Source organism: Enoplosus armatus, chromosome 15 (genome assembly GCF_043641665.1).
Source record: "Enoplosus armatus isolate fEnoArm2 chromosome 15, fEnoArm2.hap1, whole genome shotgun sequence".
Classification (NCBI taxonomy): Eukaryota; Metazoa; Chordata; class Actinopteri; order Centrarchiformes; family Enoplosidae; genus Enoplosus; species Enoplosus armatus.
The window spans coordinates 17,881,300-17,945,977 of record NC_092194.1 but is presented as its reverse complement, the minus strand read 5'-3'; the positions used below and the strand labels follow the sequence as shown (position 1 = coordinate 17,945,977).

Genomic DNA, 64,678 nt, shown 5'->3' with positions numbered 1-64,678 from the left:
AAGTTCAGCTTGTATACACAGGTAGATGTAGCTACATTCCAGTATAGTATCCGGAAGGGTATCTATTTTTATAAAGTCCAACAAAATAAATGTCCTGGGTCTTTATCACCAGTTACTTACCAGTGGCACTGAACCAAGTGGAGCAAGCAGCCAGGAACTAATTGAGAAGGTTACACCAAAGCTTTGAGCCAACATTGACTGGCTGGCAGCATCAGTTACAGAGTCATGGTCAAAGTCGTCATACTTTCTACTCGGTTGCATCATTGCTGTAATTGAAAAACAATGGGAACCATTTGACAGACAGCAAGGCCCTTTTTGTGGCCCCAAACAGAAGTCTGGACTCCAGTTCAGCACGATACCAAACTGCGCAGTGAGCCATGTTTTTCCTCAAGCAAACACAAACAATGAATCCTGGGTAATTATATAGGAAGACAGCGTTTTATTTTAGTGAGAGATGAACTCAAGAGGTCATCATGGGTAAGAAAAAGAAAAGATGGAGTCTGACTAACTTAAGCAATGACATAACTCATAGACGCCACAGCGCAGGTCAGCCACCTGAAGCTTAAGGAAGGTAAATGTCAGTTAACATGACTGGAAATAGCAATGGAGAGCTGAGCAGAGTGAAGCATTCATCTACTTCTATTTTTTACTTACAAACACTTTCCACACATTATATATGTGATTGTTGCACACATTTCTGCACACTAAGCAAGTGTTGGGACTGCTGGCACCAGTCGTATTTTCAGAGTGCCTCCTTTGTTTCTTTTTTTGCTTTTCTTGATTTAAACTAATATTACTGTTTCTGCACTTTTAACTGCACCCCTTGAATGCCTTTGTGTACTTGTATCATGAATTTGTTTCACGCTAAATCCTCCATCTTTTGGTGTTGGAGCAACTTAAATCACTTGCTGTACAATGGACAAATAAGGTGTCTTATTTCTTATCATCTTACTCAATTTTGTTCTATCATACACATTATATATATATGCTGTGTATCCCACTATATTTAAAGAGTTTGGGCCTAAATGTCTATAGAAAGAGGACCCTCCTGACCCCTGCTTTTCCAGCTGCTCTCAGTGTGATCATCAAGCGCTCGGCCAGGTGTCCCCCACACCCCAGACTTGGGGTACCCCATTCACCACAGACAATAGCAACAAAAAACAAATCAGTATTCTGCATCGGCACATTTGAGCAGCTTATGAAATGCAAGAACATCATGGCTCAGCAGTAATGGCAGCTTGTCTAAAGCTATAGTGTCTCAAAAACTTAATAAAAAATAAAATCTGGAAACTAATCTAAGGAAAATAATCATTATGTTTTTATTCATAACAGCACTGGCCTGCCCTTGTTTTTAAGCAAGTTTCACTCCACAACACTAACCCTAACAGATTCAGTTTGCGTTCTCAGAGCAGCGTCTGAGCCAATTATCCCAGTAGCCCTCCTGCTCGGCTCGGCGGCTCACGGTAGCCGTGGTTTGACAGCTGCTGCGGCCACAGAATCATTCTGGTCCAGGTCAAAAGAAGGAGGTTAATCCTCACACCATCCCAGCATTCACTGATGCTGGTGTGATTGGTAATTACTACTAACAGATGTCAATCTGAAAAGTAAAAACTTTTTGTCTTCAACATCAGCATTGTCAAACATTCCTGTCCTTGGCTCCTTATCTTCCCATTATCACCATGCAACATATTCTTAATCATATTGCATTTCTACTATCTTTTACTTTTCTTTGCAAAAAAGGCACAACAAAGTTCACCTGCCAATAAACAAATCACACTTATTCACTTTTAAACACCTTTCATAGTCAATGTTGATGAAATTGGAGGATACATTTGCATTTGTAGTAATCAAATAAACAGTGGTGACTGTTTTCAGAGTCATATATCCACCAGTGTTTACTTTACTATGTGAAAACCAATATATTTAAGTTTACGGCACATATAATTTATAAACGGCTTTGTCACAAAACCACACACTTTTCAAGGATTTTCAAGTCAGCTGTGAACCACGTTAAGAGGAAAAGTGCAGTAAAAATTAGGTTCAAAGACCATGTTAAATGTACAAACCTCATATAATGTTATGTTACTTAGTTAATTAAATCAATCTCCTTGTAGCATCACTCACTGGAAACACTGTCAACAGCTGCCTTAATAAAGCCTGAATGCAGTTTGCTCCAGTAACTTACTGACTGCACCCGAGCAAAGTCAGTTACAATAAAAAAATTTAAAAACCCGTTAACCAGCAGTGAAGTAGCTAGTTTAGCTAGTTAAGCTAGTTGTAAGAGGATCCTCATAGGAAAGTGATGGGCTATGCTAACCGGGCTAATTCACCAGCAGGCGTGTTGGGAGGAAACGGTTGTTCTGGGTCGCTGTTGGCTAACTTCATCCTAAAAACTAAAATGTTTAAAACTGTGTTGAACACGGGAGAGGAAGAGGAAACAGTTTAAACATTGTTAGCTAAAAACACACTCACCAAAGTCTCCGAACTTGGACGACAGTTGGCTCCTTCTCCAACTGAGATGTGGTGATTAATTAACGCGCGTATAAAATTAACTTTTACAACATTTTCTCCCGTTAGTCGCGCGGCGGTTCCCTCGCAGGTGACCGTATCCAGACAGACAGACGAGCCGTTAGCTAGCTTAACGAGTCAGTCGGTTTGTTGGGGTTTCGTTTTATTTCCAAGCAGGGTTTGCTTACAGGGTCTGGTGGCTGCTTTGTGTCCTCGGCTGTGTCTCATCCTCCTCTGGGGTTGTAGCGGATTTTGAAAAGCGGCTGGAAGAGGAAGGGGCGGTGACCGGGAGCCTGCGAGGGCCTGACTGGCCACAGTCCGGCCCCCTGTGGACCAAACTAGCACTGGGAAGTTTCTTATTAGACTTCCCTGTTTTGAAAGACATCCAAAGGTTTCTGTTATTATCTGTATTATTTTGTAATTTTGACTGTTATGTATTCATTTAACCACAGTCACGCATCAATGGTGGGATGTAAAGTAGCCTACATTTATTCAAGCACAGTAGCCTCCAATTTTGAGGTACTTCACTCAAGTATTTCCATTTTATTCTACTTTATACTCCAACTACATTGGTTTAACAGCTGCATTGGCAAGTTAGTTTTCAGATTTAACTTTTACATATAAAAACATCTTATAAAATACAAACATTTTGACTTTGTGACCTAAAAATCAGTGTCTGTTTGTTTCAGATGTCTGTGGGTTGTTAGTTTCCCCTCTAAACCTCTCACATGGTTTCATTTCAACAGCTGTTTGAGGCTCAAAGAGGTCAAATGATCCAACATTTCACAGAAAAATCAAAGATTAGAGAAAAGTCCTTTTTTTTCCTCTCCCTTTAATCATCTCACAACCCCTCAGATTTATCTGGTGACCCTTTGGAGTGGCCCGACCCCCCAATTGGGAACCACTGGACTAAACAAGCTGACTGTATATAACAAATTAGCTCCACCTCAACCAGCTATCGCAATAAAATGCTGCTTACACATTGATGCATCACTATGAATAATGTTATTTATCATATCAGTCACAGGGGCTGATTTTCTGCAAAACAGGTACTTTTACCTTTAATACTTTAAATACATTTAGCTTGTAATACTTATTTACTGTACTTTACTGAAGAATTTTAAATTTAAATTACTTAAGCAAAGGAATGGAGTACTTTTTCCACCACTGTCTGTTAGCATAGATTGTGAACTTGGAGTTCAAGGAAGGAAAATATGTGATCCCATATGGCAGAGCACAGTGTGTACACTATACACAATACATTCTGTCTAAAAACCTGTAACGCATTTACTCAAAACATTATACACTGTTTGCAAATGTACTCCCATGACCTGATTCTAGCAGTGGTGGAAGAAGTATTCAGATCATTTACTTAAGTAGAAGTACTAATACCACACTATAAAAATACTCGTAAAAGTCCTACTTAAGTAAAAGTCCAGAAGTATCAAAAGTAAACATCAATGTGTAAACAGCATTTTACTGTTGTAGCTGGTTGAGGCGGAGCTAGTCACATAAATTTGTAGTTTTTTTTTTTACTGTTCTCTGCTTTTTTTTGTAAAATGTGAAGCCTTAAACGGTTAAATGTGAGAAGTTTAGAGGGAACATTTCTACAAATCATAGACATCTGAAATGTGTAAGTCCAGTACTTGAGTAAATGGACTTAGTTTCTCTCCACCACTGGATCCTGGACACAAAGTTTCCTGGTTGGTCTGTAGGGGGCGCTACAATAACATCCTAAACCTAGTGGTGGAGTGTTTAAGGGCCATTCTGGATTATTTTTTATTTATTATTTTACTTTTGATACTGAAAGTATTTTTTTTCTGATAACACGTCTGTGTTATTGGATGCAGGACTTCTACTTGTAAGAAGTCTTGTAATTATGTCTTAACTTAACTTCAGACACAGTTTTTAAAGTGCCTCCTCCACTCAAAAAACAGTGCAATACATATTTACCAGTGCAATAGATACATATATATGCATGCATATACATTGTTATTGTATATATTTTTTATATTTTTTCACTTAAATATTGTAAATGTATATCTTTTTTATATTTCTTAAAAATGTTTTACATTTTTTATTTTTCAAATCTTATCTTATCTTATATTGTTACATGCTTCTCATTTCTAAGTCCATGCTGCTTTCATATTCTTGAATGGGAGCACCTGTAAGAGTCTGATTCTGATTCTTAGCACCCTTATCATTGTACAGCCACTTTCCTGGTTTAGTAATCCAGCCTTGGTTAGTCAACCTACTTCAAATTTCACAAGTGGGTAAGAAAAAATATTTATATTTGTATAAGATATATATATAAATACATTAACAAAATGTAACAATTTGACAACTGTTGTGTTAATGTCAAAGAACTTCAATACCCATAATGCCTTGCAGTGCACTGTGGTGACTTGTCAGCTGGGTGTGCTCTGTTTTGTTGTTTGGAGTGGTATTATGTAGGTGGTAGGGGAACTTGTATCACCAAATGCTTGTATGGTTTTAATACATTCAATGCTCTTTAGTGTTGTTTGTCGACTGTGATGATCCCACGTTCCCTTCATTTGTTTGCAGTTGCTTTTTGTAATGAATTTGTATCCTGTGTTATCATGATACTTGTAAACAAAAGGCTTTTGCGTTCTTGGAAATGATAATATACTTTTATCAGTAGCCTGAGTAGCTGACACAATTTCCCTTTTACTAAATGTATGAATGGCTGTATCAAATATGAACCAATAGCAGCAGAGGATATGATTAGTCTCAGTTGAACTTTGACCTCTTTTCTCTGTATTTCACAATACTCTTGTTGTCAGGAAGAGAGCTCTGCTGGGTTCTCCCTCATTGAAAGAAGGAAAAGGGAACGCACTGATTTGGACAGCGAGGCAGATTTTGTTGCCGCAGAAGGGAAATAATTTCACCTGAGACAGGAATGAAGAGAGCGGTAGTATTCCTGATCACGGTCTATGCCGCAGTACCTGTCGTTCTCTACCTGTTCCCCTGGATACTGGGCCATGCCATATTTGCTCACTTAGGTAAGTAATGTGTGTTTCCAATCCAGAGTGTTTATTCAATGTACCGCCACTACATGTTAGATCACTATGAATCAAGTTTAAATGTCATAAACAATAGCTGTTTGCTTGAGCAACATAATGCTTAGGTAACCAAATGGGTTCAAACACAGTGATTTATTTTGTGAAAGTGAAAGTATTCTTATTCTAAGATTTATGCACAGTGCATTAAACTTAAGTAGCTTGTTGACCAAGTTGTGTTTTGTAGCTGCAAAACGATTACACTGGTGTCACAAACATGTTTATATTTCAAGTACGGTATAGCAAAATAAGTGGTGTCCTGAGATTGGTCCTTACATTTCCAGGTACTTAATATTCAGACTACTACTTCAGAATAAACAATAGAGTTTTCCTGACCCATTTCTGCTGTGTTATCAGCAGCATAACAAAAAAGCAGTGCATAACTGTAACAAAAAACAATGGGATGTTGTGACAAAAACTGATGACAATAACTGAGTTGTTCCACAAAAACAACACGCATCAGTAATTGTAAGATTCGCAACCTCGAACAACATCACACGATGCAATTAGATATGATACAATCTGATTTAATGTGAAACAACTAGACACAGTAAGGTTTGATGACATGGGTGAAACCAGTATTATGATATTAATGAGAACATATGTCTTGACATCAATACTGTATATGTCACGACATGGATAATATATGCCATATCACAAATAAAATATTTAAATTGTTGTTCCATGTTCACGACTGAAAGCAAGGTAAACAAAAGCTGTAATAACTCATTTTTCTCAGTCACAGATTACGATTTACTTGGAATCATTAGTTTACATAATAAATAAACATAATTATGTAAAACAATAACCAAATATTGTCATGCCATTAAGATATGATTCCGCTGAAGATTATAATATAAATGTATTGCACAGCCTGATTAGATACGATAGGATACAGTGCAATAGGATAACATGTATAGGTTACTATTTGATTTCAATAGGACACAATACAGTTCAATACAATCTGATACTATACGATGCAGTGCAATACGATATGATATGATACGTTATTATATGGTATAATGCAATATGATGTGATATTATAAGATACTACAGAAATCATACTGACCTTGTGCGCTCTTATCTGCTGCAGTGAGGTTTCCATTCTTTGTGGATCTTGGCAGACCTGAAGACGTGCTGAACCACACATGCAACTTCTACCTCAACACAGGGGAGGGTGTCTCAGTGGGTGTCTGGTAGGCCATTCGTTGGTTCCTGTTTTGTCCATATAAGTGCATAAATACCACGAGCACGTGCATCTTCGGTACAGGTGGCTCCTGAGTGAATAGGTCCACAATCTTCTCATTTAGCTGCATGAGACAACTCGATAGACCGGCTGTATCTTAAAACACAAGCGTATTTGTTTGTGTTACTCAGTCTTTCTCCTCCGTCGCTCTCTATCTTTGTGTCTCATAGGCATACACTCCCTGCCAGCCAATGGGAGGAGGCCGCGGGGAGAAGCCCTGAGTGGTACTGGGAGACTCTGGGAGACGGCCGTCCTGTTATTATCTATCTCCATGGCAACGTAGGGACCAGGTGGGATGAGAGCAGCAGGATAGAGACCCTTGAATTGAGCCTAATGGAGTCTAGTGGGTATCACAGGCCCCCGGGTTTATCCACAGGCACAATGTACACAAGCGTTTGTGGGTCAGAATAAATGAGTCTGAAAGCCACTTGCTTGTTTGTGTTCATCCATATTCTCGTGTCATTTCTGCAGGGCCATAAATCACAGAGTGGAACTGGTGAAGGTAAGGTTTCTGTTCTGAAGCAGTTTCTGTTTCGGTGAACAGTTTCGACCTCAGATAACATTTGGAATTTTGTGTGTTGCAGGTTTTAAGTGCTGCAGGGTATCATGTCTTATCTTTAGACTATAGAGGTAAGATGCTTATTGTTGCTCCTCAAGTGATAATTTATCTCTTAATAAAATTCTTTAATCTGAATCCTAAAAGTTTTTGGGGTCCTAGAGACCCAAAGGCCCTCTTTAACAACTCAAAATACATACTTAACATTGTTTAATCAACTTGATACAACATGAGGTTTACTGAAATACAGAAAATGACGCATTACTTCAGGTCTCAGAGACATCAACTGTAAAACGTTATTGAATACTATCTGTGATTGGTGCTGACAGTTCTTTTTACTCAGCATCATCCCAAAGAAAACATAAGTCACTCTATAGGATAATATACTTATTATACGTATTATACTTTTTGGCAAACAAACTGAGTGTATATTTGTTCATTGAAATCTTTCCTTATTTGATGTATAAACAATATTTTATGGGGATATCTGTATTTTGTCACCTTCAGGGAATGTGCAAGTTTGTGGCAAAGGGAAAGGTTAATTATTATTATTATTATTATTATTACACGTACAGCAGCGAGGAAGTCAAGCCAATGTCAACAAAAAAACCCTTGTGTTTTTAAAGTTGTAGAGTACATATCATGCTATTGATGTATCGTCCTGTCAGTCAATAAACAGTATTGTCTGGGTACAGTCATGATTTTGAAGGTTTGTGTGTCTTCTAATGAGGTTTCGGAGACTCCACTGGGGAGCCGAGTGAAGCTGGATTGACCAGTGACGCCCTCCACTTGTACCACTGGGTAAAGAAACACAGCAGAGGGGGTCTCGTCTGTCTGTGGGGACACTCGCTTGGCTCTGGGTCAGTTTCTCTCCAGATTGTCCACAACACTTATAGAGAAAAATGAAAACACAGAGTAAGAAATGCGTAAAACCTACTACTTTTTTTTGTTTTCTTGTAGCGTGGCAACCAATACTGCAGTGAAAGTGCAAGAGCAAGGTGGGTTAAAGTCTTTAAAGGCCCTGCATAACCGTATCAAAGCCACACAGGTGATGTGAATTATTTTGGCTGATTAGACCTCTTCACAGGGCTGTGTGGGGGTGTAAAGACTGTTTGATTGACATCTCTCTTTCTGTTGGTTTTGTTGCACCTGAGCAGATGTCTAATCAGCCACAACAACTCAAAACACCTGTGTGGGTTTGCTGAAGATTAGATGAAATATCAAACTGAAAACCATGAACTAAACGTTGCATTTCATGTCTAAATTATCCTGCAATACAGTACATTACGCCATGAAGTCTCATAAATAAACGTGTGTTTATTTTAAGCAATGTTTAATCATTCTTTAACATCAGGGTCTGGTGTTGATGCTTTAATCCTCGAAGCTCCTTACACAAGAATCGGAGAAGTCGTAGCCATCCATCCGCTCACTAAGGTGAGGCCAGTTGTTACATTTCAGTCTGTCTTCAGCCCCTCGGGGTGTTTTGCATCCGTACTGGGATACCTTCACAACGTTGACTGACGATAATCAAATAAGCATTTCTATTCTTCAAGTATTTGTATGTTATTACAGGAAACACACAGGAAATTGCAGAAATATTTCTACACAATTTGTACCTTGTGTTCTTCCAGATGTACATGTTCCTTCCAGGATTCGAGAGTTTGCTTTGGAACATAATGGAAATGAACAACATTGTATTTGCTAATGATGAAAAGTAAGTACGCTTTTTAAAAAGTGCTTATTATGAAGTTTCCAGCCTTTGCCATCTTTTAATAAGTCAAATCACTTTGCAGAGAGCAGTGTGCAAAAGAATATGATAAAATGGCACTAAATAAATGTTACCTCTGACTGTGAATATGTATTTTATCCCAACACCTTCACAGTTTAAAGGCCTTGACCAGTCCACTTCTTATTCTGCATTCAGAGGATGACAATGTTGTACCTCATCACATGGGTCTGAAGGTACAGTAGCTCTTCATGTGTGCTTCCTGTTTAGATCATTTCCTAGCGGATGTTTCTGCTTTCTTTCTGAATTACTTTGCTTTTTCTTTTGTCTCCAGCTGTACCAGACATCACTGCAGGCAAAGAAAAAATACAACACAGATGTTCGGGTTGAAATGATCTCCTACAGTGCAAATCTAGGATTCTCCCACTGCAACATCTACTTAGATCCCAATCTGTCGAATGTGGTTGGGTAAGTTTTGTCTAAACTGCTCTGAATTTTAAAATGCACGTGTGTTAGTGTGTTTTTCTTGTAAATCCTGTCCATGAACCAAAATAAAACTCAAATAAATGTAATATTCCATCTGTTTCGGTTGCAGGAAATTTCTACAAAACCTGAGACAGTAGACTGGCTCTCCCTCCTCCAGAGAAGTGGGTCTCTCATCTTCTTGTCTGGCTCTGTAGATTTTGTGAAATAAGGCCCAACAGATTCCAATCTACAGATTTATTTTTGCCACAAAATGTTTATGTGTTTTAAAAAAATGAAACAAAAGCATGCATTATACACTACAGAGTAAGCTTTTTTTTATTTCAACACTGGGACAGAATACTGCAGCTCACACAAGAAGTAGGTCTGTGTCTTTCCAAGTTATACTACAAATAAAATGGTTTCAATGTGCCCAGAGAATAGACAGGCTTTGTCATTCAGTACATAGAGATTGAGTTTAGTCAGCTGAAGTGTTACTGACATCCTACTGAATTCCTGAAATGCAGAAACCCCCACCAATCCTGAACTCCAGGAATGCTGAATATGAAGTATGAAGCATTTGACCTCTCAGCTCTCCTCACTGACTCCTGGTTTACTGTATGTGTTGGTGCTAAAGGACTGTAACAGATCGTTTTTGAATGCAAGAGCTTTGACAATAAAAAAGCGGTCAGAAAATGAAAACGTGCAGATGACATTTCTGAAACACCTGAAGTTCTTGAAAAGGTTCATTGATGTGCAACTTGAAGGTTAAAAAGCAGAACGGGGGGGGCAGTAAACGGTTTGTAAACATAAAGGCAACCCTCGGTTGTGAAACAGCCTCACATTTTCTTCAGAGCTCGGGCTGTTTCCACGATGGCCTCTCTCGGCTCACTGGGGGGCGGGATCTTCAGGTCCGTCGGCTCGACGCCCCACACCTCAGTGGCGTACTCTGTGATGGTTCTGTCGCTGGAGAACTTCCCTGTGGCAGCGATGTTCTTGATCACCATCTTCGTCCACTCCTTGGGGTTCTTTTACAGAAAAATAAACATTTTCATTGGTTTTATATGTGTTGTTGTTCTGTAAGTTTGCAGTCTTTGTGATATTTCTTCTCATAATCATATTTTTAATTCTACTATATTATCATACTGCCTTTTGTAAAGTTTTTTTTAAATGTATCTGTACTATTTTAAAAGAAAGGAAAAAGAAAACAAAGTAAAAGAAAAGAAGTAGGCCCTCTTGTGGTTGTCTAAAGAGTCTGGCACTCCCAAAATCCATCAGAAAAAATTGCAAATACGACTTGATCCAGGGGCCTGGACCACAAAGCAAGTTCAAATTAGTCTGGCTCTCTTTGGGTCACCTGGCTTCACTGAACCCAACACTGGTCATCGTGGGTTTTACAGTCCAGCTCCGGGCGCATTCATGTGAGAACTTAATATGAAATGAGACACCCATAGATAATCATTTCCAAATAATTAAAAGTAAGGCTCAGGCTATAAGTAACATGTATATGTCTTAGAGTTGAGTTGAGTGAGTATTTTTTGCTTTATGGTGCGATGCTGAACAAACTATTATGAATATGAATATATAAGTGATGCATGTAAAAAGTTAAAAGTAATGTTTCTGCTGCAACAGCAGAGAGAGGAGAGGACAGAGGAGAAGAAAAGTAGCTGATGCCTGATGAGGTCTATCTGGACATTTGCTGGAATACTTAATATTTCCAAGCATCACAAAGTCGCCTCATGTTATTCAGAGCAGCGGTGATGAAATAAGAGCGTAATAACATCTCCACTGTCGGGGATCCTGTTGGGAATGATGGTTTTGATCTGATCCTCTGAATCACATCAAAGCCATCAGAGGTTACCATGGCGTTCCGCCCCCCAGTCAAAAGTGAGCCAGCTCCGTGACACCAGAGAAGCCCAAAGGTAGCTGGCTAACCCACTAATCTCACTTTGTGGTACAGGCCCCGGGTCTGTTTGAGGCAAATGTTACCTGATAGAGTTTGTTGACTTTCTCTTGACATTTGATGTAGTCTTCAAAGTCTGCAAACACTTTGAAACTGAAGAGAGACAAGGGAGGATAAATAAATCAAGTCTGACATGAGTTGAACTTAACAAAAAAGCCACAAAAAAAAAAAGTGTACAAAAGTTTGACATCATCAGAGGAAAACATCATTATTGACGCTATCAGCCAGTCTATGACCTTTGCTTCCCAAATGAAACAGTTTTCGAGGTGGAATCAAATAACCTGGACTGCAGCATGTTTGAACGTGTGTGTAGCTCACCGGTCATGTTTGAAGAGCATGTCAGTGAGGTCTTTGAAAAGACCTGGATTTTTGGGGCTGAAAAATCCACTCGTGATCTGGTCCATCACTTGTTTCAGCTCTGGAAGCTTCTTGTAGTACGACATGGCATCATAACTAAAAAGAAAAAAAAAACAGAAGTTAAAAAGATATAAAGACATAATACAAAATGTAAACGATAAAATAGACTCCTTTACCCCTTTTTGTCCATTTCAGCCACGTCCTCCACCCTCATGCCGAAGATGAACAGGTTCTCCTCCCCGGCCTCCTCGGCCATCTCCACGTTGGCTCCGTCCATGGTGCCGATGGTCAGAGCGCCGTTCAGCATGAACTTCATGTTTCCTGTTCCTGAAGCTTCAGTGCCGGCAGTGGAGATCTGCTCTGACAGATCTGTGGCAGGTATCACTGAGGAAGAGCAGATAATCTGAGACTATCCTTTTCATTTGAGGACGTTTTGAAATGTGTTTTTGTGTGATGGACGCTCATAAAAGGGTCAACAACATTTGCAGGTGTTAAAGAAAGTAGTCTGAATGGTACCTTTCTCTGCTAGAGAGACCCTGTAGTTCTCCAGGTAGATGACCTTCAGCTTGTTTCCCACCACAGGGTCATTATTCACCACATCAGCCACTGAGGTGATCAGCTTGATGATCATCTTCGCCATGTGATACCCAGGAGCAGCCTGCAGAGGGCGACAGTGGATGACTTACTGTAAAAACAAAAATATCACACCACTCTCTGCCTGTTTATTGGACTTCATCTGTGCTGGTTGTCATGTCTGCTTGAGCTGGTACCTTTCCACCAATGATCACTGTTCGTGGTACAAAAGGTGCGGCGGGGTTCTTTCTGATGCCTTGGGAAACAAAAAAAAAAGGACACAAACTTGTTAAAAGTGATGCAGTTTTGAAAATGAACACATTACAGAACAATTTCTCATGTCTCTGCATTGAATTTTGTCCATGTGTTGTTGTGTTGTTGTTGTTTCCAGCCATGCTAGCGGTGTGGCTCTCAGGATGTCAATGTCTGTCCACCACTTTGATCCAGACTGAAATATCTCAACAACAATTGGATGGACTCCCATTACATTTTGTACAGACATTCATGGTCCCCAGAGGATGGATCCTACTGACTTTGGTGATCCTCTGATTTTTCATCTAGCGCCACCATGAGGTTGAAAATGTTTATTTGTCCAATATTTCAGTTTATGACCAAATACCAACAAAACTAATGCCGTTTCTGTCAGCCTCAGGTGTACTTTGTGTTCATTGCTTTTTGCAAATGTTAGCACACTAGCATGCTAAACTATGATGGTAAAAGTCGCAAACATTACATGTTAGCATGCTAATGTTAGCATTTAGCTCAAAGCACTGCTGAGCCTAAGTACTGGCTGTGGACTCTCGTTTTGTGATAGATCTGTCCTTAGTTATTCATGTATGTCTTATTCTGTTGTATCTTTTATGCACTTTAAGGACATTGAATTGCCATTTTTAATGAAATTAAATATATTGCATGTTTGGTGGGAATATTCCCCAGAGAGGAAAAGGTTTTAGATGCAGAGAAAGTCACTGTCAAAGTACATTGCATGTTGCACAAAACAGAACTGCTGATGAAACTGCTGTCCTGTTTATCACAGTCAGATGATTACATGGAAAATTCCCACGCTGTATTAAAATGGCAGATGCATCTCATTCTTAGTGTTTGTTGTAACTTGCTCGGAGCACCGGTCGGGTGGGGAATCGCACACATCAGTACTTGTCAGATTGTGTCATGTAACTGAGCGGTCACAGTCACGTGATGGCTTGTGAAACCTTCACTTAGTATTGAGTGATTTCACATACGGTTGTACATGACGATGATGTGCAGGCAGTTGAGGAGCTGCCGCTTGTACTCGTGGATTCTCTTCACGTGGACGTCAAACATGGAGGATGGGTTTATTTTCACCCTGTACTCTATCTCCAGGTACTGGGCGAATTTCACCTTGTTGTCCTGTGAGAAAATCAGCGAAAATACGTGACTTGGCAACAAAGGAGTTATTCATTGAGGTGAAGTTGCAGAATCACAGATGCAGCTTGTCCTGACACGTGCGGACTTTAAAGCAGACATGCACAAATAAATCAGATTGTAATGTCTTTGCCTGCAATGGCATGCAGAAATAATAAACAACTAAGAGATGGTTTTGACTGCACACAGAAACAGGCACTAATAGGGTCTAGGTTGATGCTATTCATGTTGAAATACAGGGATTTATGGTGCAACAGGACATTTAGAACAAAACCTCCACTATTCATGTATGACAACATCATGCAATCATTAGTGCAACATAAAAACAGGAACCAATATGCTATGAAAGACTTATTAGAGCAATTTATCAATACAGTTAAACTAATTTCATGTCAGACAAAGCTTCTAAATCTATTGAAGCACTTTCTTTATTCAGCTTTCTTGAAGCAATAACAGCTGCCTGTGTGTGCAGATCACAAATACTGCACCAAACCATCTGGACACTCTGGAACGGTGGTGGAGAAAATACTCCTAAGTAAAAGTACATGAGTATTATCAGCAAAATACTCGCAAAGTACTCATTCTGCAGAAAAATGGCCCCCATGACTGTTATATTATTATATATGACATTATTACATTGGTAATGCTCATATATCAATGTGTTCACAGCATTTTACTGTTGTAGTATTCAGTTGGGTAGTTCGTGCCAGTGGTTCTCAACCTGGGGGTCGAGCCCCCTTCAAAGGGTCACAAGATAAATCTGAGGGGTCGTGAGATGATTAATGATTCAGGAAAGAAGTAAAAACAAAGTTCTGTAACACAAATTTGTTTTCAATTATTGGAATTTTCTCTTTGTTGTTTTTGTTAAATATTAGATAATATAATAATAACATAATCTTTGGATTTGGAACAATTATTCAAAATACCTTATAATTACACTTCATTACAGTACTTGAGTACAGTACTTTGTTTATTTTCCACCACTGCTCTGCACATTACCTGTTTCACTTTGGAGATATCACTGATGAGGGCAGCATCGTCAACAAAGTCATTCAGCTTCTGTAGCTGGTCCAGGTCCTTCACATAATCCTCCCCAATGACCTAAAAGAGATATTAAAGGTCACAATAAAATGTGTGCAAAACACACTGACAGTGTTTACTACACTCCACCTCATATATATCTGTAACTGTGACAGGAACACAGACTGTAACAGACTCAGGAGAGAAAGCTACGTCAGGATTCGATCCCACGACAGCTGAATTTATTGTTGAGGATTGAGGGGTCTTTACTGCTACAACAACTCTTGGCACTGGATCATTTACTTATTGCTCAGGCAGCTCCTCAAACAGACCTCAGCTATGAGCTCAGCCAGTCCGGGGTTGCAGAGCAGCAGCCAGCGTCTGGGAGTGATGCCGTTGGTTTTGTTCTGAAACTTCTCCGGTTCTAGTTCATTAAAATCACGGAATCTGTAGAAGAACAATGGGAAATGTTCTTGAGGAAGAAAAATCAATTAGCAGACATTTAAAACTAAAGTAAAACGTTATTGTTTTAGTGGTTTGCCTATCTGAGCTATGGAGCTTCTTTGTCACTTTTTTGTCATGGTGCAACATAATGTTTTTTACTTTTTTATGAGCTAAGCTTGGTCTAAGTAGCTAGTTTTCTTTTACTGTACATTACTTTACTGTGTTTCCATTATTTCGTACACAGATTAATGTTGTGTGTCGTCAGCAGAGGGCTTTACGTTTCAGTCTTGATGATGTTGGAGTGTATCTCAGCAACTCCGTTGACAGCGTGAGATCCCACGATGCACAGGTGCGCCATGTTCACCCTCTTGCATCCATCCTCTTCAATCAGAGACATTTTCCTCAGTTTGTCCATGTCTTTTGGAAAGAGAGCTGAGATCCTCTGCAGCAACAGAACAGACACACCTTTAGGATATCACGCGTTCAGTCAGTAAAAACAACATTAACTTCTTTGTCTTTATGTGGAGTTTAAGCCACGGTACGTACATCGAGGTGGACCTGGTTGATCTGGTAGATGATCTGCAGGTGTCTGGGCAGGAGCGTCTCCAGCAGCTCCACAGGCCAACGCTCCAGAGCCTCAGGCAGGACTGTGTGGTTGGTGTAGGCAAAAGTGCGCCTAGTGAGGTCCCAGGCCTGCAGAGGAGGGGGCAGTTTATTTTTTGACACTCGAGCGTTGTAGTTAATAACTTATGAACACGTCTAAATCTCTCCTTCCCTCCACAGCTGTGCTAATTTCATCAACAAACGACTTGGATTTAATTTCTTAATCTGTCTGACAACTTGCACATGAACATTATGCAACACAGAAATGTCTGCTCTGTTTCATTTGTCAAGCTCTGTGGTTTTGACCTCCTTACTTGCTTGTACTTGCCGTAAGTCACTCTGAATAAGCAAAATTGGATGAATTCAAATCAACCGAATCCGACTCTCACCCACCGTTTCCCAGTCAAGTTTCTCAATGTCCACAAAGATTCTCATCAGCTCGGGGATGGCCATGGCCGGATGAGTGTCGTTCAACTGGATGGCCACCTGGAAAACATGACATCCTGTAGTGACACTGTTCTTACTGATTTTACCTCCTGTAAGTCAATAACTGAGAGTCTGTTGTATTTTACAGTTTTGTTGTAAGTTGTTACTTCTATCTTACTTTCAGCGTTATTAGAAGGAGTAAAGAAGCAGCTGTGAAGCAGAAACAAAACGTCTGCAGTTGCTGTTACACATTTAGTTTTCATGCCGATAATGCATCTGACGAACCTTTCATGATACTGCTTTATCTCTTCAGCAGATGCTGGTTCTCTGCTCTATTTTACTCTCCTCTAGTTTCATTGTTGTGAGAAAGTTCAAGGCCTAAAATCAGATTGTGCCACAACTTTGTATAAGAAGAGGAAAAAGATCTTGTTGCCACCTGATCCCCTCCTGCCAATAACCGAGGTTAAGAAAGTGAAGGAACATCCACCGTTTCCATTACAGACACGAGCTTCTCTGCTCCTGACTTACTTTTTCTGGGAAGCTCTCGAAGGAGGTTCGGCCGGGGGTGCCCTTCTTAGTGGTCTTGAAGCGGCGGATGATGTCTTGGAGTGTGGCTGCCACAACAAAGTACTCCTGCTTCAGACGGAGTTCTTTTCCTTCAAAGAACTACAGCATATAGGAGAGACCACAGAGATAGTTCACGCCTTGATTTTAGTACAGTAGAAAGTTTTTGGACAGAACAGATTATCAGTGTGTCGAACACCAGAGAAGAAAATCTGCATTTCCTTGTGATGCAAAATGTTCAGTATCACGTCAAAACACATTTAGCATTCTGCTGCATAGGCACATCAATGTGTGCTTAATGACGAAATATTGAACTTACGTTGTCATTGGGGTAGAGAACACGAGAGATGTTCTCCGCCAGATTTCTGTCCAGAACAGCCTGGATGTAATCTCCAACATTAACTACAGACAGGTGAAATGCATTTTAGTTACACTGATACTATATTTCATACATAGTCAGTACAAAATTAAACTCTGCAGGAGAAGAAGCTGCTATTTTGCAACACAGACATCTTTTTGCAAGGTGCCAGTGTTGCAGCAGTTTCCTTCTTTCTTGCAAAGTTTTCTGTTGAAAACTAAACGGAAATGCAGAGACTGTTTTGCAAAACTGGGTTTTACATTACAAACGGTCAAAATCGCCATCAGCACTCACAGTCTCTCAAGTTAAAGTCGTTGGGGGCACGGGCGGACCACAGCCTCATGGTGTTTACAGTGTTGTTCATGTAGCCAGGGATGGGTGTGTCGTAAGGCATCGCCAAAACCACCTGCACAGATAGAAGTGAAAACACTGAGTCAGCAGCACAGCCAACCTATGAAAACAACTCATGAACACTGAAAAGGTTTGTGTAAAAACATTGTCACTTTTCCCTGCAGGATTTCCATGTTTATAAAGGCCTACAAAATAAAAGCCTGTAATCTTATCCAGGAGCAGGTTTAGAAACTTTTAAATGGGGTAAACAAAATGAGAGTAAACATGTGTTTAGTCTCACATGTAAAACCGTGCTTCTTGGCAATAATAAACTGTACATTATCAATATTGCCAAATAAAGTACTTTAAATGAATTCTAACATTAAATAATATTAATAAATGGTTGCTATTATATAGCCATGGATAGATTATAAGACAACGGGCCCCTGGACACAGACATGTAAAAGGGGCCCCAGACAAACTTGTTGTGGTCATTTTGCATCTCTTTATAGTAGTTTTGTGTCTCTTTATAGTCATTTTACATTTCTTTTTAGTCATTTTACATCTCTTTGTAGGGGTTTTGCATCTTTTTGCAGTCATTTTGGATCTCTTTGCGCCCATTTTGTGTCTCTTTGTGGTCATTTTGTATCTCTTTATAATTGTTTTGAGTCTCTTTGTGGTTCTCTTTCCAGCAAGAATTGTTAACATAGTGGCTCTAGTCCAGGGGCCCCTGGGGGGTCTGTACCTGGTGGGCCTGTTCGAAAATCTATCCATGATACTAACAAGTGAAGTACCCCGCCCCCGCCCCTGACCTTCCCTGTCGGTGCCTACTGTCATCTATACACATCTTCAGTACCTGAGTGTCGACCCATTTGGAGCCGTCTCTCGTCTCCTCCACTCGTCCGTAGAAGTGAACTGGCAGCATGTACTCAGGACGTGCTTTCTCCCACGGGTTTCCATGCCTCAGCCAATCATCTGCCTCCTCCACCTACAATAGGTCAGTGCAGGGCAAAGATAAAAAGCTTTAATATTATGCATGTTGGATTAGCAAGCGTCCAGAGAGAAAGAAGACTCACTGAGCAAGACACTAAAGACTCCTTTATACAGAAGTAAAAAAAAAAAAAGGTTTTCCATTCAGTGAACCCAAACAAGATTAAATTAGATCCCAAGATTAGAGTAGATTTTGTGTGAAGTGCTGAATAAAATGCACCAACTTTCACTCCATTGACTGCCCACTAGCAGCAGGGATTAAACGTGCAGGTTCATCCACCCCGGTGAGAAAACACTGAGCCTAAATCCAGTTCAGTGCTCAGAAGTACATGTTTACACTGAGGGTTTGAACAGCAAATAACCAGCAGAATTCAAAAGGGCAAAAGCCTTTAGTTTGGGGATCTCTTATCACAAGGCTTTTTCATCTAAAACCAACCAATGCCAGCTTTGGTCAGGTGCTTGCACCACTTCAGTGTCAAGCTTTACTATTAGACTGTTACAAGGTACTGTTAATGATTAGCTTGTGATGTATTCTGACCTAATTCATTTCTACTGTGACCACTGCTCCACTTTGACTCCTAACAGCATGAACATGGCCTGAAACAGAATCCTGAATCATTACAAAGTAAAAGATAAGAAAGGATCTATGAACTCTACAGAGAGAGAGAGTGTGTTTGTAGGGAGATATCTCGTCATTGTGGGTGAATAAAGCTCATAAGACTGTATTTTGAAAGTTAAAGACAGTTGATTAGCTGCAGTTACCTGCCAGCCGTCTCTTATCTTCTGGTTAAAGATTCCATATTCATATCGAATGCCATAACCGTACGCTGCAAGACCCAAGGTGGCCATCGAGTCCAAGAAACAAGCTGTGTGCAGAAAGAAAACCTTCACAATTAGACATAACATCTAAATACAAACTGTAAAGTGCTGAATTGAGACACAAAATGGCGGTTCATGGTGCTGGTGAGGGAAGAGAAACTTACATTTACACATTCTGTTGCAACATTTCTGTGGCTGCAAGTTGCCTCAAATGTTCAATAAGCATACTGAGGTATTTGATGGACAACCAAAATAGCCTAACAATTATAATGGAGTATTGTTGCCATGGAGATAAAGTGTTTGCATGCAAAAATGACTCATTCAGCGTCAGTTTAAAAGCAGTATGAAACCTTTTTTTTCTGTTTTCTCCATTTGTCCTGTAACTTTGATTTGTTTAGAGCAAATTCCTCTGCTTCTCTCTGTCTCCCTCAAGTTCAAACATCTGCAGCCTTTTACCTGCCAGTCTGCCCAGACCTCCGTTCCCCAGACCTGCATCCTCCTCCATCTCCTCCAGCTCCTCCATGTCCAGGCCGAGCTACAGCAGAAGGGAACATAAAAGCCTACTGTTGGTATTTTTTATGAAAAAAGTAAAAGGTTATCAAAACTAGCACAGTCATTATGTGTGTTCAACATGTATGTTTGTGCTGGTTGTTGCCTCCATTTCCTGTGTCTGACCTGGTAGATGGCTTCATCACAGGCGTTCTGCAGCCCGAGGTTGATCATCGTGTTTTGGAGCGTCCTGCCCATGTAGAACTCCAGAGACAGATAATACACCCTCTGGACATGTGGAGAAAACAAATAAGAAGGATTGAAGGATTTCTTTGCACAGACTACATCTTTTCATACACTTTATAGAGCAGCAAATAAATATTTGTGATAAACTTTGTTTGACTGTGGCTTGAAGGTGGAGAAAACGCAACGCAGAGCTGAGCAGCGAATCAATGAATCTGGAACAAGCAAACATTTCCCTGCACAAATTACTGTGTAAACATGATGCAATGACCTAAAAATACTGTGCTTCTCTCTGAAAATCTGGAAAAACATTGCACAAATTAACTTCCCATAAAAAAATGTAAAACTCTTTGGGATACATTTATGGCTTTCTTTCAAAACAAACACAAACCATGTAGGCAGAAATGATTTAAAACACAGTTCAAGAGAACAGAACACATTTTATTTGCACTTGAAGATAGAACGTGTTCAGAACAAGGAACAAGGAAGTTTAAAACAACTTTCAAATGTCATCTACATGTGAAATATATGTATTTTTGGTCAGTTTTTTGATAGATAAACATATCAAACCCTAGATTCAGGTATGAAATATATTTTTTGCAGTGAGGGTTTCTCTGATTTGTCAGGAACACATGTTAGATGAATATTATCTGTATCTAGAGATATTTTGTAATGTTTTGCAGCTGAATCGTACTCTGAAGTGTGTATATATTTATAGTATGAGATGCAGTTTAGTTTCACATTGACACTGAAACCTCTGATCTTTACCTTTGGGTCTGCTTCATAGTAAAACTGCTGTGTTCTGATCCATCTCCCCACCAGGTGATCTCTCACAGTGTGAGCCAGGGCAAAGTAATAGTCCCTGGGTGTTGCAATGTTTCTGTCTTTCACCAGAGTGAAGTGCAGGTGACGATTGAAGCCCTTTTTCAGCTCTGCAACATTCTCCACTCCCACGATCCCCCTGATGCTGATCTGCTTGCGCTTCTCCTGGTCGGTGAGAGGTTTCGCCATGCTGGGTGGGCAGAGTTTGTCCTGAGTTACCGTAGTTGTCCTGGCTGAAAGTGAAGTTGAAAGGTAAGATGGTGGCAGTTTTTCATGCAGCAGTCTCCTCCTTTTGCTGCTTGTCATTGGTGAGTGCAGTGGGAGGGTGTTTCCCCCCGGCCGGCCCCTGCTGAGCTGCAGAGCTGAGGAGCAGGAAAAGGTGCACAGAGAGACGACAGATAAGGACTGAAAGTGTTGTGCAGTTCAGGTTGGCACTGTTCTCTATGATTTACACTCATATTGTATTATAAGTTAATTTAAATTGATGATAGTTATATGAAACCAAAAAGAAACTTCATATTCTGAGTTTTTGTTTGCCCTCTAATTTATAGACAGACAGACAGACAGACAGACAGATCCAGTAGAGAATTAGATTAAGGCTCTTCACTTATGATCTCCAGTGCAACCTGATTGGCTGTTTTATAAAGTAAAATGGGGAAAAACTTCAGTGTCCAGATGTGCAAAGCTGATGGAGGCTTATTGACACTGACTCAAGGCTGTAATTGCTGTGAAAAGTGTGTCTACTAAATACTAACTTGGAGGAGGTGAACGGTTGTGCACTTTGTAGAGGTTTGTTTTCAATTTGACATTAAAGGGTCTTTTTCTGTTGAGCAGTGTCCAAAAAGACACATTACATCTACAACAGACAGACAGACAGACAGACAGACAGATATTCCAGGCAACATAAGACCTTGTTGACACCTATTTATTGAATATTCACACATACAAAAAAAACACAGAGGCTCGTTTTACACTTCAGATCATCATAATAATAGCAGTAATATGGTAATGATAGACATGTAATAATAACAATCATAATAATCATACTGTGTTAAAATCATAGTAATAACCATGTTCATTTCATATTCATAAAAACTCTCCATAGACATATTTCAGTATCACTGTAAATAATAATAATAATATCGAGTGATGACATTCCACCTCGGATCAAACAGGGCAAAAAGAATCACTTTGGAGTTAAAATGAGGTTATAATGCAGTTTACACACACACTCACACACACACACACACACACACACACACACATATGTATGTACATTTGGAGATATAACACCCAGTGTCGCCCAGCGACTGTGTGTACGTTTTTAATAACTCATAAAAGTTTGACGAGGCTGTGTGATAGACTTTAAATCATCCCGGGTCTAGATTAAAATCATTAAAGTGTATTTGGCTGGTTTAGAAATAATAAATGTTACAATCACACACTTTTTTTTGATGTCAGCACCCTCATGTGTGCAGTATAGAAACACACATTTGTTATTTTTCAACTTCACATATTCACACAAACAAATGTTCCATGAGAAGATAATTTGTGTTGAAAAGTCACAGACGTGTGTCATCTCCTGACAGACAAATGAAAAATCCCTTTAATGAACTGTTTTGCTGAATTAAAGCCATTTTGCTTATTTGTCCTGGAATCTAAGGTTGTGTAATGCTGTGATAATGGCCGCACTTGTCTCTGCATGAGTCAAAGGACGCTCTCGCTGCTTAGTGACCCACTGCTGAATGAGCTGCTTTTGTACTGTGCTATTATAATTACATCCGGACAAAAGGCTTACCTTAGAAAGGACCAGCAATTAAATGTTGCATAAATCAAAGCTTGAATGCAGCAGAAGGCCGTGCAACTCGCTGACCGGCTGCAGTAGTCTGGTTTAGTTCCTCATCGTACATTTCATTCTGAAAATGATATAGTTTACTGTGTGCAGCTGTTATATCAGTCCCAGATGATTGCAATCAATATTACCCCAGGGGAAGAGAAAAGAAATGAAATCATAGAGGATTTTAGAAAGGTAAGAAAGACGCAGAGCCATACCTGACTGTCATATTCCCGTCACTACTGTGGTTATCATATCCATAACAAACATGATTATTGTTGAGTTTGGCCTTTTGCCGATAGAAAAAATATGTAGCAGCAGGTGAAGTCAGGCATCACAGATGTTACAGTCGACTCTGCTGAAGCAATGAATCTGGTTGGTAGCAAAGTTTCATAAATCTTTTGGGTATTGAAGAGGGGGACAAGGCACACCCATGAAGCTCGAACACAGGATAGCACCTTACGTGAATGCTAGACATGTACGGTATGTCTCGGGGCGGCAATGCACAGGGAACGTTTTTGGGGCAAGTTAAAGGGCAACAGTTCCCTCACAACATGGGTCCACACTGAAATAACAACCATTGGAGGGATTCATGGTCCCCAGAGGATGAATTGAAATTACTTTGGTGATAATCTGACTTTTCCTCTAGCGCCACCATGAGTTTGACATTTTTGGTTACACGTCTTCACAACTGTTGAATGGATTGCCGTAAAATCTGGTGCGGACATTCATGTTCTCCTCATGATGAATTGTAATAAAAACGACTTAATACTTTCTCTCGCTCCATCGTCATTTTATGACATTCTCATCAGCCTCAGCTGCACTCAGTGTTTAGTGCTAATTAGCAAATGTTAGCATGCTAGCACGCTAAACTAGGATGGTGAACATGGTAAACATTAAACCTGCTAAACACGAGCATGTTAGCATTGCTAGCATTAGCAATTAGCATCACAGAGCCGCTAGCATGGTCTCACGTTGTCGTCTGTTGAGGAGGCTGTTGCCCAAACGTGACACCACAAGAACATCCCAGCGCATCGTCACCTCTCCTGTTGCTTTAGTAGGACATAAACTGGTTCTCACAATTACTGAAAAGCCTCTTCAATTTGAGGAAATACTCCAAACTACATTTTTAAAGCGACAAAAAGATTAATTTCTTTCTTTCTGTAATAACTATACATCAAATAAAAGGAACAATGATGAATTCTCATTGAAAAACTCTGAACATCAATAACTTATTTAGCTATACACCTCTTTGCAATAGATCATCTCAATAACAATATTACAAAACTACCAGGATTCAGTCACCTACAGTAAAAAAAGCCAGAATGAAGCGAGCTGCTGTAGCACCTTATTCAAACAGCGTCACAGTCATCATCTTTAACCCAGTTTCAACACTCATCAATGCACAGAATCGCCTGCTTTTATGATACATTAAACCAAAATCCGTCTCTTCCATTTTGAGAGCTGCACCGCAGAGAAAGGCTGCATGAAGGCTTCACTTCCAGTAGCATTTTACACGCCGAAGCTGTAATTTTTTTGTTTTACAGACGATACAGAAGGTTCACATGAGCTAAGCCACTAAGAAAAGCGTCTCATGTACACGGACGAGGATACGACAGTGACGCGGCTGAGAGTTGGACTATTGCTCTCGTCCAGGGATCAACCCATCCACCTCTCATGCTCCCCCTGGTGTTTTAAATGTGTTCATGACTGACGGCAGGAAAAGAAATATACAGGATATTGTGTGCTTGTTAAGAAAGAAGGATAAGAATAAAGAATAAGATATTCTGTACTGTCTGTTGATGGTATGACGGGGGCTTTCTAAGTCAACTCACAACTAAACAACCTCCTTCCTTTAAAGGAATAGTTGAATATTTTTGGAAGTACGCTTATTTGCTTTCTTGCCGGGGGTTAGATAAGAGGACCAATACCACTTTCATGGCTGTATGCTAAATATGAAGGTGCAGCTAGCAGCCGCTTAGCTTAAATGAATGGAAACAGAGGTAAAGAGCTAGCCTGGCTCTGTCCAAAAGGTAACAAAACCCACCTACCAGAATCTCTAAATATAACTAATTAACATGTTATATCTTGTTTAACCCATACAAAAATCTAAATGTAAAAAGACACAGTTTTACGGGCAGTTACCAGTAGCCTTTTTTGTGCTAAGCCAAGCTAAGTAACATTGGCGTCATATTTAGCGTACAGACATGAGAGTGGTGTTAATCTTCTCATTTAACTCTCGGCAAGAAAGCAAATAAGCATATTTTCCTAAATGTCCTATTATTCCTTTACGCTTTATCATGATCACAACACATCATTTTTATAATATTCTAAGTCCATCAGCTTGAGTTCACGATTATTTTTTCAAAAGGATTTCACCTTCTTCAACTGTCTGTGTCGTGTCAAAATACAAGGTACAGATTGCAAAGCAGTGTACGTTTTGACAGTGTGCTGCAGGTGATCCATGTGTCCGAGGTTTAGGCATGATCAAGGCATGGCTCAGCGCTGGATGGGGCCTCGAACAGAGAGTCATGGGGGTAAGTCGGTCAGGGGGACAAGAGCAGCTGGGATCATAGTTATTGATTGGCAGGATGAACCCTGGGAAATCCTGGAGAGGTTTTCCCCAACCGGTGTGGGTGTCGGTGAGGCTTTAGCACACAGAGCCGGTCGGATCTGCCTCTCCGGGGGTGTAGAAATCAGGGATGGGTAGTCCAGTGTGCAGTGTAACCTAAAGAAAAACCCATTTACATACAAATATGTGTGTTAATAAATTATGGCAAAGATGTTTGATTTATTTTCCGCCTGCAGGTGGAGCTGTATTTCCTCAGTGACTGAAGTGTTTTGTCTTGGGGGCACTTTGCTTTCATCACCCAGAGACAGCATTAAAAATCAGAGAACAGGCCGAGAGCAGTAAGAAATTCAAAGCTACTAACTGCTGTTGAGTCTTTGAAGCTTCCTCTTTCAAGGTTTAATCCTTTGAGCCCATATTTGTAAAACTTGGAAAAGCAGTTTTAATGAATAATAAGTGTACTCTTGCGATACTTTATTGATCAGCAAGTAAAAACCTCTGTTTATGCCTGCAGCACTGCTTAGAGAGGGTGGAGAGGCCAGCTATAAAACAGCGCCCCCTGGAGCCGTTTTAAAAGCTTGCATCTTCACCAGTTACTGTAAATTAAATGTGCCTCTGGCCTCAGCTCATGTAAACAATATTATTCTGTACCTGGACATTTCGGTTGATGCTGATAGCGGGGTAATAGACGCCCTCCAAGCATTCAAAAGCCACTGGACCCTGCTGCTCGTCATTGATGAGGAAGATGACGATCCTGCGTGTGAAGTCCAGCAGCACTCCTATTGTAGATCCTTTACTGATGCCTCCGTCCGTCCTGCACGGTCACACAGAGAGAAATGAACTGAAGAGACATTCACATAAAATAAGTAACATCCTGCACAACATTTGTCCTCCCATCCTGCGACTGTGTGCTAAAAAGTAACAAAGCACATTTACTCAAGTGCTGTACTTCATTTGAGTATCATTTTCTGCTACTTTATACTTCTACTTCAGTATATTTCAGAAGGAAATATTTCACTTTTTAATCCACCACATTTTATTTGACAGCTTTAGTTACTAGTTACTTTTCAGATTAAAATTTTACATAGAAATAACATGAAAATCATATAAAATACAACACACTGTTAAAGATTAAATAACAACAACACACCTTACAAAGAAAAGCTTTTTTGTCACGTTTCAGATGTGTATGAGTTTATAAGAAATATTCCCCCTCTAAACTTTTCATTGGTTGGTGGTTGGATGGTCTCATTTAAATATCTATTTGAGACCCAAAGATGTAAAATCATCCAATATTTCACATAAAAAAAAAAGATTATAGAAACGTCCAATCGTATGACCCCTCAGATTCATGTTGTGACCTTTAGAAGGAGACCCGACCCCTAGGTTGGGAACCACAGGACAAAACCAGCTAACTAACCAGTATGACCAATCTGTAATTTATAATAATGTGACACTCACAGAACGAGTACTTTTACTTTTGATTACTTTCGGTACATTTTGCTGATAATACTTCTGTACTTTTACTTAGGCCTAAGTAAGATTTTGAGGAGGACTTTTATTTGTGACGGAGTATTTTTAAATTGTTTTTACACTTTTAAAAAGATGCCTCTAAGCGCTTTCATTTTCCAGTCTTGGTCTTCGTCCCTCCTGGACATCCTGGACAATCACCTGCACTCACATCACTGTGGTTCCTCACCTGTTGGTGTGCGAGTTGTTGTGCATGAACCAGGAGCGGTTGTTGTCCACGTACATGGCCCAGGCCTTGTCGTCCTTCCCCAGCATCACGTCCTTCAGGACGTCTCCCCGAGCGATCCCGAAGGCCGGGTCCGGGTGGTTGTCATAGCGATCAATGGTCATCTCCCAGTAGTGAACGCCGCGGGAGAAAGCGGAGTTACCCATGACCACCCTGTCGTCGTAGCTGTTGCACGTCACCGTCAGGTTGTCGTTGGAGAGGATGATGTCGGGGTGAGCGGAGGCCGGGTCAAAGGTGAACCAAGCGACTGCGCACATACACGGGAATAATAGCACACACACAGTTTAGCATCAGTAATACGAGGGAGAGCAGGATGTGATGACATGATCGTGACATGAGTCTAGAGGCTGGAGGTTAGATGAGATGAGGCTACACTGTAAATACTTAATGAAAGGAATAATAATGATGTGAGAGAATACGAGAAGAAGATTCACTATCGCTATTATTATTAACATGATTAATAATTCTTATCATACTATATATAACTTAACTTATAACTTAACTGCTAATAATCTTAATAATCTCTATAATATCACACCTGTGTCAGACAGTCTGCAAATAATAATTGGCGTTTGTTTTCAGATGCTTGGAACACCAGATGGGTGGGGTTTATGACACCTAGATAATACAACTAATAATTACAACGCAACTAATAAGTACATTTTTAATCAGAAAAATAGTAGTAAATTGACTTTAAAATACATTTTTAATAATTCTTTTGTTTCTCTTTCATCATAAAGGGTCAGTTCACTCAAAATACAATAAGACAGACATTGTGCATCATTTAGATATGCAGCGATGTGCTACTTATTCGCCATATAAACTTTTTAAGATAATAATTACGGCTAATAATTGTTGCAGTGCCAAAAACACAAACAAATATCCACCTCACATTGAATGTATTGAGTTGGTGGTGTAAATTTCAAACCTCAGTAAATAAAAGCACGACCATCTGCATGGATTAGGGGCTGTTTTTTTGTAATTTGGGTGAATTGACCCTTTAAACTTTCTGTGAACTCTTGCAACACGTCAAGCAGGCTAAATCAAATGCTAATCATTTTGCAGACTGTTTGACTCTGGGTTTAAAATATATTAACGCAGCTCTATGCTCTATACAGAGAAATGTGGGAGTTTAACAGATGGACGTTTGCGCTTAATGTGGGCTCCGCTGGACTTGCTTGTCCACAGCTTTCACTGGTGTCACTATGTGCAGTAAAGTTTCATTACGTAGGTTTATTTCCCGCAGGAAATAAAGCAAAGACATTTATTAGAAGCCTGTATTGAACGTTTAATATGTGCAGCCCACAGAGCAGCAAACTGCCCACCTGCTCATTGGAGAGTGAGGACCACACTGATGAAACAGGAAATGGTCAGGAGGGGATTAGAGTGGAAACAGTCAGCAATGAGAGCTGTCCATACCTGTGCCTATAGATTGAATATCGCATGGGGGGAGTCCAGCTGTATTGTGAAATGAAAGGGGAGGGGGGGTGGAGGAAGAGAGGAAAAAGGAAGAAAGAAAAGAGGGGAGGAGGAGAGCGTAGCGAAGCAGTGAAGCAGACAGTGTAGAGGGGTCGGGAGGGTGGAGGAGAGGGCAAAAAGCAGGTTTGATCAGGGAAGCTGGACTGCAGAGGAGCTCCCAAAATCAAAAACAAAGAGTTCCTAGAAACAGATCAGGGGAGACTTGAAAAGAACAAGCATGAAAACAAAGAAAAAAGACCGCTCTGATGGAGAAATTCACGCTATTCCCCCCCCCCCTGGGGGAAACAAAACCGACAAAATCAAAGCAGAGTCCGGTCGGGGTGAAAGATGTCAGATCTCTGCAGAAACACTGAAAACGTCTGAGTGGTTAGATCACGCTGTACAGCCCCCCCCCCCCCCGCTCTCTCTGTCAGGTGGGGAGGCTGTCCGGGCCTTTCAGGTTCACTGATGGATGACAAGCTTTCACATCTATGCAGAGCATTTAACTAATGAGAAAACAAGCACGTGGGCGGATTATACACAAACCAGCTGCTGCTGGATGTACCTGGTTTAAAAGCTCAAGCACACCCCAAACAGAATTCACATCCTGCTGCTGCTTTTGGGTTAAAACCTTTGCAACTGACATTTTGGAGGCTTTTACGGTTATTATTTTTGTGTTACATGAAAGATAATAGGATGAGGAAGTTTGTTGGCCCTTGAAATCCCTTTAATTCCCATAATTAAAAACTCGAACTGCATGGTTTTCAAACTGAAATAAGAACAAAATTGCCAAAGAAGCGGCCAAATAAGTTCTCCTTTCCCCCAAAATGTCTAAGAAGTTGTCTCTCTGAAGATGCAAGGCTTTAGTCCGGCAGCAACAATTTATTATTCTTAAGATCGTCATGAGTTCAGTTAATGTTAATGCACAGCAAATCCCCAAGAAGAAGAAGAAAACTGAGCCGAGACTCTCGTCTGTGATCTCACGAAACAACACTATTACTATTATTGGACCTGTGATAAAACACCTGCCAGCTGTTTGCTAGAGCCAACCAGATTGTGTTTGTGTATCACTGTTCATCATAAAACAAACATAATGTCAATAGAAAAGTAAACAAGAAACATTTTAAAGATCTGCTCATGCAAAAACAATGTGTGTCAAGCTTATCTGGGGACGATAACAACACCAAAGAGTAAAAACTGTGTTACAACACCCGGATAGACACAGAAAATAGAAATTAAGTAGAAATGAATGCGTAAATTCACCCGGGAAACAGTAACAAACATGTGGCGGGCATTTGGAGAAGCAAAAGTGCTGAAAAATAAGCAACACAGGGTGATAACAAGTGACAAACACATTTCAGTGTTGGCAGTAGACATGTCTGTTGAGTGATGTCCTTCTGCTTAACTTTGGGACAAACTCAGAGAAGCCAAATCAGTGCACATTTTTAAAATAGCATCTAAAAACCTTTAACTTAAAACATTTTATTTGGCTTTTTCTTGATCTTATAACTTTATATTTTGCGATTTGTGTGTCGGTGTTTGAACAGACTGTCTTGTATTTATCTCCTTTCTTTTATTTCCTCTCTTTGTTTTTAATATCTCTTTAGCATTATTCTGCTTGTCGTCTGTTTGCTCTTCCCACTTTTCACCCTGATCTTCACCTGCTTACACACCTGCCCCGTACTCCCCAGTATATCCCCAGTACAGTATATATACAGTATAGGCAACTTTCCCTCAGTCACCCGCCAAATTGTCTATTCTCCCTCAGCATCTAGTCTTTCTGTTTCGGCCTTTTGGGACACGTTTGCATGTCTGCCACCACTTCAGACTATAGCTCCACTGATACTGGATTTTTGAGGCCAATATTGATCTCGATATTTGTTTGAAAATATAATATAAACAACCAATCTCAAACCAATCGTGACATTTTGCAGTGTAAAAATGAACTTGTCTTGTCAGCGCTCTCTGGTGGACAAACTGTGTAATGGTGACAGTTTCTAAATGACCTCAAACCTAGTTTGCTGCAATAAGCTGACATCGCCAGACATGTATCGGCCTAACTCTACTACTACTACTTGAAATGTGTTGTATACTGTAGTTTGCTTGCTCAATTACAGACACACATTATGAAGACGGCCTGCGGAGAATCACTAATAAGTCTAATTTATTGGCAACACAGACTTGAGTCTTGGCTCTTTCTGGATTCTAACTTTGTGGGAACTGACAACTGGACCATCCAAGATCAGAGGGATAAATTAATGAATTCTGTTTGGAGAGTGTATTTTTCCTTGAAGTTACACAGTCATGAGTAGCAGGAGGAGGAAGATGATGCTCAACGTACTCTCAGAGGTCTGCATGATCAGTGTCTTGCTGTACTGGCCCACTCCGCTGGCATTAAAGGCCTTCACTCTGGACTTGTATGTGCTGTTGAAGTGGAGCCCGTCCACTGTGCAGATGGTCTCCGTCCCCACGTACACTTCCTGTAAAAGACACACAGCACTTCCTGTTAAGCTGGCAGATACATCAAGTGCGTAATTATGACACAGAACAGACAGAGAGTGCTGCTTTTTTAAACCCAGCCGGCTCTCCTTCTGAAGGAGTGTCCCTTTTGGATTTGGCGGTGAGTGTAATAAGCGACAGTGTGAGTTTGTACAACTGAGTGTGGGTGAGGCGGCCCACACCGGAGTATAAATAGACATGGGGACACAACTCGCCAAGCTCAGCGAGGTGCTGCGTTGGCGAGCCTCAGTGAGTCAGAGAGTCGGAGAGGAAGAGAGAACTTCCTGGCAAAGAGTTGCTTGGCAAAGTGTAGGTACACACAGGTATGACATACACTGATCTGAGTTCAGGTTAAAGAGATGCACAGACCGGATGGCAGACTACAACAACACTTTTAAAACACACAAAAGAATTTAAGTAAAACAGTAAACTTCATCATTTAAAAGATACATATATTTCTGCTGTAAATCAAACTGTGAAAACTCTGCAAAATGTCTCTGAGCTTTGACACGACTTGGCATCGCCTGCCCACCAATTAGCAGTTCGCGGATGCAGTTGGTGAATCTGTTGGCAGATTGGACGTAAATGATCACCCTCTCATGGAACAGCTGTAATTACGACAGAAAGATGAAGGTTCGCACAAACACGGAGTGAACTGAAAGGACGACCAGCTGTTTTTTTGGAGAGGAGAGCAAACTGACTTAAGGTCAGTGGCTGCTATTCTTTTTCTAAATTAAAACACAGGACGCCTCTACAAACAGCTGCTGGACCATTCGCATTATAAAGGGAGTGTTTAGCTGACGGGGTCACCTATTTACACTTCTAAAAAGTGGGAAGGTCAATAAGACATTTATACAAACTGTGTCCACCACGGGCTACAAAGTCTAGATTATTTAGATTATTAACTCATGGTTTGGGGTCTTTGAGTGAACGGATCTGATTACAACTGTTGGGTGTGTGCAGATAGAGCATTACAACCAAATCTTAATTATGCTGCACCAGCTGTTTAGAGGAATCTGACATGTCGTGCTCTTTTTAGGAGCTATGAGGAGACGGCAACAGTTTGAGAGAAGGCTGAGACTGAAATATGATGGCTACATTGGGATTTTTGTGTGTTTCGAGGCGTTTTCCACCCTAAAAAAACCCTGGGCTGTTTTTGTTTGGAGGCTTATGGCTTTGTCACAACAAATAAACTAAGCATGTCATTTTTTAGTACTTCCAAGCAGTATATAACAATAATTCTTACAGGGGAGCAACTTTATAAAAGATCTTGGCTAAATACTTGGCATGGAGCTTCAGCCCAAAGTTTAACATCACTTTAAGAAAGTGGAAAGATCTCCTAGATTGATTGTTATGAGAGTCAATGGGTCTACTGTAAGTTGCTCTCTACAGGTTTAGAGGTCGCACACAGATATCCTCTGTCATTGTACTGAGCGTATTGTTCAGGAGGTTTAAGTTGCCATCATAACAAAGCAGGGGCCTCAATGTATAGAGGACTGGGAGGGTCTTAGGTGGATGGATTACATGGTGAACCTCTGGGAGGTTATGAATACTGCTTTGATGCCAGACCACACTTCCTGTGGGATCATCCCAGCTGACAGCTGCATTACAGTCCCTTATTTCTGATGGCGTGTCATTCAATGCCTCACTACAGCGTGTCACATGACCTGCTCTCATATCACCCAGAGCCTTTGTTGAGAGAAAGGCGGGTAGTGTTCTGTAAAGGTGAATTATTACTCTAACTGGTCCTGTTTTTCTCTTTTTGTCTCGTAATCTAAATGTAAATCCAACAAAGATTCCTCTGTCAGCGTTTCACAAGTTAAAGTAAAGTTTGTCTTAAATCCCACTGAGTGGAGACAAAAGAGTACCTGCAGAGGGAAACCTACCCTGAACGGCCCCCCGTTTCCATCGTCCAGCTCCAGGATGTATCCGTCCACGGCGATGGTGGAGAGCGGTGGCTGTTTCCATGACAACGTGGCACTGTTGTTCTGAGTGCAGCATTCCTCCAGCTGGAGCATCGGAGCAGCTGGGACTGAGGAGGGGGGAAACCAGGCCAGATTACAGCCCACTGAGATATGAAAAGATGCCCGCACGTGCACAAACACACACACACACACACACACACACACACACACACACACACACACACACACACACACAAACACACACTCCCTAACTGGCTGTGACTCTGTGCACGAAGACCTGTTCAATATTTATCATTTATAAATTCAATTCTGAATATATGAATTCATAACGCATTAATCAAAGGCTTCCGAAACATGAACACAAACACACCAAACTTCCTTGACTTTCTGAGTAATTTATTCTAGAAAATACCTATGGTATGTCAGTGATATCATACTGTGTAAAGCAGGTACCAGACCAAACACAAATGTTTATACACACACTTCCAGCGAGTTCCCAAACTCAAATCACTGAATATATATTATATAAAATAATTTGTGATTTTAAAAGAGGTCATATGGAAGAACAAGCTGCCTCTAAATTCTCACTGCAAATTCACAGGACTGTTGCCACAGAAAAAGAGGACACTCCCTTACAAAAAAAACCCTTTCGGGACCATAATACTTTTTAGAAAGATATTGCAAACAGAAATCTAACAGTAAATCTAGGTTTTAACAACATCTTTTAACGATTCCCTTCGTAAAATTTGTAAGAAAACTTTACTATAAACCAATGATTCAGAACAAACACTGCAGGTATATTACAGTGATTTTTCACAACAGAGATCAGCTCCTTTACAGGCTGGTAGGGATTTGCTGTCTTGTTCAAGTTCAGTAGAAAAGACATTAGCTCTCAAGAGGGCTTGAACTTGCCTCTTTGAGTTTAAAAAGAGTCTCCTTCTGTGCTGCTCCTGCCCTCCTCTAGCCTACACCTGCATGAACCCCTCAGGTGTCTGTACCCATTATCTCCTCTCTTTTACCTTTCATCTGGACAAAGTCCAGCTGGTGGATCGTCTGCAGGAGGGGTCCACTGTCCAGGGTGAGGTCAAAGTCGCTGGTCATCCTGGGGGTGAGGGTTCCCTTCCCCCACTGGCCCTCCGTCATGTGGACCCTCCGGATCAAAGCGTCGGAGATCTGAGAACAACATTGGACAAACTGAAGAAAATCACATACTATAGAGTCACAGATGTATCTGTGTTTATATCATCCTCTACTTCAACAACACATTTTGTATTTTAATTATATTATTGGGAGCAAAGAGACAATGTTCAATTAGCACAATTAATTAACTTCCAATTCACAAATCACACATTTGCTGTACAATCTGTACAGCACACAACATCCTCTATCCTGAGAGCCTCAGCTCAGGTGAGGAAAAGTCAACTTTATTTAAAATGTACTGGGTCTGAGTCTTATCTGCAGCTAGTAATCTACCGGTTTTGAGGAGGAATTTCTCTGTTTTAAATATACATTTCTTCCCCTAGAGAAATAAACTCACCGCTACGAGCAGCAAAATGTGTGATAATTGCAGCTTTAAAAGCACAAAATTCAAAAATAGATTGGCCAGAAATTGAAGCTGTAACAACTGCTTTGAGGAAAAGTAAAGTGGTGTCATTCTGTGGGACAATGGTTCCCTAAATGGAGCCACACAAGGGGTTGCAAGATAAATCGCAGAGGTCACGAGATGATTAACAGGCAGAGAAAGAATAAACTATTTCTGCTGTTTAGGGTCAGGCAAGGGAAATGTATTTGCATAGCAGATTTCAACAGCAAGACAATATAAAGTGCTTTACATAAGACACAAAGGATTAAAACAAGGTAAAATAGAAGATTAAAAGAAGCTAAATAAAATAAGACATATTCTCAATCAGAATAAAAGTGCAATATATGAATAAATGGGCACAAACTTGACAGAAAAAGCTTCAGCCTTGATTTAAAAGAACTGAGAGTTGAAGTTTTCTGGGAGTTTGTTCCAGATATGTGGAGCATGCTGTTCCTTCATGTTTAGTTTTAACTCTTGGGAGAGTCAGAAGACTTGTCCCATGGACTAGTTTTAGAGACATAAGTCCTTTCATTCTTATTTGTAATTGCGTTAATGTGAATGTTGAAACTTAGGTCTTGATTTCTGTCCTGGTTTGTGCTCGTTAACATTAGCTACTGAAGGTGAGCACTGACTTCTAATTGTTCTTCAAACACAGTCGTTTCTGTTTTATCTTTGTTTAACTGGAGGTAATTTTGGCAAATCTAATCACTGATTTGTTCAATGCACAAACTCAGTGCTTGTATGGGACCAAACCAATACGACCATGATGAAATCGTTTTACATATATAAATATGTGTGTTGTCTGCATAAAAAAGCAGAGGCTGTAGTTTCTAGTAGAAGAAGAGCCTTGACTTGTTATGCATCTTACCTGCAGGAAGCCACTGGGGTCGTTCTCCTTGATGACCTCCAGGCAGTACTCCATCAGCCCTGTGGTCTGACGCAGCTTCACCGTACAGTGGGAGATCTGATCCCGAACCACCTGGGCAAAAAAGGGGCAAAAAAACCCCAGAGATGATGAAAGAAGAAATACCCACGAGGGAATCAAGCTTTGCAAGTATAATATACTTATACAACAATAAGCAAGCAGTCTGCAGGAAGATAATCATGTGTTAATCGTCACCCTTTTCCTGTAATGACTCTGGAGTGGAACATGAATAACATGCACAAAGATGGTTTAAAAAAGTGCGCAAGTGCTGTAGAGTATAAATATGTCCGAACAGAAGAGGGAAGAGCAGAAGTAAATAAGCAGAAGGAGGCAGAAATGATGATAAATGAGGGAAGAGGAGAGAGAGAAAGGAGAGTAGAGGGGAGCGAAAAGAGAAAAGCGAAAGAGAGAGCTTAAGACAAAAATGGCGACATTGAAACAACGTAAAAGGACGGGTGAAAGAAAAGGAGGAGGCCGGAGATCACAGATTAAACAGGGATGTTAATGGATGAAGAGAAGCCGAATGAGACGACCAGGAGGAATACCAATAATGAGATCAGCACCAGGATTGTCAAAGTGATTGATTGAGTACATTTTGTTTCCTCTTGAGACTTGCACACAGATTGAGGGAGGAAGAGGAGGCTGAGGGGACGTCGGCAACTGATCCCGTTATTGACGTTAACGGGAGGAAAGTGACATTTTGTTTTCACGCGCGGGCCGTGTGAACAGTCGTCAGCGGTTACATCAGAGACGAGATGAGGCCGCTCCGAGCTACACTTCACTCTATCGAAATCATGTTTACCTTACGTATCTTCTGGGCACAGACTTGGATTTGAGCCTCAGAAAAAAAACACATTTTTACATCAGAAAAATCAGTTTCAAAATACAAATGGGATTTTTTATATCACTCTCCATATTCATAGTGTATCTTCCCACAACATCATCTGTATACAAGACAACAGAAACCCTCCTCATCTCTCACACTACAAGATATCAGATTGATCGGATATTTGATGGACGTGACTGGGGAGATTCCCTCCCCGCCACAGACACTACCGATGTCCACAGAGCCTCCTCGCAACAGTGTGAAATAAACTGAGGTGCTGGACCGAGGGTTGCTAGGTAACAGAAACTTCACTGCTGCTATCTGAGGGGCTCCAAGGCTGAATGGAGAGGAAAATCCTTTCTGCAGCCGCTCAGAGACCGACAGCATACATGAAGACGATTTACTGATGATGAAAGATACAGCTTATTCTAATCATTTGGCCTCTCTCTCTCTAATATTCACATATTATTTACTGCGATCATGAATAGTAGAGCATTACTGTAAGACACATGCACACAGAGTAAGCTTTAACATCGCCCACTTTCAAGGCTTTAATCACAGCATTAAAGACGATTTCAGGATTGTCCTCTGAATAGCATCAAGTATAGGTGGGCAACATGGATAAAATATGTAATTTATATTCTAGTAGCATTATAATATGTTCATTTTCTGGAAATTCAGTTGGGAAACTCTTTATAGCTGAGCTTTATTACCAAAAACACACTGCATGCTGGCCTAGTCAACAACAGATATTAAAGGCTGAGCTATCTCAACATCCAGCAACACAGTGACCACAGTCACTGGAATATTTGCACGATTTAAGCTCTAACACCACGATCAATGTTTCAATCACTTCACATCCAGTTTCATGTCATTTCAAATAATCTGGTTCAGCTGCACAGCATGAGTTTGTACTGATTGTTCTGCTGGCAGGACAGAGAGCTGATGATTGTGTTATAATCACATCACAAGCTACATGTTGAGGGCACCACACACCATGTGCTTTATTCAAACCTCAGAGAAATGAAAACGTCTGTTGCCAGTTCAGTTTGTTTGGGCAGCTGAAAACTATTTTAACTGGCCTCAGGGGCCTTTAAACCAACTGCACACAGATACTTGAAAATGCGGATTTTAGTTCTGAACCACTGAAGAGCCCCTCGCCTCCTCGTCTTCAGCTGCTTCCTCGCGTGCCCTTATCTGCTGCAAACACCAGGGAAAGTAAATCTGAGCCAAGTCTGCAAATAAGTCAGTCATGTTTAGTGACATAGTCTGGAATCACATTTGTTTTGACCTCCTTCACTTCACTGCAGTTTTGCATCTCTCTGGTATAAAAGGCTGCAAAACTGACTGAATAATTTCTCAGCGTTGGTCCATTCGCAGCAGGACAGTGTGAACTTAAATACCCCAAATATAAAAATGCAACTCCTCCTCCGAGGTTCAGACTAAATAAAACAAAATTGTAGGTCTGACTGCACTCTAAGAGGATTAAATATTAACTGCACACAGAATATTTTCAAGTAAATAAATATTTACAGAGACGCAGCTAATCATATTCTCATTATTCCCTCTTTTAGTGCTGCAATCAATCAGCCAGGAGGAGGACCTGGTTTAACCTCTCTTCCCATACAGTGAGAGGAAATCTCATTCCAGCTTTGATGATTCGGTCTATATTTCTCTGGCTGAGGGCCAAACCCCTCCCCGCTGTGTCGGGCCTGGAACATCCACACCCCTGCAGTGGTCTGGCAGGGCTCCAGCAAGAGTTCCTCACTGCTGTCGCTGCCTGTTAAACAATCAGACTTGCTGTCCCTCCTCCTTACGCAGCTGGAGTCACAATCTCTTAATCCACAGAGTGCAATACATATGGAGGAATTTCACTTGAGGGTGCAGAGATATGCCGACAACTTTTATTGCATCTTGTCCTTCGTTTCCCTTTTCTCTCATATTCGAGACTCACTGCTGCTTGCTGAACAGCTTCTCTCAGCATTCCAGTCATCTTTCCCCCGAAATCTGCTTTAAATCAAGATTTAAAAGCTGCCAACGGCAATACCGCTCTGCCAGCTGATCAGCGGATAATCAGCGCAGGAAGATTCATTCATCTGAATTTAACAGAGAATGAAGGGACGGCGGCAGCTTGAGGTGCGACGGTAGAGGAGGAGGTTTAGAAGTGGGAGAAAGAGAGACAGAAAGAGAGAGGTGAGCGACATAAACAAAGAGCAGGACGGTGGTAGAGGGCAGAGCTGGCTGAGTAAGTGGGCCACAGTTTCAGCAGCAGCTGGGATGAACGAAGCTCGCGAAGGGAAACAAACTCTCGTCCTCTCAGACATACGTGGCTGTCATGGTGATTAAGCACATCGTCACACAGAGTCACAGCAGCTCAACAACGCAGCTCAAACAATCCCAAACATGGGGAGGGCGACATTAACAGAAACTGATGCTCGAAGCGATGAAACATACTGTGAAATGTCTCTTTACAGTAAGCATTCATGTTTGGAACAGCAGGTTTTCATTACATTTCTTCCAGGACCCATGTGGGACATGTTACTACTCTTGTTATAAAAGGAGCCGCTAACGTAGCCTGATTTTTATATCTAAACCTGCAAAAACTGATTTAGGAAACAAGCTGTGAACACAGCATCGACATATTATCAACATTTAAGTTGATGTGGCAAACTGGTGGCTTATTTATGCGTCCAGCAGTTACAGAGCAGCATTAGCTTTTATATGGAGTCCAATATTCACTCTTTTAGCTCTGTCTTTGGTCTCCACCAACTCCTGAGGAGAAATATCTGAAATATTGAGCAGGTTGTGTACAGTTGATTTTTAGAGCTTTTTCGCTGAAAACGCCAGTGAACCAAAACAGTAAAGTTGTGGGTCGTAAAAAACAAAAAATTCAACCTTGGATTCTCAGTGGGTTTGTCATTATGAGCGACCCCTTTCACATTACACATGGTCAATTGTTCGATTGTCATTATGAAAATATAGATAGTAGCGGCTTTAAACACAAATAATACTCCAACCAAACAAGGCAGGATATTTAAAAAAGGGGCCAATATTCTCTAGTATCTCTCAGCATCAGCTGTACATATTGTACTTGTGAGCGAGTCTGCAGGTCCTGCTGCCTCTTTGTGAAATAAATGGCCTCCGTCTATCTGTTTCTGTTGTAATTATTAGGTCACTGCGGCACTTTTGGCCTAAGATACTGTGGCTGCAGCCTCCTAACCTGTCCCTTTACAGCAGCTCAGGCTGGTACACAGTCAGTCAGGACCCTGGCATAAAATCTGTAACAGTCAGATATGAGGGAAGTTCATGATGATGATTTAATGATAAAGCTGTGATGCAGAGAAAGGAGGGGTTAGATGAGGTAAAAGAGGGAAAGACTGGAGTACAAGAGGAAGAAAACGATGAGAAGGGAAAAGACAGAGGCATGAGAGGAAGAAATGAGGTTAAGGAAAGGGGGAGCGGTAAGAGAGGAGAGGAGGAAGACATTGTGTGTGAATCAAACGGTTACAGGACGAAAGGAAGATGAATAAAGGGATTAAAAGCACTTCCTGCTTCGTCCTGTATGTTACATGCTGCAGTGATGGTCAGAGAAAGTGACAAGTGCCACTTCCACAGACTCTCAGCTGTCAGCGAGGATCAAGTGTGGCATTAATGTGTCTCTTAATCAGATGGACGCAGCAAGTCGAGCTTCACTTCCTTGATGCCAACGTAACAAGAAATTCAAGGGTGAAAAAGAGTCCGAATGACAGATATTGGGCTGCAACTGAGGACTATTTTCATTACTGACTGATCTACCAATTAGTTTTTCAATTAATTGTTTAATTGATTAGCCTATAAAACATCAGAAAATCATGACGGACCACAGTGATTATTTCACAGTCCAAAACCAAAAGATACTTCATTTACAATGATATAAAACAAAGAAAAGCAGCAAATTATCACATTTTAGAATCTGAGACTAAAGAATGTTTTGGATTTTTTTTTTTTTTTAGCTCAATGAATGACTGAAATTATTAGAGCTGAAACAATTACTTGATTAATCAATTAGTCAATAGATGGAAAAATAAATCAGCAACTATTTCCGGCCGTTTTTCAAGTAAAATGGCAAAAATTCCTTGCTTCTCAATTGTGAATATCTTCTGCTTTCTGTTTTATATAGTTGTAAATTTTATATTTTAGGGTTTTGGACTGCTGGTCTGACAAAACAAGATGTTTTAAGACGTCATCTTGGACTCTAGGAAACTGGAATAAACACACATTTTTTAGACTAATAAAATAAAATAGACTAGTAAAATAAACAAGTCTTCATTATTAAGTTATTCGACCAAGCATTTTACAAAGAAAGCACAAAAAGACAGATGAATAATACCCTGATACTATATTCAGCAGCAGTCTTAATATTTCATGTTCCTCGTCTCTGCTGCAGAGAGATGTCGATGAAGATGTCATTCACAGTGAGAGAATAAATAATTCGATATTTCAGTGTTCTCACAGTTTCAGTCCAAACTGTTCCCAATGTTTGAGTATTTGAAAGTGGAGGTCCCCGGGGAACAGGGATCCCCTGGAGCAACACAGTTAGTCAGATGAGGGGAAGTCAACAGGGAGGACAGCAAATCACTACAGCGGAAGTAAAAATAGCCTCAGTGCAGCTGTACTCATTAAACGGCCCAGGCTGGGCGTCCAGAGGACGAAACATCCGGTGGCAAACTTTGGAGCGAGCGAAAGACTGACTTCGTTTCTGATTCACTTTGTGTTTCTCTAATCAGCCCTCAGAAGAATCCCTCATCACTTCCCTGCTGACTCTGTGAGCTCGGATCTCCCAGATGAAACCCAGTGAGAGGGACCGACAGCAGAGGCAGCGTGCCTCGGTTTGATCATATTTAATTAATTCTCCATGTTACATTAAAGCACGATACTGCTGCTTAGCTTAGCATAAAGACTGGAAACAGGGGGAAACAGCTAGCCTGGCTCTATCCTAAGTTTAAAAAACGCCTACCGGCACCTCTAAAGCTCCCCAATTAACTAATTATCTTGTTTGTGTAATCCAAAAACAGAGCGGAGCCTTCTCATCACCGTTAGGTTTCCAGCCAACCAACAGAGACTCCAGGAAGTCACTCTGTCTGGCCAAGGAGTGAAACGGCATATCGCTCCGTAAACTTGTTGTTTTGTTTGTTTTTTGTACAGACGGACAGAAACAAACAAGATGTTACGTGTTAATTTGTGACTTTTTGAGGCGCTTGTCGATGGATTGTTTTTAACTTTAGACAGAGCCAGGCTAGTTGTTTCCCTCTGCTCCTAGTCTTGATGCTAAGCTAAGCTAACCATGTCCTGGCTGTAGTTCCATATGAACAGAGAGTGGTCTCAATCTTCTGAACTAACACTTGGTGCTTTCAAGTGCTTGTGGAAAGCTCAGACATCTGACACTTCAAAGTCCGCTGCAAAACACCAACTTTATAACGCAAGAAATGTCAACATAAATATTTACTAATTATTATTATTATATGTTTGATTTTCTGACAAGACAGTTTGTAAATCCAAAGCTGTTCACAGTCCCTGCTCTTCGTGGCAAACTTAACAAAAAAAGAAGCCTGTGAAAAGTTCATTGTGATGGATTATCAATTAAACTAATTTCACATGATTTACATGTTTTACTGACATAAAGTGAGAAAAAAAATGCTGTCTGAAAGGAAGAAAATCTGTCTGAAAACTGTGCAATTTTCAGTCAGCCATGAGCAGGGCTGCACTAGATACCAGTGAGGACAGCAAGGTCATGTCCTCAGTCTTATATCTTCACATTCAACTACATACATATTACACATAGCGAGGTTTTAAAGCTGATTCGGATGTTTTTCTACTAAAACTATAAAGTTAAATTAAAATACAAGAAGAGATTTAGCATCAGGCCCTCTGAATTATACGTTGTTTATGTGGAAAAGACTTTGAAGCATTTAGGAAGATAAAATTTAAAGAAAAGATAAATGAACGGTTAAATAACTGAATAAAACCACCACTTGTAACCAAACAGCCATAAAACTACCTTCCGCCTCTCAAACGAACAGGTGGGTCAGTCCTCCTGATTTGAACGTGACTCATGTTATTAAGGACTACTTGTCGCCTCCGTAGCTTCAAACAACAAGCTCAACACGTCCCAGTCACCATGGTGACCGGGCTTTGGCGTCAGCGTGCAGGACCAGAGGAGAGCAGCAGGCAGCTCGGTAGGAGATGCCAAGTCAGCTGCAGCAGCCTCCGTTTGTATTGGCTTTAATTGATTTTATGTTTTCTACGTTTTTTTTTTTTTTTTATGGTCTCTCCTCATAAGAAGAGCTTCATGTGACTGAATCAGCAGGATTAATCAGGGCACTTCATTAGTTTCTTAAATGGACACGTATAAAATGCGTAGCTGGCATTTTGTTTTATGCAACGATCTGCTTTTCATATGAAAATAAATCCTATCTGAGATGCTGCATCTGGAAGATACACAAAGGACTACATTATCATCAGGAGTGCACCGGGACAGAAATGCATCTCGTTCAATTACGGCAGCAGGATGACTTCCGCCGCATCCCATTGACTGCCCGTGTCAGAGGGGCTACAATTACAGGAGGTGCACTCCAGAACACAAGCGTTGCCTCCCCCCTTTACTCCGGCTGATATCTACCTAAAGTGAGCTGCGCTGCCCTCCAGGAGCACATGAGAAACACACAGTTTCTTGCACCACTGACTCTGTGGGAAATGATGGAAGCGGCGTTCCTGAGTAAGTGAGCAGCACTGATTCACATGAGAGACTGACAGTGAAAATGCAAAAAGAATATCAGATCTGTCGTGGAGAAATGTGTCTTTCTGGCATTAAGATTCAGTGGACAACACGTGGAGGCGTCAGATTTGTACTGAGACACATTCAAATCCCTCCGTCTTAGAGGTGTAAATGTGTCTGATGCATCTCTGCCCCTCAATAAACATCCAGTCATCACTCAACAGCCATCAATCATTAACGGAACAGATTTCGCATTTTAAACGTGGCCTATGGCAGCTGAAACTGGGCCCTTTGAGAACCCGCAGTCCAGTCCAACCTGTGCCACCTATGGACAATAAAAGTGGCACCAGTGTCGCAGTGAGTTCCATCTGCAGGCAAAAAGAAAAAGTAATAGCTGCTGTAATTTTGACATTTGTGACACTGCAGGCAATGAGAGTATCAACTGCAGTTTTGTAGCTGCTGTGAGAGGTGAGCGCTTTGTTGACTGGAGCATATTTTCAGCTAAATACTGGGAGAGTACACACTGTTCAGGGTGTCATTGTGTGTCCTTGGTCCTCCAGGGCTGTCCTGGTTACTTTGCAGAGGGAGGGATGATGGTCTGATCTTTTTTTGTCCGATCAAAAAAAAACAAAAGAAAAGTTTTTGGCACTAAATATTTGAATTTAAAACTTGGATGCGCTAAAATGCAGGAAGTTAGATGAGAAGATTTACACCACAACGATGAAGCTACAGCCAGCAGCTGGTTAGCTTAGCTTAGCACGAAGACTGGAAAGAGAAGGGGAACACTTAGCCTGTAAATCTGCCCAAAAGCACCTCTTAATCTCATTAATTAACACTTTATATCTTGTTCGTTTTATTAGTACACAATGCTAAGAGTAAAAAACAACGATGGTGTCGTTTTACAGGGGTCATGAGCCAGACTGTTTCTAGGTCAGGAGCAATAACCTCTGGTTAACTTTTAACTTCATGGTGATGACAAGACTCCAGGAGGATAAGAGCGTGGCGTAGATCTTCTCATCCAAGTCTTGGCAAGAAAGGGAATACGCGTATTTCCCTGTTCATAAATGTTTAGAGAGAAAAACAAACAGATAATTTCCTCAAAAGACAAAACGTAAACCTTTAAAACACAAAGAAAAAGCAGCTATTATATAAAGTTCAGCTGTAACACTCGTTACCTGCAGGCGCTGCTACAGCCTCCTATAGAAGACTGTGTGTACATAAGAACAGACGATGAACTAACAGCTAACAGCTGAAATGAAAATGAGTTTTTCCATTTGTGAGTGATTTATGAGCCTCATCCATGAAACGTGTCACATCTAAATATTTCATGTATGGAGAAAGGAAAATGTGTGTAAATGTATGTAAGCGTGTGTGTGTGTGTGTGTGTGTGTCAGTGTACAAGCATGTTGCCATGCACAGGCTGCGTTTCTCAAACCACCTACACGTGTGAAACCTTGATTCTACAGAGCGTCCAAGCGTGAAATTGGATGCTGTACAGCACAAATGTATCTCTCCCTCCTCCTCCTCTCATGTCGACGCCACCTCGCAGTTGTGTCCCCCGTTCAATGAGTTGCAGATGGTTTAAAGACAAATGTGGCACTTTATGTCTCTGAAATCACTGCAGTTTCATTTCTTATGAATCTCCCTGCTACATCTTATTGTCAGCAACAGTTCATACAACAAAATGTGCATCTTTATTGGTTCTTATTCTATTTCTAGGTTCTTTTCTTATTACTACTTCTGTGCTGCAGAAATAGCTTAAATAATTTCAAATGCCATTTGACACAAATGGGTTCATATCAGCCAATTTAACTACGAATAACATACGTTTGACACGACTGCCGACCACTTTTGATGCGTACCATTAATATTTAGATTAATTTCCGTCCTTCCAGGCAGTAATTGCATTCAGTTCATATCAGTGGAGTCAGTATGGAAGTGATTTTCTTAGCAACCAAGAAGCCACCAGTTTCCACTGTTTCCACTATAACAGACACTTGAAACCTAAAGCCTGAAATACCTAATTCATCACAAATATTGCTGCATTTATTTTTGTCAGGCTTATGTTATTAATGCAGAGGATCGCAGCTGCAAGCAGGGACTGAAACAGGAAACGTTCACAGCCATATTCACGTTACCCTGCTGCTTGGTTTGATTTTCCAACAATATGTTGTTTCTTGTGCATGAACACACCAAACCCACAGATTTTTTAATAGCCTGGCATCCATCTGACACATTGGGATGTTTTTTTTGCGTCATGCTCACTCACCTTCAGTTTGTGTTCGTGCTCTTTGTTTACTCGAGCCAGCAGCTGAGCCTTGCGTCGGTTCAAGGCGTCGATGAGGGCGTCGCACTGCGCCACCAAACAGGCCTCGAACTCCACTCCGTTCTCCTGCAAGACAACAGACAAAGGCAGGGAGTAAAGCATCTTAAAGAACAAAATGTACAGTATATAAAACCAAAAGCAGAAGAGATGCTACTGAGGGATGTAGAATTCGATTATGGACATCTATTTAACAGCCGGATTAACACTGAAATGTGAAGAGATAATAAGATTTATAGTACTCATAATGTTTCTCCTCCAGCAGCTCGGCATCATGCGAGGTGGGTGGATAAAACCATCATGAAGCATCCGCACCATGGGAGTAATATACGTACAATTATCCCTAGTAGTGTTCGTTTTTCACACGTCCTAAATTCCCTCTCCTCCTCACCTTGACGGGTCTTCCCTGGAGCGCCGTCCCACTGCGTGACGATAATCAACGAGGGCGTTTAATCCCACCTTCCTCCTCTAAATCAGCCTGTTAAGCTGACCACAGCTTTGTCTCCACGCACGGCAGACGGTCGCGAGCATCTAAATCTATTCCTGGTCAATATATTGTACTTACACTAAGTGCATGTGATACCGCTGTGTGTAAACAGAGAGACATTTCCACTCAAATCAATATCCTCGCTCACACAATTAAAAGAACTTTGCCAAGACTGAGAGCCGCTCTGCTGTTACTATGGCGATGTGTCAGTTTCACTGAATGCAAATGTCTTTATTGATTCATTCGCGTTCTTCACATCCTGACAGTCTGTGTCTGATGCACTCTCCACGCATGAAATCACAACTTTAGACTTTATCATGCTAAAACATCAAAACTTAATTGCCTCTAATTTAATGTTTAAGAGAGGACTTTGATCAGGAGTCAGATTTGAACGAAACACAGCTTAAGTGAGCTTTGACGTGTCATTTTGCACCTGTCATATGCAGCTCTGTGGCTGGACAGTGAACATGGTCCATGCCAGGGATTACAAAATGTCAACAGTGACACTTGAAATAATACGATAAGCCTTCTTGTTTCTGTCGATTACCGCAGTGACGTGCTGTGGTGGACAGTCTGGGATCACACGGGGGGATGAGAGATGGCTAACAAATTGCCAAGACAAGTCAGTGCACTGTGTGTGTGTGTGTGTGTGTGTGTGTGTTAAAGTACCTGGATGTGCTGCACCATGTTTCGCAGCTGGACCAGGAACTCCTTGGCCTCGGTGGCTCGGTCCGACAGGCCGTTGAGAGCCTGAGACAGCTGACCCTGTGGGGAGCACAGACAGTAGTAGCAGTTATATGGGTTTGTACTGCATTCAAATAACAACTGGCAACGACAACTTCACCATGCAGGGATACAGAATAGAGTCTAATCAAAATGGCAGAGGATAGAATAAATCTGAATTTCTGATAAGTGGGTATGCTGCATATCTACAGGAATAGTAAAACCCTTTGTAGTAAATGTTTTTAAAAAATTGGTTTTTACTCAAGTTTGAAGGAAAAATGGTTTGAAAATATCTTCTCAAAGCCAAAAATATAGACACACGTTGATATCAAACAAAGGTTTGGCCCTGAATCACATGTTACATCTCGTTCATCTAGAAGCCGAAGATCTTTAGTTGCACAGTTGAGAGCTGCTGTTCTTCCTCTCGACATTGACGCCGGTCGATTCAAAAATATTCAGGAGGGAAACCGATTGTGCGAGCTGTGCGAGTTTTCTTTTGTTCCGTACAAATTATGATGATTTAAAAGTTAATTTTCCATGAAATGGCTCAACAAAACCCTGAAATCTTCTGGTGAACAGTTACAGGTGAGAAAAAAATGTTTGCTAACTTTGTCTGAAAAGCCTGGAAAAGAAGCTAAGATGGATTATCTAATGCGAAGTTATTCTGGTTTCTTCAGCACTATATAGTATAGTACATGCAGCACTCTGGTCCTGGCTTGTATCAATTTATGGTGTCTTGTAGGAAAGACAAATGCAACAATACAGCCAACAGGAAGTTTCATACTCCAAACAACACCCAAGACACCCAAGATTGAATGAGGTTTCTCCTCTTTGAAGCTGTCCACATCCTTTGAAAGTGGGTGTTATGGAGGGCTTTGTAGGTTTGTAGTTCCCAACATCAACATATTGTGTCATGCAGAAACACTTCGAATCATGTAAGAAATATATATACATATATATATATACATATATATATATATGTATATATATATATATATATATATATATATATATATAGGAACCTTTAAGATTGACAGGAAAGACACATAGAGGCAGCCCATTATGAGATTCCTAGCTAGTTATTTTAGATGCCAATTCCCAGGCCAGTCTGACCTGTTCAGTTCAATTAGACACATACACAACCTATAAACAGCCGTCACTGTGAAAGTCTCCAGCTCTAAATTTGGGCGGTTTTTAACTTTTGGATGAACTGAAAATCCACAGAAGTCAAATTAGAAACAAAGCTGCTTTTCATCACCGCTGAGAAACTGACATTTTGAAGCATCGAAGTCTTCACCCCGAGACAAAATGCATTGTCGGCCTCATTCTCACACACAAAATGACATTTCCAACTAAAACTAAGATGATTTATCTACAATAAAGCACTTGACTGTTGCATGGTTTTACTATTGGATTATGCTGTAGCCCCTGGTCATGCGGAGCAGAGCACAGCGCACGTGACGGGAAATGCCATTGCTTTGGATGTGTGCGATGACACACGAATGCCCCTGTTTGGATAGCAGGGGAAAAAGAGACGGGGTGTTCATATATGTGAAGCGAGGTTGTGTGAACAAAGGGGTGACGGAGCGAGAGGACGCGGCCTGACCCTGTGGGAACCTCGTTTGGTTGAGTGAACAACCGTCAACTTGGGGGAGCGTATTGTCTTCTGGGAGGAGAAGAGGGTGTTGGGCGTTACCTGGCAAAAAGAATAAAAATCACTCCGGAAGAGGGCAATAAAACCTGGGACAAGCTGATACAGTGAAAAAACAACTCTGTGTCAACGCAGCTCCGGGCATCTGACGTTAGCCGGTCGATTGACCTTTGACCTCAGCGTTTGGGAAACCATGACAGCTGCCACTAACATGAGTCTACTGCACCAAGGGACAGTCTGAGCCGGCAACAGCTGAGCAAAGACTGAAATGTAAACTTTCCCAGATTGTGTAGGACTTCAAGAAACTCCCTCTTTGTTAACTTGGGACTCATATTTCAGCGTCTCAAGAGACCTGCTTGAATGAACTGTACGTTTTCCCTCCATGTTTGTTAGTTTGTTTGTCACAAGGATATCTCAAAAATCAATGGACAGACATATGAGGACCAACAGGATGGATTTTAGAGCTGTGGCTAATGTTATGCTCATTATCAAATCATTTAGTCGATAAAATGTAAAGACCAACCATCTAAATCTAAAAAGGTATTCAAATGACAATTATATTAAAAAACATTAGCTCGCTAAATGGCTTTCGGAAGTTTTTTTTCGGAACGTTTCATGGTATACTTGTACGAATTAAACAAGGAGACATAATACACATAAACTGAGATATAATGTGATTATTTGAAACTTGCAGTTTCCTCCTGTTTCCAGTGTTTATGCTAAACTAAGCTGACTGGCTGCTGGCTTTATATCTACCGTACAGACATGAGAGTGTTTTTGATCAAAATTTAAACATGAGTTGAATTAAAATCTAAAACACAGTAGTAAAAACAAAAGCACACAATTCGCATCCCTGCCTCCTGATGTGTTAGGACACTCCAGGTCAGCCTCATTTTCTGAGATGAGTCTTCTTCTGAATCTCTGAAATCAGTCAGCTCCATTTCACTTGGATCGCCATCGTTTTAAGGATCCTTCCAATCACGCTCAAGTCAAAAACGTTCACTCTCTCAGTCTCTGGTGGTCTCATGACAGATCAGCTCAGGTCGCTCACACCTGCCCCCTCAGCTGTCCTCAAATCAGAGTTCATTTTCTCTTTCGGCTTTCTCCTTTTTCCTCTCTGTGATACAGTGATGGACGCTGAGGGAGCCTCTTGCCTCGCCTCGCCCAGTTAACAGTCAGCGTGCGTTCAGTGACAGAGCAGATGAAATGAAAAGCACTTGATTGTCTGGAGGCGTTTTTCCGCAGCGTCTGTTCGAGAGCCTGCAGAGCTCGGTCCTCAAAACCAGGTCAAAGCGTTGCCACGAAAGTAGAGGCTGTTTTACTTCTACACAGCTTACGGCGACTTCCTGCTCGGTAAAGACAACAATGCCATGGCCGGCAGGTCGGCATATGGAAAGACAGACTTCGGCGACAAATGGCTTGTGGAGCACTGCGGGACTGACTGACACCAGAGCTTCACAGTTTGAGGTTTGGAAATTGAGAGGCTACAATTGACCGTTCACCCTTAACTTTCTGCTGTGATTTTCCATCCTTAAAATGTTGCGCTTGTGTTTTTGGTAACACTAAACACAAAAGACACCACTCTCCAAACTCTTCATATACGTAGCAGCGCTCCCACTGAAGCCTGTAACGTAACCGTAACCCCAGATAATAATAATGTAGTTAGCTAATGACGTTCTCCTTGGCTTTGGTAGTGATGCTAAGTTACTGCTGTAGGTAGTAGAGGAGTACAGAGACGTCGCTATCTGTCTCTGTATCTGTTCAACCAACAAAATGATCTGTCTCTGTATCTGTGTTCATAAAGAAGACGGAAGATGGGCGTGGTTTATACCAGAAGTCACGTTAAATTGGGCATTTTTTCATTTCATTGGCAAGTGTTGTGCCTTCAGAGCATCCAATTGATTTAATATTGGCATATAATAATTATGAAATATATTTCCACATCCTCATACTGTACAACATTATTGTTAACACTACTGGAACTTCAGGTGGAAGAAATATCTGTTTCTATGGCGTTATTTGTACTTTGTCTGAAACGTATTCAGACTCGGGTACATCACTAGTGGGCGGTATTCCAGTTAGCTGGGAATGCTAACGCTTGCAGCTTACTTTAGAGAGGAGAAACACATTGTTTAATCCATTCCTTACACTTTTGCTCTTGTATGTTGTGTTCTGGAAAGGCTAAAAAACAAAAGACACCAGCCTCCAAACTCTTAGCAAACAGCCAATTGTGGGCAACAAGATGACAATGAGTGAGGCTTTTGCTCAACAATTCTGAAATTACATGAATGCAATGCGACGTCTTGTTCACAGACAGTCGAAATTAAAAGCATCACGCAACATTAGTGTAGAAAAGATTTGTTGAGGTGGTGGGGGTGTTTAGGATGTCCCTGCTATTTCGCAGCACTAATCATCTCAGTAATTAAGCCGAGTGGGAACACGTGCATGGCATGAATAATTCACCGGCAGCTCCGGGGCCGTTCTGCGCGTTTCATTTTCTCTCTGCGGCCGAGCGAACTGGCCAATCTGTCGCAGGAAAGCGAGGATGTCACAGAGGCGTCAGAGCCAATTTGGATTAAAGCCCCCACCAGAAAGTGGGAAGTGCAAGGAAAGGAGGAGGTAGGTGTAATGTCACTGCTAAGCTCTTAAAGCCACAGCAAAGGAAAAGTGTTCCTCTTCAAGCTAATAAAAAAAAACACATCCACAAAATGTTCCATCATTTCCACACCAGAGATAGCGTTCGAGTTCCCATAACCTACTTTCAAAAAGCTGCGTTGCCTCTCGGAGAAATCTTTAAGTGCCTTGCTCTTTCTCAGAGCTTCAGGGTTAAGCACTTTCTCTGGTGTTCTTTAAACAGTCTCTTTAGGCTCATTTAATCCCATGTGTAAATCACAGGCATTCGGTCACACACTGTAACGTGAGGGAGAGGTCGACTTCTAGAGACAGAAAACACCAAGCAAATAAAAAAGAAAACACACTTCCACTAAAGGCCCCCAATGAAAGAAAGTCAGAATGAATGTAATTTGGCACAGCTTGATTAGTGATTGTTTCCCCCTTTCACTATCAGTAACCAGAGACTCCAACATGAAAGGTTGCGGTTGTTTACACGCGCTGCTGCAGCCCTCAGAGAATACAGTTTGAAATATTAAGCAGGCGACTTGATGATATTTACTGTCTTGGGAACGTTTCTGTTGTTAAAAATTAAGCTCTCACATCTTCCAACACGCTGGAGGAAGTTAAGATTTGGCCAGATTGTGATACTCCTCCGTGTTTAACAAGATCCCATATGAAACCATCTTCCAACACGCAGAACCTAAGTGGCTGGTGCATTATTCATCGCTTATATCTGCCGCCATCAATAATGCAGAGCAAGTCGTTAACTATCCACACACACAAAAAAAAAAAGCGATGAAACTCAAGATACTAATAACGAGGGGCTTTTGAAAGTTGCCACAGTTCCTTCGTGCGAGAAACAGAGTCCTTATTTGACGGACACCTGGGACAGCACAGCAGGAAATGGGGCAGAAGTGATCTATTCTTGTCATGGCTGGATTTATCTGGCGAGGGCGGCGGCGTCTGCAGATGATCAAGTTGCCTACCTGCTGATCTAGAAACGAACGAGGGGTCACGAGGAGTGAAACGAAGGGTGATGATACTACTAAACCTGTGAGAGCACATCTGTTGGTAGTTGAGCCGTATCTATGTACTAAAAAAGTGGCCTTGGGGCAATGTTTCATGTGCGGCAGTGGACCTTTGTTACATGTTACATGTCTTTGTTACCATCTCTCTCTCCCATCATTTCCTGTCATCTCGCTGCTGTTCGCTGTCTAATCAAAAAGCATAAAACTCCCTAACAAAAAAAAAAGGATGTTTCTGCTACTTTTCGGATTCAACATTTGAGCTTTACACTTTGGCTACAGATGATAAATTCCCTCAAAGCTCGACTCCTGAACCTTCTTTGATGCAGCTTCCTCTGGATGTTTTTCATCTCTGTGACGTGTGAATAGGATATAAGTCGATTTGTTGATCTTCCTCCTCAAAAGATTGTAAAATCCTCTTTTGGGATGCTAGCAGTGTTAGCCGTAACACTCCTGGGTCCGTTAACTACTTACAAGTGTGTGTAGAGTAGTGGGGCTAAAGGTTTCAACTCACAGGTGTTTTCAATTACCACGGTTGATTAGACACTGTTTTGTTCAAACAAAGTCATACAAAATGGAGGATAAACAAGAACAGAAAGAAAAGAGTCGTGAAGTCAACAAACTCTATGTGCTAATAATGATAAAGAGGTGTAAACAGGTGCGATAAAACTAACGGGAGAGCGAGAGAGCTGTCGATACAGTGCAGTTCTACGTGCCCACGCAGTCCAGAGAAGAGGTCTAATCAGGCAGCATAAGTGGAAACACGTGCGGATGGACGGCAGGTGTGTGAAGGGGCTTTGAAGGTCTGAAGCTGAGCCAATTTTAAAAAACGAGGGGTTAAGCAGTTCAAGCCACGGATTCAATTAATATGGATATCAGTATTAGTAGAAGTGAAACGCGCTGCTTCTGTCAGGTAGAAGTCTGACCTTATCTCAACTATTCAGGGGCCATCGTGTTGACATGTTGATCATGTTGGAAAGAAACTAACAAGGCGTGTTAGCCCGAATGTTGATGATCAGGCACAAAGTAAGCTGGGAATGTGAGGAAAAATGTGCCAATTGCACTGTCAATAATTATAATTCTGGAGCCATGACCAATCAAACCACCAATTATAGCAATAATGCACGATAAGTTGCTTCAGTTTAGGAAACGAGTGGCCATGGTTGACACCTCTTTGGTCATTGTCATGCTTACACCAGGGTCACTTTCATAAAGAAATAAAACAAGAAAACAAGAACATATTGTTTGTTTTTGCTTATATGACTAAATATTTGTTTTAACCATCATTTACTGTAAAGTTACTGTGTCGGTTCTGTTGCTATGGTTACCTGCAGTCTAATACATGGTGAGTTGAGGACAGATTAGATAGGAACAATGTTTGAGGTGTTGCAGTATATACTTTTAATGGCCACCTGTCAGCCAATCAGAAACATCAGGCTACAAAAAGAGAAGTCATTTCAAAAGCTCTTCTTTCACTTTTCAAGTCTGTTGATTGGCTTTGTGATATCCTGGATTTTGACCCCGCCCACTGACATTTAACTCAGCCAATAAGGTCGAAGCTCCGTTCATATTCGCTCCAATCTGATTTCTGCGCTGCAGGGTCTCAGTTATCTTTAAGGCAGCGACACTGAGAACAGACTGAGGATAATTACATCAGTGCCTCTTCAAAGTGTATAACCTTATCATCAAAATCAATCAAAACAACGACGCCGACGATGATTACGGCTCTGACGATGATGAAAACAAGGTCACTGCAGTCTTTTAACCTGTCCTGATCATCTGCTGCACAGATGTCAGGTTGAGCTCACTTTCTTAGGCAACTGGTGTCCTCATTTAATGTGGGCCGACTGTGTTGGGCCAGCCAGATGTAACAGAAGCATAACAAATTATTCTGTCTTAAAAAGCTCCAAAACATTTCGATAACTGCTTTTGGCTTGAACTAATTTATGTACAGAAAAGAAAAAAAAAGAAAGTCCTTTCTTTTGTTCGCAGTTGGACCACAAAGGAAAATTGGCACAGTGGAGTTTTAAAGCATTTATCTCTCTCCAGTTCCCCCCCGCCTGGAGCAAGTTGAAATATTCAGCCGGTCTCTTTTCCCACCCAGAAATGTTACGTAAAAATATGCCAAAACAAAAATACCTTCGGTGCATAAGCCAGTGTTTTCTGTGTGGACCCAAGATGCACACTGGACATGAAATATTCTGTTAAGTATCGCGTCAAACTTGGCTCTTTTACCCCAGAGACGACACATTGAGCATCAGCTCCGCCGCTCTTTCCTGCTTAGTCTCTGTTTCCTCTCTCCGGGCATTCTGGGTCATTCTGTCGCTCTCATTTTCCTGTTCTTTATCTCCCTCTTTCATTAACATTTACACAGCTAATCTCTTTACATGGCGGCTCGAGGGGTAAATATCACCGCCCGTAATGGAGCAGCATCAAACTAAACGGCTTTGAAACATCCGAGCCCCCCCACTGTGAAATGTCATTCTCTGTAGACCTCAGTCCCGCCTTTGTCCTCTGCCTCATCCCTGTATCAGTAAATCACAGTCTGCTATCACAAACAGTCGAGCAACCGTGTCTTTTATCTGCACAGAATCACTTACAGTAAAGACGGTGTACTTAAAGATTTAGTCCACGTTATCGCCCCCGGGACACTTTTGACTCGTCATAAACAATGTGAGAAGAAAAAAAGAAGGAAAAGCCCTGAACGCAACTTTAGAAGTACAGATGGGCCAATAATCTGTATCATGATCATTTTACCTTAGAGCCAATGTGTCAATTCACGGGCATTATGAAGCTATGAGCTCTCTCTGGCCACTGAACAGCTCCACTGGAGCAGTTGGGGGTTATAGTCCTTGCTCAAGGGCACCTCAGTGGTGGTAATGAGAGAGGGACAAGTGCTGTATTGTCACTTCCACGCCCAGGGTTTATCCTGCCGGTCCGGGGATTGAACTGACAACCACCGCTGCTCTGAATAAGTTCCCATCCTTATTTACTCATATAACGACATTAAACTAGAATTTCAACCAACCAATCATCCCACACTCCAGCCAAAAAAGTCCTGATTGTTCATACTGTAATTAATCAGGACAAACATATCGGACATTAACCGACGTTTAGCCAGGAAAAGTGGTATCCTTACATTTGTTATCGTAGCGGTCAATGTGACACTTAATTGTGATGTAATTTTGTCATTTTTAACTAACGTATGAGAGCCAACAGGGCTCCCTGATATCATATAATCTGGTGAACGATCATGTTTTAAATATGTTAAAGGAGCATTCATTTACGTTTTGACCACTTGGGGACAGTTAGTTATAAGTTATAAAGTTTTTTATGGCAAACAGCTGGCTACTGACTCTATTCACTCTCCTTGTAGCCAGTCAGGTCTAGTCGGGTAAATATCTGTCTCTTTAGCTGCTAAATGCTAAATGATCCACTATGTTAACCAGCGAACAGTCGGTTTGAGAGTGAACCAAAACAATAAAGTTTGTGTAAAGTACTGTATCCAGAATATTTGTGTTCACACTCATACTCACCACAAAGTTACTTATGGTAAAGACCTTTGTGTCTAATAAATAACTGTACTGAAGTTAATTCATCCTCTGTATGGGGCAGTTTCATGCTGGTCTTTGTCTGGACGTCCTGAGTGTCAGTGTGAGTTGAGCAGCCACACAGCGGGACCGACTGTGGATACAATGGATCCAGACTGGCAGCCAGTCTCATTACTATTAGCAGACAGGAGTGAAGGCAGGACGGGGATCCCGCTGCCTGTCTGACTTTTCGAGGCTTTTCCTTTGCTCCCGCTGAGCTCAGGCAAGGCTGCAGGTAGCTCATCCAGCAACGAATCATCTGCTGCTGACAACATCGGCCTGGATATCGAGACGAGACTTTTAATATTCATCCCGGTACCTGCCCTGTCTGTCCTCATTAGCCTGCTTTTTTTGGGGGGCATCTTGGATGAGAGCTTGCAGAGCTGTCTGTTTACGTCAGGAGGCTTAGGGATCAAACACATGGTGACATTAAAGGGTAGCACATGTGCACACTAGAAGTGGAAAATTTCCTAAATCACTTGCGAATTCCTCAAATTACTCACTTCTACAACCTTTTTCTGCTCGCACGCAGACATTTTCAGGGTCGTGTGGGTTAAAATCTCCACTGCTTCCTCAGATTTATCTCTCCTCCGGTGGCAAGAAGGCAAATTACTAATTTTCTGCTCCAATCTGCTACTTATTTTCTGCACACCCACGCATTTCTTCTTCTACTTAAGCCTCTATGTGATTAATCACCTTTAATTGCCACAAAACACACTGAGGCGACAGAGCTTGACCTAGATTACCTTAAGGGTCCTGTGCGACCTCTTGTGACATCCGTGAAGAGCCGAGGACCACTCACTATGTAGGGATTAAACACTCTGACGATGCCCCTTTACTCCTTTTAATGTGATTTACAGAGATTAACACAGACATGCTGTCACCACATAAAACCTTCTGACACAAATCTAAAGAGGCAGACGGGAGCTGGACGAGTCACACCATGTAGCTCTTAAATTTCTACTCGTCTTCTGTGACTGAAAATGACTTTGGAGACGTGAAATTGATTACCATTGTGGTTTAGACACGGTCACGCAGTCCAAAAGGGAGTTAGAGATAAAACAGGGGGGGGTTTATTGCCCGTGAGACCAGTGGAGAAGTTGAGGAGACGTCTGAGCAAATAAGGAGCAGGAAAAGCAGGAGTAATGATCTGTGGCAACACCCATTTTAGCACACACACACAGACACACATGTACTGTAGAAGAAGGAGGGGAAAGGCTGTAAAGCATCTGGGATGGATTCCTCGTGGGGTCCGGTATCTTAGAGACCTCTGCTGCTCTGCGCAACATCAAGAGGGATTTGGTTGCCATGGCGGCAGGTGGTTCAACTCTTTCTCCGTCTAAAGAGAGAAATGTTTCACAAAGATAGAGAGAGCACAGTTTGTCCCAGCGTACCAAGGCGACGGCGACGACGATGGTGCAGATTAAAAACCTCGGAGAAAATCTTGAAGAGATCTTATTAAATGATAGAAGCGAGAACATCTTCAGCTCTGAAGTGTAAATGCTGCAGGTGTGGATTTAAGATTTGTCACTAAGAAACGAGTTTCTCGGTGTTGTACTTCCTGCATCAACATTAGACTTTTTATCATTTTTATATATAAAATGGATCAAATGACCGTGTAAAAGTGTCGCTCATAGAGACAAACACAGAGAGACTCTGCAGTTCCCCACTGCAACGATTACTCGACTATTTGTCCAAAGAAAGATCTAAAGAAAACTATTTTGATAATTGATAAATTGTTTCAGTCATTTTTCAAGCAAAAATGTAAAACGTTTGTTGGTTCCAGCTTCTTAAATGTGAGGATTTTCCTGCTTTTATAGGTCATTCATGAGAGTAACAGAAGGGTCTTTGGGTTTTGGAATTTTTTGGCATTTTATAGAATAAAAGACTCAGCGATTACTCGTGACAATAATCAACAGATTAATCGTTAATGAAAATAATTGTTAATATGAATATACTATAATCTCACATGAATACTTAGATTTGTTTGGTGACCAGAGACGCGACTCCAGATGAATGCTAATGTTGCTCTGTGTCTGCTGGATATGTAAATAAGCAACTGTTTGCTTATATGTTCGCCATACCAACTTTTTAAGGTGATAATATGTCAGTGTTTACGACTTGTTGTGCTGCCAAAACAAATCAATTTGTGCTGTTTTAAAGATGCAGAGGGTGGAGGCTGCTTTTCTTCGTTTTATAGAATTGTAAATTCAATATTTTGGGGTTTTGGACTGCTGAACAGATACAACAAGCTATTTAGTCATTTAAAACATGTAGGTGCAGCCCTACTTAAGAGCCCTACAAACAAAATGTTATATTTCAGGTAATTTCAATGTCAGAGTTCAACAGCCAATAATGTATGAGAAAATCTGAGGAGGGACCAATCAGATTTCAGAGGAAGCCTCAGCCAGGACTTTGGTTACATCCTTGAGTGTCTACACTACACTCTGTGCATTATTAAGTACAAGCGACACACGATAATCTACAGTATATCTGCAGGACATGGAATAGAAGCTCATTTCTTTCCCTGATGAATTATATGAGGAACACCCCGAAGCTCTGAAAGATGCCCGTCCTCAACGCTGCCAGCTCCAAGCTCTCAGCCATCTGTTACAGTTCTGTAGGCAGCAGCTTCAGATAACAGGTCAGAAATAAGCAGGTGCCATGGTAGAAGCCAGAAACAGGGCCGGACAGGCTGCGTATTGGCACCAGCATCCCTGCTACCATCGATTGGTTTCTAAAAATGCTCCTTTAGCTCTTTTTTCCCCCCCATTTTGGATCCAAGAAAGATGAAGCAGAAAAGGTCGGCAACATTTTTCGATTGATGGCAATTTCATGTGAGTGAAATGATCAACCCCCTCTGATTTTTCCATCAATTTTACAATTGCCTCATGCACCTGAGGTGGCACACTATCTCCCCACCATCTAGAAGAGATGATTGGACTGGAGGTCTGTTAAATGGCTGTTTTGGAGACGTACAAGAGCAATTCTGACTTTAAAAGATGAGGACAGCTTATCTACACCTGTAGGGAGGCAGCAGCGTGTGTGTGTGTGTGTGTGTTTCTTGTACACAAAAACTCAATGCATTCACCATATTTTTGGTTTTCTAATGGAAACCAGGAGACACCATCACTACACATCACTCTTCCTGTGTGTGTGTGTGTGTGTGTGGGTGGGTGAGTACTGAAGAGGCTCTATATCTAGCTCTACATCCTCCCTCGCCCCTGGAAGCTGAGAGTGTGGAGGTGAGGGTTGCTGCTGCAGAGGCGTAGATAAACTCAGCTCTGCAGCCTTCTCTTGCCCTCAACAACTCAGCTTCCAAAATAGCCTCTCAGTCCACAGTAGGCCTGCATCTGTGCTTCACTGCTGGCTCTTAGTAAAGCATAACTCCAATATTAGCCGTGCCTAATGATCTCTGGGGCGCCTGTGAGCCGTCAAAGCACAGATGAGAGTGTAACATATATAGAGTGAAGGAATCTGCTCAGGAGACAAATGGTCAAGAGCGGAAATCATGCCAGACTCACTGTGTTCGTCATGTTAAAGAGAAGTGCAGACGTGACAGAAGCAGATTCCTGTTGATAAAGGAGGCCTGCTCCTGGTTCTCCGCTCGTGAACTGAATTTCAAATAGAGCTGCGTCCTGACAGCTTTGCGCACCAAATGTCAGCACAGTTCCCAGTTTTGGAGACGTGCGTGTTTCTCCAGCTGACTGTAATGTGAGCTGGAGGTGTGTCGGGGAGGACAATTCATCCACTTACTACAATCTGCATTGTAAAACATTCATTTAAATCCAATGAGACAGAATGAACATCCCCACAGCTCGGTGTATCTGCTGGATGCTGAGCGGAGCTGACAAGATAGCGCAAATTCTTTTCAGGGCAGACTTGTTGCTCAGCTCAGAGGATGACGAATCGTTGCGAATAAAGGCAACAAACACAGAGAGACACACAGAGAAAAGACGCACTGCTAATCATCAGACACAGATTCTGCAGCTTGATCATTTTTTACGCACGTACCTTGTGCAGTTTCCACATCGCGCCCAAAGCTTTGACTTCGTGTGTGCCGTGTTTTCCTTCTTCCAAACACTGATAACACACAGGCATCTTACACTGGACACAGTACATGCTTAGATTCTCCAGTTCGTGCTCTGTGCAAGTGGAGATTTTGCGGGGACTCGCCCGGCGACTTATCCGCCCCTGCGCTGGCGGCACCAGGCGGTGTTTGGCGAGGGGACCGCGGGGAGGATGGCACCGGAGGCGGCACGGGTCGCAGTAGAAGACGTCGCACTGCTCGCACATCACGGTGGCCTCTTTCGGACTCTTCTCGCAGAGCTGGCACTTGAGAGCGGCTGCTTTGCTCTGCTGATACCTGTCCACAACCCCCTCCAGCACCCGGTTCTTGGGGAATCCGCGGAGCCCCCGGTCGTCCAGGATGAGGCTGCGGTGACACTGCGGGCAAGTGATGCAGGAGTTGCGGGGGATCGGGGGTAAAGAGCCGGGCTGCGGTAGCAGGTGCTGTTGCGGAGGAGGCTGGGGGACAGTCGGGGGGAAAACCCGCACTCCGTTAGGTGATTTTTGGCAAGGGGTGGTCGGAGCGCTGATGAAGCCCCCATAGGAACCGTATCCACTGTCCGCCTCACTGTACAAACTCATTTTATCCAAATCCAGATAATCATAGTCGGAGACGCCGGATCCGGAGGCTCGGCTGCTCTGTGGGGACTCGGCGTCGGGGGTCTGCACAAGGATATTCCGAGCACAAGCCAGGCAAATGTTGTGGGAGCACGGCAGTATGATGGGCTCCCGGTAAAAAGAGCCGCAAACTGGGCATTTTAACTCTTCCTCCATCTCATCCATGGCCGCTTCTGTGAGGTGAGAGATTCCTCTGAGGAGCGCGAACACCAGCAGGAGAAGTTACAGCTGAGTCTCGGCTGATCGGTCCGCTGCTCTGTTTGTGCGTAAACGGAGCTCCTGTCGCGTCCTACTGCGATTCCTGCAAGTGCAACCTTGACCAGAGGAAAGGCATCAGCACCGAGGAGGCAGACTGACAGATACGACACACTCTTCACCAATAGGCGAGCAGCATCAGCTCAGACTGAGTCGCCATTGGACAACCAGTGGATTCCAAACAACCATTGGATAACCGGACTGTCAGTGTGGTGAGGGTCCGTTAATGAGCTTTACAGCGAGATACAACAACAGATAGTGTCTGCAGACGTTACTGAACATCTAATACCAACATAATTGTTTAGGGGATTATAAAGGAAACAATGCAAGACGACCCGTTTAATACAGAACAGTTAATAAAATGTAGGCTAATCATGCAGACATATTAGATCAAATGCAAATTCTTCATTTCTGTGGTTCTATGAGGAGAACCAAACCAAAGTATTATCTCTGTGTATTGTTTCAGAAGATGCTCTCTTAAGCCGATTAGTGTGGAGGTGGAGTTCAGATCATTTACTCAGGAAAGAGCAGCAGAACCACCAAGTAAACATATTCACTTACTTAAGTACTTAAGTATTATCAGCAAAATGGAAGTATTATGATTTCAGAATGTTACATGATTATATATTATATTATTTGATTGCTTTTTGATTACGTTGAGAAGTTAATTCATAACAATGCATCATATTTTATAGGCACATCACGTTTGTGTGCTACATCTTAATGAGTAACTTGCAGCTAATTATATTTTTATTAGCATTTTTACCGTCTTGATTAATCGATTGATTGTTTTGTCTGAGAAACCTCAAAGCACAGGGTTCAAATGACTTGTTTTGTCTGATCAACAATCCAAACCCCCCCCCAAATAATCAACTTAACTATAATAATCAAGAGAGAACAGCAGGAAATCCTTGTATATGAGAAGCTGGAGCCAGTGGATGTTTGACATTTTTGTTTGATGAATGACCCAATGATTTTCTGAATCGTTATTAATCTTCTGTCAACAGACTAATTGAACAATTGTCTGACCATTTAATCATTATTCAGCTGTCAAATATATAAAGTGGTGATAAATGTACAATGTTCCCCTCTGACATGTAGTGGAGTAGAATTGTAAAGTAGTATATAAAGGAAACACTAAAGTAAGGTACTAATACTCAAAACTGTACTTAGTTACTTTCCACATCTGATTTTTCTGACTGACAGCAGCAGGACGGACTATTTTAAGATCTCTTAAGCCAGGATCTGAATATAAAACCCCACTCAGCTTTGCATAGCTGCCGCTGCACAATATAAACTTGCAGGATTTTGGGTTGTTTGTTGAAAAGCTTCTCCTCTCAGCAGCTGAGGGAGCAAAGATCACTCCTGGAGGAGACCGAAAACATGGAAACTCACACCCTGTGAGATAAGATAAAGCAGCAGCCCTCCACTGCACTCAAAAGAGGTTTCTCTTCAGTATCCAGAGCTATCTCTCCATTTCTACGGCCAAATACTTCAGTCATCTCTGAGACATCCATGGCAACGTGAGCTCCCAGTTTCAGCCTTCAGCGGGGCCGTTGATGGGGAAATTAAATGCAATAATCCTATTTAACGGAATGCCTGTTTCTCAGACCCACGGAGGGCAACGTGAGGCCACTCGGTGTGATTACATTTGCATATTCTGTAAAGCAGTTTGAGAACGGGAAGAGCATTAATATGGACGTCTTTGTCTAATAAAGATAATCAGTCTGGCATTCAGGAATGGGTCCAATGCAAAAGAACGTGGGCTGGCTGATAAACATATCAAAGTAAATGTGAATAATCTCATTGAGATCTGTAATAACACTGACTCAAAGCAAACACACTTAAGGAGATAACCTATTTATAGTCACAGCCAATGACTATATATATGTAAACATACATATTTCCCTTGTCATTAGCTATAATAGAGAGTCTTCTGTGCTGATAATGTTTCTGCCCACAATTCTATAAGATTTGTGGAAATACACAACAAATGGCAAGTTTATCTGTGTAAATATTTCCCTGGATTTAACCAAATACAGTGTTGACTCAAACCAAATGTTTGTAACAAGACCATCAGCTATTTTTGGACGTGCGCTCGCTGACGCCTCCAGCATGATGACATTGTTCTCTGTGTAATCTCCTCAGTTTGAGGCCACACTGCATCTTCCTGTTTGCTGCCTTTGAGCACACAAGTGGCCAATCCTTCTAAATCTCTATTTCATCTCTTTTTTTTCTTTTTGTGTCGGTGCCAAAACTCTCCTGCTGCCAGGACACACACACACACACACACACACACACACACACACACCAGGCGGCTCTGAGAGAAAATCTTCACAGATTTCTTTTTACTTTTCTGTGATCACATCCCAGAATGCTCCTGTGATTAAGATGCCTCTTTTTTATTTTTTGTTTTTTTTGAGTTTTTCAAGTGACCTCATGTGCAGTAACATAGAAGAGGCATCATGAGGACAAACGTAAATAGCTGCTGATTAACTGGCACACACACACACACACACACACACACACAGTCAAACTAAAGGAAAAGTGACATTTTTTCCAAGTTAAATGACTTTTAAGAGCAGTTATGTATGAAAAAGACATGTTTCTAAGCCTCTCACATAATGTAGTTTGTATGTAGCAGGCTTTTCATTTCTAGCGACCATTGATTTTGCGAGCTAAAATGTCAGTTGGCGGATTTTAGCAGCAGTAGCTAGCTAGCTACTTAGGCTAACGTTAGCTCCATGAGTTGGCTCAAAACGCTGTCTGCGGCTGATTTGTTTTAAAATGAAAAAAAAAAAGAGGGTCTTAAATATACACTTGATGGCTACATACATGAAATTGCGCCGAAAGACTGAGGCTAAGCTAACATGTCCCTGGCAAAACGTTAGCATCCTCACCAGTTGACGATCCGTGTGGAAGAAATGAAGAAACAGCTTTGTTTGTGTATTTTAGTGTAAAGCCAGTTCGTCCTATAAGTATGATGAAGAAAACAGATAAGATCAGACTGTTATTTTAGTCTAAAGTTTAGCTGCTTAGCTAACATACTTGGACAAGCGAGACAGAGGTCAGATACATGCTTTGTTGGTCGTATTTTCAAACACTATGATTCAGTTCTAACGGTTATGTTTGGCAAATTAACGCTCGGGTAATGTTGGCTGGTGTTGCTGGAGTGTAAACTTCCCCATATCCAGTAAAGAGCAGGACAGAGCCGTCAGCGATACCAGGTAGTAGCATACAGTAGCATCCGTCTCTGTATTGTGTCCCACCATAAGATCACATTTCATAGAAACTTTATATTTGCAGACATTTGTGCTCAGTTCATCACAACACCTTCAATGCCCCGATCTCTTCCACACTAGAGAAACACTCGTCCTGCTCGGAGCTCATGTGATTTATTGGGGTCTGCCCCTCCATCGATAAGGGATAAAGTCTCCTTTGTGTGTTGCACTGAGTCTATTAACTCTTCACAACGCAGACTCCCTCTGCAGCCCCAGAGGCATCAAGCCGTCTGTGCAGAGAAGTAGACAGACTGCAGGAGCTTCACGGTACACGGCTCAGGCTAGATAGGAATCTCTACGGGACGCAGCGATATGAATAGAAGTGTTTTTGTTCCTGAGCTCTGGCTTAAGAAAAGTTGTGGTTTTATAACTCTTCAAAGGATGAAGTTACTGTAATTTTGGCGAGCGGATGGTTATACAAAATTACACGTTGAAGCAAACTTACTTACTGTCTAAACAAGCTTTGAAGTTTCTTTTGTGTTTGTGAGATAAAGATAAAGAAGTGGAACGGAGATAGCTTTATAGTAAATGAAGACTGTCAGCAGCATCCAGCATCATTTGCAGTTTTGCAGAAATGTCTTTTAAATCCAATGTTATTCTCATTTTCTGCAATATCTGTGCCAGCTATAGTATGTTTAAAGATTGTGATTATGGCAAATGAACAACAAGTCCTCCAAATTAAACGTCAAGATGTGTTGTTTGTCCGTGCCCTCTAGATCGACACATAGAAGCGCTAGCTTATCTGACGCGTCTATCGACAGGACAACATCATTTGTCTGCGCATTCATAATAAAAATCACTGATGAAACAACAATGTATGTGACAACACTATGGTTCAGGTTTGGTTAAGTTTAGGTAAAGATCATCGTTTGGATTAAAATAAGTACTTTCTTCAGGTTTGGGAACGTTTACAAAAACAGCACTGACTGTTGG

General features: G+C 41.4%; 3 protein-coding genes across 11 annotated transcripts; 1 reads left to right on the top strand and 2 right to left on the bottom strand.

Annotated features, from left to right (window-relative positions):
- Positions 1 to 5,360: 5,360 nt before the first annotated feature.
- Positions 5,361 to 10,280, top strand: LOC139297937 (lysophosphatidylserine lipase ABHD12-like). Its single transcript, XM_070920750.1, has 12 exons — positions 5,361 to 5,531; positions 6,682 to 6,784; positions 7,005 to 7,124; positions 7,306 to 7,336; positions 7,419 to 7,464; positions 8,121 to 8,250; positions 8,351 to 8,388; positions 8,745 to 8,824; positions 9,022 to 9,104; positions 9,274 to 9,352; positions 9,451 to 9,584; positions 9,712 to 10,280. Exons 1-12 carry the CDS (start codon positions 5,429 to 5,431, stop codon positions 9,737 to 9,739), a joined length of 975 nt encoding a protein of 324 aa, XP_070776851.1. The 5' UTR covers positions 5,361 to 5,428; the 3' UTR covers positions 9,740 to 10,280.
- On the bottom strand, positions 9,892 to 21,204 carry pygl (phosphorylase, glycogen, liver). 3 transcript variants are annotated; one of them, XM_070920747.1, is made up of 20 exons: positions 20,930 to 21,204; positions 20,105 to 20,206; positions 19,886 to 19,964; positions 19,373 to 19,476; positions 18,477 to 18,608; positions 17,585 to 17,696; positions 17,252 to 17,334; positions 16,897 to 17,034; positions 16,336 to 16,428; positions 15,886 to 16,032; positions 15,618 to 15,781; positions 15,228 to 15,342; positions 14,875 to 14,976; positions 13,713 to 13,860; positions 12,669 to 12,727; positions 12,415 to 12,556; positions 12,075 to 12,282; positions 11,860 to 11,994; positions 11,568 to 11,634; positions 9,892 to 10,606 (listed from the first exon to the last, which is right to left on the bottom strand). In XM_070920747.1, the coding sequence occupies exons 1-20, from the start codon at positions 21,170 to 21,172 to the stop codon at positions 10,418 to 10,420; spliced, it is 2,562 nt and encodes an 853-aa protein (XP_070776848.1). In that variant the 5' UTR covers positions 21,173 to 21,204; the 3' UTR covers positions 9,892 to 10,417. The 3 variants fall into 3 exon arrangements, with proteins under 3 accessions (XP_070776848.1, XP_070776849.1, XP_070776850.1); XM_070920748.1 differs by lacking the exon at positions 20,105 to 20,206; XM_070920749.1 differs by lacking the exons at positions 19,886 to 19,964; positions 20,105 to 20,206 and having other exon boundaries at positions 19,373 to 19,393.
- Positions 21,205 to 25,467: 4,263 nt separating this feature from the next.
- Positions 25,468 to 60,535, bottom strand: trim9 (tripartite motif containing 9). 7 transcript variants are annotated; one of them, XM_070920156.1, is made up of 12 exons: positions 60,436 to 60,535; positions 59,538 to 60,379; positions 46,591 to 46,686; positions 45,381 to 45,503; positions 35,475 to 35,585; positions 34,044 to 34,197; positions 32,986 to 33,131; positions 30,942 to 31,080; positions 28,562 to 28,600; positions 27,086 to 27,389; positions 26,038 to 26,200; positions 25,468 to 25,545 (listed from the first exon to the last, which is right to left on the bottom strand). In XM_070920156.1, the coding sequence occupies exons 2-12, from the start codon at positions 60,372 to 60,374 to the stop codon at positions 25,468 to 25,470; spliced, it is 2,190 nt and encodes a 729-aa protein (XP_070776257.1). In that variant the 5' UTR covers positions 60,375 to 60,379; positions 60,436 to 60,535. The 7 variants fall into 7 exon arrangements, with proteins under 7 accessions (XP_070776257.1, XP_070776252.1, XP_070776254.1 ...); XM_070920151.1 differs by lacking the exons at positions 28,562 to 28,600; positions 60,436 to 60,535 and having other exon boundaries at positions 32,986 to 33,143; positions 59,538 to 60,374; XM_070920153.1 differs by lacking the exons at positions 28,562 to 28,600; positions 60,436 to 60,535 and having other exon boundaries at positions 59,538 to 60,374.
- Between the last annotated feature and the right edge of the window lie 4,143 nt (positions 60,536 to 64,678).

What these genes read in the sequence shown, in the direction of transcription:
- LOC139297937 (XM_070920750.1), top strand. Translation starts at nt 5,429, where the DNA reads ATGAAGAGAGCGGTAGTATTCCTGATCACGGTCTATGCCGCAGTACCT. An exon ending in ACAGAGTGGAACTGGTGAAG is followed by an intron (nt 7,337 to 7,418) that starts GTAAGGTTTCTG and finishes TGTGTGTTGCAG; the next exon opens with GTTTTAAGTGCTGCAGGGTA. An exon ending in CCATCCATCCGCTCACTAAG is followed by an intron (nt 8,825 to 9,021) that starts GTGAGGCCAGTT and finishes GTGTTCTTCCAG; the next exon opens with ATGTACATGTTCCTTCCAGG.
- pygl (XM_070920747.1), bottom strand. Translation starts at nt 21,172, where the DNA reads ATGGCGAAACCTCTCACCGACCAGGAGAAGCGCAAGCAGATCAGCATC. An exon ending in AGAAACTTGACTGGGAAACG is followed by an intron (nt 16,033 to 16,335) that starts GTGGGTGAGAGT and finishes CCTCCTCTGCAG; the next exon opens with GCCTGGGACCTCACTAGGCG. An exon ending in GCTGAAATGGACAAAAAGGG is followed by an intron (nt 11,995 to 12,074) that starts GTAAAGGAGTCT and finishes TTTTCTTTTTAG; the next exon opens with TTATGATGCCATGTCGTACT.
- trim9 (XM_070920156.1), bottom strand. Translation starts at nt 60,374, where the DNA reads ATGGATGAGATGGAGGAAGAGTTAAAATGCCCAGTTTGCGGCTCTTTT. An exon ending in GATCATGCAGACCTCTGAGA is followed by an intron (nt 28,601 to 30,941) that starts GTACGTTGAGCA and finishes TTCACAATACAG; the next exon opens with CTGGACTCCCCCCATGCGAT. An exon ending in TATTCAATCTATAGGCACAG is followed by an intron (nt 27,390 to 28,561) that starts GTATGGACAGCT and finishes GTATGTGCGCAG; the next exon opens with TCGCTTGGTTCACCTTTGAC.